Here is a 60,948-nt window from a genome sequence, read left to right as displayed (position 1 = left end):
CACAATTAACCCAATTGATTTTGCAAGCTCACCAACTAAAATCTAACAAATCCAATTCCAGATTTAGACAGACTTAATCTCTAAGTTTTTTTCCTTCAAAGAAACTTGTAAAGAAAATAAAATACAAAATATAATGTTTAGCATAGAAAATAAAAATAAAAAATATAAACTTATTTTGGCACTAAGAAGAAGCTGATGATTCACTCTTTTAAAGCTCGATTTCTTCTTTAATTAATGCTTGAGAGGATGTAGATGATGTTGGAGAAGATCACTATTTAAAAGCTTCCAAATCTGTGCACTTAATTCTTCTTTTTTTTTTCAAGGATATTCAATGAACCTCATCCTATTTGATGATTTTTCACTCTTAAATCCACTTGGTTTTCTTTCTAATTGATTCTCCAGCTCTTAATATGCTAAGAGTTGCTGGAAAATGAATTTTGGCCGTTAGGAAGCTTGGGCCAGCCATTGGAGCCAAAAACTAATCATTGAAAATGTTACGCCTCCGATCTGAGATCATGAGCCGAAGGTTATGGCAATCACCGGATACTTATGAAAAATTTTCTCCACAAATATGCAAGATATTTCAAAAATGATATCAATACATCACAGCAAAAATCATAATAAATTTAGTCCAAAATCAACTCACATTAATTACATCTCAAATAAAAATCTTATAAAAACATCATGATAAATCTATATTGTTGATTCTCGCTTCTAGCTCACTCTCAAAATAATACCCATGCCTATAATTAAGAAACTAAATTTAAAAAATGAAAAGAGAGGTAAGGAGCTAGACAGTCCAATAAATAATGAATATCTCAACTAAACATTCCAAATATTATCATATGATATAATGTTCAAAAATAATGCCATAAATAACACAAAGACATATTTCATGCTTACTTAAATAAAATAAATATTTTTAAATATTCAAAAATATATATATATATATATATATATATATCATAAATTCGAATCGAGTCAAAACACACATAGTTCAACAGTCTTGACTATAGCCAATGTTTACCCTCATTGGCGGGGTTAAAAATCAATGCACCATCTCCGTTGGCAGGGCCAAAAATCAATGCACAACCTCTATTGGCAGGGTCGAAAACCAACGTATAATCCTCATTGATAGGATCGAAAGCTAATGTATAATCTTCATTAGTGGGGCCCATCGAAACATAGACTGAGAGCACAAATTCGATTCATATCAAAATATTTTTGTAATATAATATATAGACATCATACTTTCCACTGAACATATGCATAAACATATTATTTTAGAAATTACTTTTCATTCAAAACACAGTTTCATAAATAATGCACAATTCAAAGACTAATATTTGCTTTCAAATTAACTATGAAATATCTCGAGAAGACAGTTCATTACTTACCTTCGCAAAATACTGAACGGATAGATTCAATCAATCTTGAAAGCATCCTTCAGAACCTATCATCTAAATATATTGTTTTCTATCAATCTTAAACCATAACCAATAAAAATTAAAGTCCTAACACTCTCACAAGGCTCGTAAAAGTAATAGTGCTCAACATCCCAATCGGTCGAATCAAAGATAATTTTATCTGATCATGATTAGAATAGAAAACAGATAGTCCAACTGAGATCAAAGATGATCAAATCTATAAGTATCTGGATTTGATCAAGGTGGGTGCTGGCATGCTACCTAGCGACCACGGATCAGGACTTTCTTTATTAGGATCGGATTAGAATCATAAAAAACATCTTTTACTAGATCAATCATGGAGAGAGAATTGCAGAAAGAGGAAACGATCTAGGAAAAAAATTTTAGAGAGAGAAAGTAGGGAGAGAAAGTAGGGATTCAACTTAGAATAGGAAGAGAGAGATGAGGAAAAAATTCTCTCTCTTTTCTTTTTTTTCCTTTTTTTTTCTTTTTCTTTTTTTTTCCCACGGGAGCAGAGGACCCGTGCTTCCTCTTCCCCTTCTTCCTCACTGGAACAGGGGAGGTCATCCTCCCCCTTATTCTCGAAGCCAAGGTGACTTCCTTCCCATCGGCAAGGCTCGCATCTGGAGGAGCAGGGCATGGCAGTGACCGGCAGCCTAGGTCCGATGATCGGTGATGGCAACCAGCGACAAAACCCAAAAACAAATAAGGGAAAATAGGGAACTCAAAAAACAAAATTTTCTATGGATTTTTGATAGAAAAATTTTGGCAAAACTCATGCTTAAGACTTACAAAAGATTAAGAAGGAGATATAGAGGAGATTTACCTAGTTTTTGATTGGTTTTGATCAAATTTTCAATGACTACAGCATGGTAAACCACCGACAATCGAGAAGAAAGGAAGGGAAACAAAAACAGCAAATCTTGGTGATTTTTGATGAGGAAAATCAGAGGGATTAGGGCCTTTAAATAAGTTTCAATGGGAAGGATTTTGAGTTTAATTCTTTCTCAATTTCTTAGGATTTTAGGATTCCTTTTCTGAAAAAAACTCCATCGGGAGTTCACGCACACAATCCTCTTTCCATGCTAATTTCCAGCACGTGCATTGCACGTGTTAGCCCAAATTTTATTTTTTTTCTATATTTTGAGATTTTTGCTGTGGGACTGGATATTACAGAAATAGTGTAGAAAACTAGCCGTTAGTGTAGTCCCATACTTAGGTTCGACTCCAATTTCTCAAGGATTGACTCTATCTATCCTAGAATCGACTCCAGCTTTTCAACGATCGATCCAAGTTGCATCCTGAAAATACAGTCTTTTATCTTCTCTTAGAGAATCGGCTTGTCTTATTTATGAGTCGACTCGAGCCTGTGTCATTTTCTTCTAACGTGTCAGAGTCGACTCCTCTTCTCCTGGGTCAACTCCTCTGAGCTAGATTTGTGAAATTTCATTCTTTGAAGTGCTTTGGCTTGGCATCTTTAAGAAGATTTTTTTCATGGATGGATTCTTCAATTTAAGTATCTAAAAACTCCTATATTCATCTTTGAAACACATGATTAGTATAAATTATACTCAAAATTTTAGAATCATCAAAATCAATCATAGGGTCAATAATCTTCCTCTTTTTGATGATGACAAAATTTTGAGTATATATGCAATAAAAATATAACATGTTTCAATTGATTTACAAATATAATCATGAAGTTAAATAACTAAGTACTTGTAAGTATATTCTTCATGAATATTTCAATTTATCTTTAATTTATCTTAAATTCAAATTTAAGCATGTGATAAATTTAAGCTCAATTTAGGCATATACTCAATATAACTCTTTCTCTTTTTAACAGCATCAAAAAGCACAAGGAAATGATTTAAAATGAATCATCAAAATCAAGTTAAATTTTTAAATTTGATTTTCAGAAGGTTCTCCCCTTTTTAAGTTTTCTGTACACTTTAAGCTTTAAAGCAAGTAAAAGATATGTTGTGATAGAGTTTTTCAATACTAAAGATTTTGAGTGTCAAAACTGTGCATAAGATATGTTAACTTTTTCAAAAGATATCTCTTTCTTTTCTTTAAGAGATATCAATCATTAAGTTCAAAAAAAAGTATGATGATTTTTTTTTTGAACTTGTCTCAAATAATATCATATCATAAATATATCAATGCAAAATATATTTGAAACTAAATATTCATTTCTTGTACCAAAGATGAAGCAATAAAGTGGAAGACAAAATTTAAAAGAATATCATCAAAATCAATTGAAATTATATTCAAATTTTACAACTTCTCCTCCTCTTTAAATTTGATTTGGATCCAACTTTCAAATTCATATTTCATATTTTCTCCCCCTTTGAAAAGTATGCAGCAAATTCAGATGGAATTTTGGAACAATGTCAATTTAAAAACACATCTCTCCCCTTTTCAAATGACAAAGATAGAGCTTTGCAAGGATTAAAGATATGCTGAGTTTTTCAAAGTTCATTCTTTTTTTTCCTCGAAAAGCATCAATCACTTAAGTTCTGAAAAGATATCAATTTTTATGGTTTATCTCAAATGATATTATATCAAGAATGTATCAGAGTAAAATATGGTATCAAAATGAAATAAATTTGAGATAAAATATTCTTTTCTTTTGCCAAGATATAGAACAAGAAAGTACAAGGCAATTGTTGGTTGTCTGATACCAATTATGAAAATAATTATTTTATACCAATTTTTTGAAAACTAAATCAAATAATTTTGCTTGAAAGTTTTCTTGATACCTATTGAACCAAATCATGATTTTCTTGAAAATTTTATACCACTTGAAGATCAAAGAAAATCAATTTTCAAATTCATTCATTAAAAATGATCGATCTAAACAAAATATGGAAATATAATGCAAATTCAGCTTGATACCAATTATAAAAAGCATTTTTCAAGTTCATTTTTCAAAAATCATCAATTGATGCAAAATATTTTTCAAATACCAATTAATTATTAAAGAGAATGATGATATAATCAAAACATATCAAGTACAATCAAATGAATAAAACCACATGAATGCTCAAATAAATCGATAAGATTAGCAAAGTGCAATTATTTATCAATGATCTCTTTTTTAAGATTAATAATGATTTCTCTTATTGTGTCCAGAAATTATTTCTCTTTTTAATTTTTGATTTCTCCCCTATTTTTAATGGTAAATCTCAAAATATTTAATTTTCTTAATTCTCTTCTTTTTTCTTTCAAAGAATGTATATTCATTTAATTTAAAGCAAGCATTGCAAGAACACATTTTTCTCCCCCTTAGTGTTATAAACTACACACATTTTCAATCAAACACATAAATATAGAGATCAAACAAGTAACATCAAACTTATCGAATTTTCATAAAAAATTATATTTCTTTGATTTTCAAAATATGATTATAAAGATGGAAAATGTCAGTACATGCAAAATATATGCAATCTCTTTCTATCAAAAGGTGGACTACTAGGGATACTATAGCTCTAAGAAATAAATTCTAGCATCCTAAGAGAGTAGGTCAGGATAATCCTAGGATGAAGGTTCAGACTGGCTAGATAAAGAGGGTGATCTAATATCTCCAAATGACTGACACCGAATATCAACCCTCGCTACAGTGATAGCCTGAATCATCCTCGCAGTCTCCTCTCTAATCAAAAATAATGTCTTCATCAGATCTGCTGTGCCTTTGAAGTGTACCTCTAAAACTCTGCACAAACTGAAGTGACGATCCTGATGAAAACTCTCTCAACAAATGCATCCTCATTCAGACTATCAGACAGTCACGAGCTACTCTTTGGATGGTAGGTCTGAGAAGGTGAAGCTATCTTTATCTATTTATACTATTCTACTAGCTCCTTAGTCCTGATATCACTGCAATGGGCTCCACTATGGGAGTCTTATTGTCATTATCTGTTGTAGCATGAGTACTGGTACTGATATCTTCGATACCCTCGATATCATCTCAATCCAAAATAAATCTCAAATATGTTGTTACTTGAGATGATCCGAGTTGCTCCCATTAGTCTGATGTGTAGCATGCATCCAATGCTATCGATATCCATCTCAATATACACGTCCTTTACTTTGAAATCTAGACTTCCAATTATTTTGATGCTTGATCTTTTCTTATATGGGAGAACTACTTGGAGAAACTCTAAATTCTTGAATTTCAGCATGGGACTTCCTCTTCCTTTATATGAATTGCTTTCGGGGTACCATTGAAGAATAAAGACCACAAGAATAGGATGAAAATAAAGAGGGGAGGCTGAATTTGGTTAGATAGGGGTTTGAAAGGAATTACGATTCAAAAAAATTGAGAAAGTAATGATAGAGTCTTGGGATATTTTGATTAAAAATCCATCCTAGACATAAGGGTCGACTCCTGCTAAATCAAGAGTAAGCACTGAAGGGGGGTTAACTCTAATAAAACTAGGAATTGGCTCCTCACAAAACTATTTTTCTCTTGAAAATTATGAGTCGATTCTCTAGAACCAAGAGTCGACTCCTCAAAGCAGAATAGTTCAGGGAGTTTTGATCCAAAGAAAAATTTGCTCAAATTTGAATAGGGATCAATGGTGATCAAATTAATGATCAAGACAGATATTAAATCAATTTGGGGGATCAAGGATTAATCAATTGGGGTTTTATGATTAATCAAATCAAATCAAGGGTAAGCTGTGAGGAAACTAGATAAAGGCTCTAAAAGTTAGGTTCTATTAAGAATTTTTTTTAATCCTTAAAAATCAACCGAAAATGCAATGCAACTCAAAAGCATCAAGCATATGATTTTTTTTTTAATGATTATGTGGACTTATCTTGGAAGTTCTTAGATCATACAATTTTCGATAAATTTTAATAATTAGATATCTTATAAGAATGTCAAAATTATTTTGTAAGCTTTTCACTTAAATAATTTCTTATACAATCAAGCCTATTTTTAATTGTAAATTTCTTAAATAATCAAAATAATATGATATGTGGAGTTATGAGAGCATGTTGAATTTGAAAATGAAGATTTATACTTATAATATTCAAGATGATACTTAGAGTTAAGAGAACATATTTGTTGGTGCACTAAATCAGTCCCAAGATACATAGCATCGTCATATAAGATCAAAAAGATATCAATCTCAAAGCACCAAGTTACAACAGATCAACTTATCAATAAGCAGATTCAGATCGGTATTTTATCGACTTGAATAAGAGACATCTTGGTATTCTATATCCGGGATGACAAGTCGCAGCTGATAAAAGAATATTCAGATCAGATATTTACCAATCTAAATCATGGTGCCTCTTATATCCGGGATGATTATTATGACTAGTCTCTATTTCATCTCGATCATCTATCAAAGTGAACTATTATATTGATGGACTTAATTGTTTCATGAACGCTCACAATGGTTTCTACAATCAAGCCACAGCTATCTACGATCTCATATATGATGACAGATACAGCCAGATATGATCTCATGTCCAGCTCATATGTACAGCTATATATTAGCTCATTTACAGATGGCTCTCTAACCATCTAACAAACTCTTCTAATGACTAACAAACTCTGAAACGGCCTCCTCAATCCCTCTATAAATAGAAGGTCAGGGATCCTCCATCGATAAATTTTGCTCTCTAAAATTAGGGGAGATGCTGCTGGTAGAAAACTCGATCAAAATCCTAGTTCCTACCCAGTCCTCCTTCGGTTCCACTCGATCTCTCTTGCTCTCCCATTCTTTTCGACCTTTATTCTCAAAATTCGAATTGACTTAAGCATCGGAGGATCAAAAATGAACTGCAGGATCTCCATCCAATTTTTTGACTGATTTTGCAGATTGAACTCCCATCGGATCGCAACGATCGCTCCAGTCCTGCCTCATTCGATTCGATCTGTCCTATTCTAGATTTCGAGTCTTATAGCTAGAGCTGTCAAGACGGACCGACCCACCCTGACCCACCTCTAAATGGGGTGGGGCGGGCTGACCCGTTTAACTGACGGGTTGAAAAAACTCCAACCCGACCCAACCATCATGGGCTGCGGGTTAAATGGGCCATCCCGCCAAAATCCCCCTCCCAAAAAAAAACTGTTAACCCTCCATCTTCTCTTCGCATCCTCTCCATGATCTCTAGGGGGTTGGTAATTTTTTTATTAAACAAAATAGGCAGATAATTGGACAAGGATCAAGGCCTCAAGGAGATTTGGTAATATTTTTTTTTACTAAACAAAATAGGGGGCCCAGCCCGCCCCAACCCGCCAACCCAAATAGGGTGGGTTATTTGATTCGCTTTTAAATGGATTGCTAAAATGTAAACCCAACTCACCCCATTTACATAGCGGGGCAAGCCAACCCGACGAGCCCAACCTAAATTAATAGCTCTACTTGCAGCAACAATATTTATCAATATATTCAAGCAAGCATCGAAATATCATCACAATATCATGCATGCATATGAAGTATCAAAATCAGTCATTTAAATAAAATAATATCAGAAATCAATGATGGTATGATATGAGAAAAGTTTAGCTTTTATCAAATATCATCATCCATCCATCTTAAGTCCTAAACATCCATCTTCAAGAATTCACTTTGTTCATACGATTGGATGCTTGGCACATATGTAAAATTATTTTTTGAATTTTGGTGTCTAAGCTTTCTTAGGTCCATTGGAGTTAGTGTACATGATTTCTTTAAGAACTCAAATTTATTTAATCAAAGTATGATCATTTTTTTTAATATTACATTCTGAATTTTTATGGTCTAATTTGTTGCATTTAAACATGTGATAGAATGATTTTCATAATAAGCTCTTGAAAACATATTCTTAATAAATTTTTATTTTCTCAATTGATTGAAATCTATTCTAATTTTATTGAAAACAATTTTTTGATTGTTCAAAATCATTTGAAGCTTTTGAGAACTTAATATAAATTTATATAATAAAACTTCAATCTCTCAATTTCTTTCTTTTATTCACCATTTTCAATAATATTTTTTTTTATATTTATTTTTTGTAAATAATTTTTTTTATCAAAAATAAATTTAAAAGAGTTTTAATATTTATCTTATCATTTTGAGCCATGAGGCAAAGATTTACAGTACCTTCTTCCTCTTTTTTATTTTTTTTCTCACCTTACTCCCTCTTAATTGATGCTTTTTTTTTCTTTTGTTTCTTCTTCTTTTTCTTCTTGTCATCCTTATGGGCCATGGGACATAGTTGGGAGACCCTCCTTATCTTTTGAGAGCTTGATTTTTTTTTTTTTTTAATTTGCTCCCTTATAAGTAGCTTTAATTTGTCTCATACTTATTTACCTTAAATACATAAAATTTTTTTATTAAATTTATTCATATCCAATGAACAATAAAGCATATTCATAGTCTTAGCATTTAATAGGGTCATTTTTTTATTATACTCAATTAATGTATTAGCTATATGTGGGCCATGACTATAATTTTTTATAAATTATAATCATTTGCTTATATAAAATTTTCATCTTAATTTTTCAATATATATAATTTGATCCATTTAATAATGAGGGACGATCTATAGAATAGCCTTTATTAACAATGAATTCCGTTTGAGTTACCAAGATCTTTGGCTTTAGACCACTAGGTCAATAATAAATAACAGAGTACTTGCTCTGATACCAATTGTTGTCCAAAAAGATAGCAACTCAAGAGAAGGTGAATTGGATTCTTTAAAAATTTTAACTAAATCTGTAATCTAAATAATGATGTGCTTCAATTTAAGCTATCTTAGTGATTGTGGGATATATGCAATTATGTTGCAGCAGAATAATAAAAGTAAGTAAGAATGTAAAGCAAGAATTAAAAGCAAGTACACAAAGTATAATATAAAGATAATAATTTTATAGTGGTTCGGTATAACCCTGTACTTACATCCGCTCTCAGTTGATTTTCGAAAATTACCAACTACAATCTATATACCGATTATTTTTTGGACTCATAATCACTCCAATTGATTTTTCGGGCTCACCAACTAAATCATACACTGATTATTTTTCGGACTTACAATCAATCCAGTTGATTTTGCAAGTTCACCAACCAAAACCTAACAAGTCCAATTTCAGACTTGGATGGGTCTAATCCTCAAGTTTTTTTTTTAAAAAAAAATTGTAAAGAAAATAAAATATAAGATATAATTTTCAGTATAGAAAATAAAAATAAAAAATATAAACTCATTTGGGCGCTAAGAAGAAGCTGATGATTCACTCTTTTAAGCTTGACTTCTTCAATTGATATTTGAGAGGATATAGATGATGTTGGAGAAGATCATTTTTTGAAAGCTCTCAAATCTGTGCACTTAATTCCTCTCCTTTTTTTTTCAAGAATATTCAATGAACCTCATCCTATTTGATGGTTTTCTCTTTTCAATCTACTTAGTTTCCTTTTCAATTGATTCTCCAGCTCTTAATAGGCTTAGGAGTTGTTAGAAAATGAGTTTTGACCGTTAGAAAGTTTGGATTAGCTGTTGGAGCCAAAAACTAATCATTAGAAAAGTACAAAAAATTAATATTATATGACTTCCTTATGCCTTATATGACTTTCTATTGGTTATAATAATCAACAGGATATCATATAAAGATACAGAAAGTCATATATATTTTCAAGATATCATATATATTTATAGAAAGTTATATATATTATTCATGATGTTATATATATTGACAAGAGGTCATATAAAGTATAAGAAAGTCATATATAATGTTCAGAAAAATATATATATTCACAAGAAATCATATATATTGTTCAAGATATCATATATATTCATAAGAAGTCATATAAGATCCAGAAAGTTATAATATTATTCAGAATATCATATAAAGATACAAAATTTCATATATATTGTTCAGGATGTCATATATATTCATAGGAAGTTATACAAGGCATTAGAAAGTAATAATACTATTCTTTCTTTGTTCTATAGAGAGAAAAAGCATTTTCATTAGAAAAAAATTGAGAAATAAGCTATTGGCATTAAATGGCTATACCACTATTAATTGCACTACGTGATCCAATATGATTGGGGGATATGCTCCGTATCAATTTTGTTGCACCGCATACAGTGCGCAAAGAATTTTTCTTGTATAAATATAACCTACCTAATCTGATTTGGATGGTAGTATTGGCCAGTCAACAAGCTTATCAGATTTTGGGTCCAATCATGCAAATAGCCCTTAAGTTGTGCTGCTTACGTAATTTGAGAATGGGGAAATATTTTGGGCATTTTTCACAAGTTGATATTACATTGATAGGGGTCTTTTTTTTGTGATTTATGCAATTATATTATTTAATAAGACTGAGAATATAACTGAATGGATCATATAAGTAGTCTAGCAGAAGCATAAATGCCGATCAATTTATTTATCGCAATCAAGTTTAAGTTGAGTCAGGGTTAGGTCCGGTTTGGATTTTTCAAACTAATCCCAATGCACATTGATAATGCCCGCAGGGTTAAGTATCTATTTTCTCAAAGAAACATGTTAATATTTTCTATCCTAGTTGTCTTCACGGGCTGCCATCATTCTGGGCATTCTATATTCCAGTGCTCCTCATGAACAATAAATAATAATTAGCTTCCAAACACTTCTTTAACAGGATAAAACTTTTATGATCGGACTGATTATAGAAAGAATTATGGTTGGACCATCATCGCCTACCACATGCCGTGCATATTTACGCACACACGTTAAAATATTAAAAAAATAAAAATAGATAAATCCTAAGGATATTTGAATAGTTTTGATAAACATCTCATAACCTCCTAGGATTTATCCATTCTTATTTTCTTAGTATTACATGCGCGCGTGTGCTTCAGAGGTGTGATAGGCGATGACAATCCAACATTAATTCCTTTCGTGATCGATCCGGTCATAAAAGTTTTATCCCTTTTAACATGGGTGAAACCTCTTTCTTTATCCTAATGGCTTCAGCAGGCTGCTCATTGGCTGTAGCTGCTCTAAAAGGACCTCAAGACCAAAAACCTGCCCTTCGTTGCTTATTTACAAGAGCTTCATAAGCATCAAGTACTGCATTGGAATCCCATGCATCCACCATCTCATCCCTTTTTCCTACCCATGCTCTCTCTCTCTCTTTCTCCACCCCTATTTTTCTATGTATAAAACCTTTGAAAGAGAGGACCAGATAAGCTACAAACTGCCTTGCATCCTAGAGACTTTGCTAAAAAGGCTCCCAAGGGTCCTTAGGAAGGGATGAAAAGTAAGGCTATATGATGGATGAGAGGACATATACAAGGTGGCGGCTTCCATGGTTCCACCATATGCTGCACTGGCACTGGATCAATGTGATGCAATCAAGCAACTTTTGTTCTCCATCAGCCTCCCTTCCTATGCCTTCCAGCTTGCCATGCATGCTAATCCCTTCTCCACGACCACCGCCTCGTAGCAGCGGATATCATTTGCAAGCTCACTGCTGTAATCCTCGTCATGCAAATTTCGGTGATTGATGCAAGTCGTTTTCTTTCGATCGAGTCACCCATGAAGAAAGGGAGCAGTGCCCTTCTACTTGGTGTTTGATGAGAATGGTGTGGCTCAAGCTTGCAATCAATAGAACTCGCCGCAAGCAACGATCTTAGGCGTCACCATGGACTTTTATTGCTACCGGGTCCCAAAGAACACACCTGGCACAATTGTTTAATTGTATCTCTTTCTTAAAAACATCTCTGAGATTGTTTGCAGCATCACTTTTATTTGGAGCTTCGGCGGATGGTGATTTGAAATGCTTATGGAAGGCTCAGCATATCTGAATTTTTTCTACATTTTTGCAGTATTGCTGCAGTCATTTAAGAGGAGGTTTGGTTCGCAATCGAAATAAGAATGAAAATTAGAATCGAAATAGTTTGAAATTGGAATCAACAAACCTTTCAAAATATTTGGTTTGTGATCGGAATCGGAATCAAAATGAAAAATTGAATCTATAGAGGAGAGTAAAGATTGAGTTTTATATAGATTGAGCCATTCCTATTCCATCCTGAAATCAGATCAGAATAGAACTCCTTCCAACCAAACGATTAAAATAAAAGTCATCCATTTCGACTCCGATTCCAAACTCCCCCTCCCTCCAACCAAACACACCCCGAGTTAATTAAGTTATATGGTCAAAGTGCTACCCACAATATCCAATTTGGTCAGTGGCCACCCAGGTTCAAACTCTCTCTCTCTCTCTCTCTCTCTCCGCCCCTAAAAAAATCAGTTATCAGATCATATTGTTCCTCTGAAATATACCCGAAATATACCCTCAACCTTTCCAAATATTGAAACGAATGCGATTGGCAGTTGTTGTTTTACAACTTGTAAAGCCACAAATAAGGACTAACGAATAAATCTTTTTCTTTTAACTTTTGTCTTGAGACTTTATAAGTTTGAAAATATTGCTATAACCTTTCTGTTGATTTAGATTTTGAAGCCTTCAATTTGGACTTTGGGAATTCTTTGGTCGTAACTTGCTAAAGAAAAAGTTCAAAGATAGAAAATATAATTCCATAACTTCATGGATTTCATGTGCATAATCGAGAATTCAATAAAATAGATGCTTTTACAATAGATGCATATACATCTTTTGTAAAAAGAAACAAGATCGATACGGTTAGCAATTAATCAGTTAATCAGAAAAAATTTGAGATGAATTCTAATTGAAGAAGGGATCAAGGTATTGAAAATAGACCATAAATAAGAAGAATTTCGGGCATACACAGTAATAAATAGAGAGCTATTCTTAAGAAGGATATTGTTCATCAGATGACTAATCATTCTATGATATCTATGCATCATTTGATCACAATGTTTCTAGTATTGTATCTGCTATACAAACAAAATTTCTTTCAATTCAACCGTATGGTAATTTCTTGATGAGCTTCTCGCATAATTAAAGATTTTAGGAAATCTGTTCTATTGGCTCTTTTAGTACTAAACAAAGGAAGCAATACATAGTGTCCAGATAGAATATAACAACAGAAGCTTCCATGATCATTATATAGTATATAAAGTTGCAATAGAGAACAAAATGCCGAAGCCGCTGTTTAGATTTATCTGACTTGTACATAAGATTTTGTGGCAACCTTATATCTTTAGATATATTGAGAAAGTATAAGAAGGAAGAAAAGAAAACTACCAGATCAACTGTAGATTTGCATTCTCTTTCATAATTTTTTTCAAAATGAATTGATGAGGGTGCATCTCCTTTATTCAGAAATGTTCCTGTCAAGCAGATTACAAGAAAAAAAAATGTGATGACATCAAAAATAAATAAATAAAATGTGCATTATAATATAGCTATTTTTTTACTTGTTTTTATAGATTTGTTCAGGGTAGAACTTTGAGAATGTAATGTCACAGCAGAAAATATCATAGATTTGCTAATTTTTTTTAATAGTTAGCAATAAAATTCACCTTGTTGTACAAGGCTTAGCAAGAGATTGAGTCTCATAAGTCCAATCTTTAACGTCATTGAAACCATTAATAAATAAACAAAGCATAGTCTTAATTGAATAGAGCAGTCTAGAAGCCTATGATCATTGGAATAGGGGACCAAAAAGAAGGTTCATAAACAAAATTTCCAGATTCTAGTTCATGTTCATGAAATATAAGCATGCATTTAATTTTGAAAGCAATATGGCATAATCAAACCCCTAGTCATCAGAAACTTTGGGCAGACAGATGTAAAAGCTTCATCGAACAAGGTTCTTTGCACTAATAGATTCCTCTCTTTCTAGAGCTCTTCTTAGCATCTAAGTACCTGGCTGATGAAGCTTAATGATACAATATAGCTTTATTTATTTATGCCCTCTATTAATAAATGAACTATTACAAGAGCTAGAAACTTGATAGAAAACACAATTGCTAAAAACTTTAATAGAAATTTATCAAGGCATTCAAAGAAAGCAATTTCATTTTTTCAAATGCATTCTTATATTTACTTGCATTTTGTTGTTTAGACTTTCTTTTAGACTGATTGGCAAGGAGTTGCAATTTGGAATTACCATGACAGCAGCAAGGCCTACTTCTAATAAAGTGCATTACGGGATGACGTTTAGATGGTGGAGAGGCTCCAAATGCCCTAAGCTACGTAGGCTGCAAAATATCAGCTACATGACAATATATTGTATCCAATCTCTCGTCATGTACTTCAAAAATGTTACAGCTATCATATATAACAAATCACAATGATTAATTGTTTCTAGCCATGGACGGTGGGTCTTTAATATTAATAAAAGACTATATTCAGAACTACAACCTGCAACCAACATAAACATATGTAACCTTTTCTGTGAAGAAACCTGAAGCATGTTCAAAATTAATCCTATTGGAGAGCCTGAATGAGGACAGTCTTTGCCTTTTTTCTTTATCCCTTTGAAGTAAGAAGCTCTCATGCTTGAGCAGCTTATAGCAATCAAGAAAACAATATGCATTGCAATATTCAATAAACTTATAGTTTATCAGTATTCAATGAACAACACCATTGGAATGAGTGGATTCAATAGGAATGAATAGGATCAAAGGTTATAGAAACACTAGTGGATGTAAGCAGCAGCACATGTTCTAGATGGTTTGGTACCTTGCTGGTTTACAACAGCTTGAGGATTCCAGCACCCTAGTGGGTGCATGCATATGGCATGGAGTGGATTAAATAGGACTGTGTGTTGATGATGCAGGAGGCATTGTTGCCCAACATGACAATATGTGCACCCCATGTAGCCTGTTTCTAAAAGTGAGCTACCTCAATTAAGTGAGCCACATGAGCCTATTGGCTGACCTACATACACCAGGATGTTTTGGTTGGGAGAGATCCCACTTTGGTCTTTGTAGAATTTCTTATAATGATGATGATGATTAGAGAAGCTATAAGGTTCTTATAATGAATGTCATTGTGCAAGCTTGATGAGATTATTTCAAGAATATGCACTTCAAAGGCAATGAGGTCATCATACAAAGGAAACATCAACCATGAAATTACCAAAAAAATCAATGAAAACAACTGCTCATCTACAGTGTTCTACCAAGTTCAGGATGACAAATCCCAGCCTGATAATAAATGGTAATAATATCCATGAAGCTTAAATACATGTCTAAAAAAGTTCTTGATAACACAAAACTATAAGGATTTTGTATATACAAGGCAAAATAGAAAGGTACAAAATGTTGTACCGAGAAAGAATATATGATACAATTATATTTGTTAATTTTAAAACATCCCTGTTAACTGTTAACTATGGACTTACAAGTATCAACTTGACTGAAAACTTTTTGGCTTACACCAGTACTTGCATCCTATGCTGTCTCTCATACTTCACTGTACACTTCTGCAGATGTTCCATGTTTGCATCAACTAGTCTGGTGTATGGTCTGAGCGAACTTTCGGAGCCCAAGGCAAGCCGGTAAGACAAAGCCATACTATCTGTTCAATACTTCAATTTCTTTCCTGCTTCAGGATATGGATCATTCCAGCACTGATCCTCTGCCACTGCATTTTTCCATCTTGTTAGGAAAATCCTAAGTTCAACATAAGACCGGCGCCTTACCTGCATATAAGAACCTATCAAACTAATAATCCTAAGATAATAGTCACAGGTTTTGGATTCAGCAATATAGAGTATGAAATTAATGGGAAATGCAGAAAGCTAATGAAATGTTCATGAAGCATATGAAAAGTCAGACAAAGAATATAAATCTAGAATTAATTGATCAGATAACGAGCATGAGTTTTGGCAGATGCCTTTGGTTGATAAGGACTTCGACAATTTTGAGGTCAAGGTTCTGACTTCAGATAACCCTAGGATCACAACAATAGAAGAATTTCTCGATGATTTGAAGAACAAAGCAACCATTCAGAGAAAATGTAAGAATGTAAAAGTAATTCTGGATGAACCGTTGTTCATGCTGCCACAAATTAAAATTTTATGAGTTCTTTAGGAAGGGCCAATTACAGGAATATCAGTTGAAGGAAGAAACGAATAGTTTAGCCCTGAGCTGAAAGGAAATTGATCTCTCAACCAACTCAGTTTCTCGACTTGAATTTGGATGATTCCTACAGAAGAGAGGGCAATAATTGGGTACATGAAGCAATCGGAGATCCTTCAGCCAAGGTCATCACAGCAGTCTTTAAAGCAGTAAATAATGCTTGAGTGCAAAATGATCGCTGCAGAGGAAGTAACTCATAAAAAAGAGATCGGTAGTATGGAATACATTGGCTACAATTGACTTCAAGATAGTAAACCAACTCCTTTATGGTCACAAAGCATGGCTCGAACACTTTAGGCATTGAATGGCATACAATAGGCCATTGGGGTGGTTGAAAGAGGTACAGGCTTATATATAAATTTTGCAATGGCAACAGCTTATCACAGATTGGCTGGCATGATATGCTTGCACGGTATGTTGTTTGGTCACCAAAGCAGATTACCAAGAAAAAAAGAAAAGTTGTATGCAACAGTAACTATAGATACGTCCGCATTTCACATTTTATGGCTCTTGTTGACTAACAACAAGAACCATGTATGTTATGCTTAACAACCCTCCATCTCCCCCCTCCCCACACCCCCCCCCCAACAAAAGAAAAAAAGAAAACACCCAACCCCACAAAAACACACACCCCCCCCTTCCCCAGTCCTGGACCATGCATGTGGAGGGATCAATGTTGACTACCTAAATCAATTTGGCAAACTACACAAAAAGCACACAAATGTGGGTTGTTGAATGAATCATTCCCAAACAATCAAGGATAGAAACCTTTGTACTTACTGCATATCTATCCTTAACACCAGATGATCCATGAGGGACCTGCAGGATCAGATAACAGCAATTAGTTTGGCTGAAAGATCGAATTTGTGGACTGAGGAATGAAAACCCCCTACCACTGTTCCCAAGTAAGATGACTCAGATACAGGAGCATGACCACGTTGTTCTGCATTTGACTGCATAATAGACCATAATGCCAGTCAGACAACCAGAAATGTGGAACCAAATCAATTCACGCAGGATTCAAGACCAGCTGGTTGAAAAATGAATAGTTAAGACAAAAGGAACAAGACCACCAATGATCAAGCACCCATGAAAAACTCAACATATTCAAAGTAAATTAGTATGAGATTATGATGCAGGTTGTAATTGGGGATTCATCAACATTCCACAAGATCAGGAAAAGATTTGATATCTTACCTTGTTCTCATCAAAACCACCAAGTGTAGGTGTACCCATATGAACTATATATTCACTGTCCACCACTCCAACATTTTTCGTTCGATCACCCTATTAAAGAACATTAGACATTTATTTATAACAGTATAAATACACATCTTTGAACGAATCAATACCTGACAACAGTAACCAAGCTTCATGTCTAGGCCCCATGCATGAATCAAATCATTCTGCAAAAAGGATCAGGAAGAAGAAAAATCTTGAGACTTGATTTTATTTGTTGCAGTCTCAAGGTAAAAAGATGGCAGTATGAAATGAAAATGAGAAACACAATAATATACAGCAATCCACCTGGATCATATACCACACACAACGCCATGCAGCTCTTGAGAACACGGGAGCCATCATCTCTACCCACCTGCAAAATTGTTCCCACTAGTCAAAGACTCACAGTAACTACTTCATTGCTTTAGGTGCAGAGAAGGGTCTAACTAAATTTAAGAAAACATGGAGATAGCGATTTATGCAATAAGAATGAGTAACATGGGCAAATACCTGCTATTTCACCAAGCAATGCTAACATGAGCAATTCATAGCTGCATGCTACTAACATGATAAAAAAAGGAGAGGCATGAAACACAAAAAAAATCCATACCCTGTGCACGGAGGTGCAGTACTGTTCTCATAACACCTCCCACCACCTCTCGACTTGTAAATTCTTCTGTTAATACAAAACACTAATTTCTTACATTTTTTTTTTGTAAAATGACTAAAGATAGGCATTAGTAACATAAGAGTGATTTATTGAAAACACAAGTATAAGCCAACAGTGAAAATGAACAGCTCCTAATAATTACTAAGACCGGACCTGTGCACATCTCCTTGCCTCCCACGTGCAGTGATTTGATGATGCACCTCTGATTTAGCAACGTCCAATGCAGGTTGTGATATCTCTAACCCTTCCCTCTCAATGATTGATATATAACTGTAAAAGTCAAATATGCTTCTTTAACAGGTGAAATTCAAGTACAAAACTTGAAAAGAAATTGACATATACTCGGCTTGATATTATGGTTTCACACCCAATAAAAGGATCAAACAAGGAAGAAAACTTTTATTCTGTATTTACATAAATTACAAAAAAGGGAAAACACATGAATATGAAGAATTCAAACAAAAGGAATGCTAAACCAGAAATGGTCAAAAACTAGCATTGTAGGCAGGATGAAGAAATGATATACAGGTTCTCCAATTGGAGATTTTGATTTATCACAACCAACTGCCTAAAATGCAAAAAAGCAATTTCTCAGAATTGAAAGCAAAACCAACAGAAAGTAGTTGTCAGAAATAGAATAAACAATGTTTCATTAAAGTAAGTGCAGAAAAAGAGGAAGGATGACAAGAAACATAAATTAAAGGAAAAGATCATGCCTAAAAGATGTTAAGAACTCTGAGAAGTCTCATATACTACTTGATTGAGATCCAAAATAAATTGACAGTCGTGAATCAAGGCATACTTCCTATACACTTATTACATGAGAGCTCATACCGTCCAGGATGAAAGTGCTCTACTCCAAGATCTTCATCCCAAAGGAATATATAATTGTACTCAGCAACTATATCTGGATGTAAAAAACGCTTCGCAAACCACCTTCCACGTAATATGATATTAAACATGGTTTAGATACCTGAATAGCAAAAGCTCAATTAAGACTTGCAAGTAACTGAGTGAAGTAGACATACCATTTTGTTTGATTGATTGCAGAGACATGTAAGGCACTATCACTCCATTGTAAGTCTCTCCACTCATCCACCACACCATCATAATGGAAAAGCATTATAGTGAAATTGCTGGAGAAAAACTGAAACATAACAGACCAAACAATCATCCATAAATGGACTATTGACATGCTGAGAAGAAGACAAAAGGCATTCAAAGGGATTATACCTTCTCAACAATTTGATCCACAACTGTTTTTTGCTTTATTCCAACTGCCATGGCCAACAAGCTCTGAGACGCCTTTGCTACGTGCTGGTTTAAACATTTTAATGAGAGCATTTATGAAAAAAAATAGATACAATTAACCACAATCTGATATTACACCCATTATAAGGCCATCGATATTAAAAAAAAAAAAATCATGTTATGGCAATAGCAAGGGCTGAAACTCCCTTTATCAACCTAGTTTTATTACTGACAATCAGATATAAATGTATAAGAGTTTTACCCTTTTTATAAAAAAAATATGATATTAAAGAAAAATGTTATGAAAAGCACTACAGTAATAGTGATTTATACCATCAAGTCTCCTCATGGTTAAAGATTGTGGAGAAGGCCAATCGGAGAAGTTATAGAAAGAAATATTTTTTTGGTCTGCAGGGCTGTTCCAGATGTTCTTCAGTTTTACATGCTTTCTCTCAAAAGTGATGGTTTTGATTCTAAGCAGATATCAACAATGCAAAATCGCAAATTTCCTCTGACATATCCCATTGACTTATTTCAATTGGTATATCAGCTTCAGCTGTTAACATGTGTTCTGAAGGGTGTCCTTTCAATAACTAGTTAATTTTTGCACCACACATCATGCTTCCACATCACTATCAATCTCTCAGAAAACTATAAGGCAAACATTATATGAAAATATGGCCATCAAGTTGCAAAGTCCTGCCATATTTCTAGGACAAACATTTAGGTTTAAAGTAGTAAAATTTGGACAATGGTCTTGTTTTCTTTCGCATATATAAGCATATCCACGAGAAGAGTATAAAATCAAAACAAGCATCATTTTATCAGTATCAATGGAACTGTGTCCTAGTGCTCATGAACCATGCATATGATTTTTTAGTTGTGTTTCATTTTTAATTTACTTATCCATCATACAATGATTACACAAGTATCTAGGCGGTGATAATTTCAGCCACCCATCATTTCATAACTATTAGGGCATGTATAGAAACAGAACAAACCAAAGATGGAGTCACAATTCAGTCACCTGTTCATTCATAAATAATCTGGGACAAACCATACATAGACCAGTTAAGTCTATATTTTAACACCATAGGAGAACCACATTCTATCACTTCGATGCTTGAGGGTAAGTAATGAAAATCATTTTAGCTAATCTAACGATATACGTATCCCATTCATGCAAGCACACTCCATAGTCCATATAATGTGGTATAAAGTATATACAATGACATGCAACATTTGAAATGCAATCCATGAATAAAAACTATAGGTTGATTTCTCGCACCTTTTCCTTTTGAGTGTGTAGAGATCCCCACATTGGTTGCATTTCTAAGTTTGATGTCCTGCTAACAATGCCATTAGGCAATGGCTCACTCCCTGAAGGTTTGCATTGAGTCTGAAAACCAGCAGAAGAATGAGCAATATAATCTAGCTCTCATTATAAAAAGAGCAAACTCCCAGGATTAAGATGATAAGATAGATTTCTAAATCAAGCTGTATAATATGGCAAACCTTGCATGAAGTGGACGATTTATTCTGAGTTGGCTCCATTGCTCCCCATCCTAACATTATTCCCTGAATAGTGGAGCTTAATATTAATTCCTTAAAAACTAAATTGTACTTTATGACATATTAATCTAATACATGAATACATGATGTACTTATAATTACTGGTGATGGATATCTGCATTCAGAACAGTAAAGAGTCGAGAAACTTCCAGCAAGGAGGAAAATTTTTCCAAGAAATTTCCTTTTTGTTTTTTCTTTAGGGTAATCACTATCAGAAGTAGGCAAGCCACCCAAAAATAAGAGAGAGAAAGAAAAAGATAGCAAAAAAAAAACTCAGAAAATGAAGCAGCACCTCCTAGCTCCATTGCAGTCAGGACTAAAAGCATACTATATAGCAGAATGCGATCACGCAGTCATCAAGAGCAAATAGAACCAAATATGCAAACCAAGAGAGTAGCAAAAGATGATACATTGATGAAATCATTTCTTTGAATGAGTTATACATGGATGGTATGTAAAAGTTCTGTTGTATACATGAAACCTCTAGTGATGTATCATGCCCACAACATGCGAGATGGGTAGGTGTGCATTGGTTTCACAGGCTAGTGAGAAGTGCACTCAATCTGATGCTTGCTCCAGTCTCTAAATTTCAGAAAAATTTTAGCTTGCACAAATACCAAATATTAGGCACTTGGAAGGCTACCAATAGTAGAGCACCATAAAACTGGTTTTGATTCCTAAAGCACTGACCATTATCAGGCTTTCTAGTTGCTATCTTAATAGCTCAAACCTAGAACTAGGAAATTCATATACTAAACAAGAGACACAGTAAAGCAGAAGTTATAACATAATTTACTTTAAAAGAACCTCTGCATAACCAAAATGTAGAACACACAGTATGCAGCAAGTTATGTGGGACATATACTGAAAAGTCAGAAGCAAGCAAATCATCAAAATACGGCTTTATTAAGCGGGGGACAATAGATCCTTCAAGATTTTGCCCGGTTAACTGGTTGCAGCATGCTGTATAGTACATCTAGAAGGCACACTATGTCTCAATATCTTTAAGAAATTTCCTTTCATTATCAACATCAAAATTATGCCACATAAGATATCACTATCACCAGCTATTTACTTGACAATACGATGAAAAGTCAGAAATGCACCTCGTTTGTGCCGTGTCTAATAATTGAATGGTTATATTTGTAGGTAGAGAAATGTTTCAAGAACCCATCTATGAAACACTGATTTCTGCACCCTGTTACCAACAAATTAACTCCATTGTTTTTACATCATTGTCCATTTCTTTGGGGCCTACATGCCTGTTTGAGTGTAGTAATCAGTGTTTCAGAATTTAGCTTTGCACTGTGCAGGCATCACCTTCATGCAATACAAACTTAGGCTGTTACAGAATTTCCATATGTTGATGTAGGCGTTGCCTTGGTGCACAAATAAAGGTGATGGATATATGACTCAAGTATTCTGAGACACAAAATATCATTCACCAAAAAATAGTTTGAAGTAGTAAGATTATGACTTTTGAGAATCAAAGTTAAGTATACATGGTAAATTGACATCATAATCTCGCAAACATTTCGAGTCAGATAATGAAGTGATCAACCATGTTTTCCTTTCAGAAGCAAATTGTTAACAGAAATTCATGATAGAAGACCATTTCATTTAAGAATGGAAATGTCATGCAGAATACAACATAAAAATATATGAGCAATCAAAACACTTTTCTATGCAGAGATGATATAAAACTATTGGGTTCCCAAAAAGTGACAATATAGATAATCCACAAAAGTGCGAAACTGATCCATACTTTGTTACTAACAAAAGAGGGAGTCCCAACAAGGCAGGCTAAACCAAGGACAGCACCCAGAAGGAGAAAGCTGCAAAAATATGCTCTCTTGTCTCCAGTATCTGTGAGCATAGAACCCTGCCAGGAAAATAAGACAGAGAAAGACATCTCAGCCTCAAATGGAAAGAGAATGAGCACACACACAAAATGTGTAATCACAAACTAGAGATTCTTGCAGGATGATTTCTCAACTGTAAGTTCGCAGTCAAACAAAAACAATATTTTCATATATCAAACAGTTAGATAGGATGGTATAAGAAATAAATCGAACACTAATAATTCACACCAGAAAACGATTTGCTCAATTATTTTGTGGTCAGTACTAAACAAAAAAAGAATATTAGCTTACTAATCACTGGGGTTTCCAACAATGCTATTATGCAACATGCCCAAAATCCAATATTGTCGCTACAGATGCATAACGTAAAGTGATAATTTCGCTGCTGCTCATCAATTAACAACTAATATGTATAGTTTTGACGCAGAATCTCTCGGAACTACTGAACTTAGATCCACTTACCTATCTAGAAAGAATCCAAAACCAATTTTTTGCAGGAAAGGAAACCATTGACATCAAAAAATGAATATTTATACATCACAATAGAGACCACCGAACATTAAACAAATGAATTGAAGAATAATTTAGAACACTGGAAACCAGAAACGAACATACGGATGGAGATGAGTTAGAACCACTTACAAGATTAGGCAGCCTCATCTTTCCTTGGAAAATCTCCCCAACTACATGCAAAACAAACAAAACCCACAAGGAAAAAACAAACCTTCTGAAAAAGAGCTCCACGAAGCTAGTAGCTCAACCGAGAAATCTAATCAATACCAAAATAAACCAGATAACAAATGAAAAAAGAAAAGAAAGGAAGCTCTCACCAGAAGCAAACCTAACTCCAAAAAGGAGAGGACGAATTTCTAGATGGGTTACAGGTTCCAAAGGGATTAGTTTCGACTGGGGGTTTTGGGGGTTTGAAGAGAGGAAGAAGGGTACCGAAAACAAAGAGGGAACAACCCGGCGGCGGAGGAGGAGAGGAGGTGGTGGCGGGGTGGCGGGTTTTAGGTCTCCGGCGACTGCTAATGGTAACTCCACCGAGGGAGGAAGAGTGAACTGGAAGACTCGGTCGACCACAGTTCTTTCTTTCTTTCGCTTTCCCAGCCGTCACGCTCTGTTTTTAAAGGAGGGTCAGGGTGGTGGAACGTGGTTGTATCCCTCACACGAACAAAAGATACAGCTTCCTTCGCGACTTGAGACCGTTGGATCGACAGTTGCTCAGCTCTCAAAGCATTTCAAATTAGTCAGTCGGACACATGTACAGATCGTCAATCGGACACTGGATGATCCAACGGTTAGGATTCTCGAAGGATGGCTAATCCTTCTTCCGTGAGAAGGATACAACCCCGATCCGAAGGTGGTGGGTGAATGGTGAGAATTCGTGGGACCCGGCAAATGTGGGCCCACTAAGCGTGTGGTTTCGTAATGCGCCGCATGAGTGTGGGTGGGGGAGCTGGTGACCGGTCAGCGCGCTTCAATAATGTAAGTTTTATAAATTGACACTAATTAGAGCTTTAAAGCTTCTATGATAAAAATAAGTATAGTGAATTATTAAAATTAGTAGAAAAGGACTATACTTAGTATCATTTACAATAAATATGTCTCTTTTTGGGAAAAAAAATTGATGATGTTAAAATTAGTATTGAATTTTTACCCAATAAGGATAATTTTGAATGGGCATTGACTTGTATTATATTTCCATTCACAGTCAGAAATTATCAACTAAAATAATATGTGTATTTATGTAAAAAAAGAAATTACTAATTCACTAAGTCCTAAAATGGATAATTTTATATAAAAGTTCACAATGGTAGTACTATATAATAGGTGATTTTTAAGAAGTCTACGTGCTTTTTTCTGCCCAAAAAATAAAAAGTTCATACTTTCCTTTTTTTTTGAAATATTAAAAAAAAAATTTCATGCAAAACACCATAAAGGACCTTGATGGACATTTTGGATGGTGGATAATCAAAAACCTTTTTAATTCCTTATTTCAATTAGATATCCCAAGAAAAAATTTTGGTAGAAACAATTACTTAAAAACTTGGGCTTGCGCTAATAAGTCCATGCATGTATGTCATCATGAATAAAGTATAAATTTTTTATATAGATCTTCTGAACAGATAAAAAAAATCTTGAAGATTATTTACCATAGTTTAAAGATTCCATAACTTTTAAACTGAAATCTTACAAATTTTACAGATAAAATAATATTTCTAGCCCTTGACTAAAATTTAATAATTCATCCTGGACCATGTTCCATTTACATTTTAGTGCCTTGAATGTTATATAACCATACAAACTTATGCTTTATTCTATGCAAACTTATGCCTATTAACATATAATTATGTTGTTTTACAAGCAACAAGAGTAAAACATTGTTTCATATGGAGGGTTAAAAGAGAAACGAACATTAAAACAATAGAAATACAACATAGTTGGTAATAATTTTTTGGTTAACAAGCTCTGATCATTAATATTAGTAAACCTGACCTAAAAGCATTTTTTTTAGAAAAGGATGCCAATGTGTTGATCTCATGACATATTAGTGTTTTTTATTTAGTATGTTAGGAAATGGTTGCTGATATTTATCGACAATGCGTCGTAGAGCAGTCTTGCTTCAAAAAATTATTTAGAAAGTATTGCAATTTCTTATCATTTTTTTATTTTTTTATTTTATTTTAAAAATTATATTTATCCAAATTTAAATTAAAATTAGAGAGATCTATAACAAAATTTCTTAACTTTTTGCTATTCATACTTATATCCCCAAACTTCTAACATTTTCAAATAGACCCCAAAATTTAAGATTTGATTGTAAGTGATGGAACTATTCATTTCTATTCGGATCCATGAATACATCATTGTCGCGTAAGATAGGTTCAAACATAAGATTCCACTAAAACCATTTTTGTCTAGGTTAGAAGAGGGGTTATATTTTTGTGGGAACAGAATCCCAAATTTGGTTTCATTCTATAGGCAAGCTTTGAGGGTAGATTAGTTATTTTACTTATATTGTTAAGGCTGTTGAAGCTCTTAGAGCTCGGGTAGATAGTTGGGACACATTACAATCAAATTTTAGATTTTCAAAATGTAATTGAAAAAAAATAAAAAGTTTGGGATATTGATGTAAATCATAAAAAAGTTTTATTTCAAAATTATGTATCATCCATCTGTTCCCAAATGATTGGTTCGCTTTGTTATCTAAAAAGTAACAAAGATTGACTTTAAGAAACCACACCTGGTGCTTTAAATATTCCAACGTCGGACAGCGTTAAAGCTTCAGATGAAACACAGGCTTAGAACGCACGCAACCTTTTTTTTTTTTTTTTTTGGGAGAGCATGGGTCCATTGGAAACATTTTTTTAAAAAAAGTTTAATTTACATATATATATATATATATATATATATATATATATATATATATATATATATATATATATATAACTAAGCTGGAGGCATCCGAGGCTTGACAAGCTCTGGAGACAGGACTACAAGAGCACAAACAGCTGTTCAAAATAAATTTTTCATCACCTTTCCTAATTCTTATTCTTGTATTCCACTATTCTATATATCTTTCAAATTTCCATGCAAAAGATAGAATTATTCCACATAAAAATAAATATTAATTCTTCAGAAAACTGCTCACCCATTGATCAAACACTGGGACTCTAACTAGCTGCGGTCTCGCTGGTTTGGTTTTTCTATCATTGTGAAAGAACTGCACATAATTTTATATATATATATTATACATATTGTATTATATTTTATTATATTGTACTACATAATATCAAAATGATATATATAATTATAAATATAATTATATATATATATGAATCATCACCAATATTGGAGCAAGTGGTCCTTTGAGAGGCTGCCACGATGTGGTCGCACCTATACCCGTGATTGGAGGGCCAGAGGGTGCAGCATGAGTGGTGTGGACCACGTTGGACCCTTGGCAGCTCGGTGTACAACCCACAGTATCATTTGAGCGGGGTCCATATTATTAAAAATATGAAAAGAAAGTAAAATAAAAATGGTGCACGTGGCTAATTCTGGGCTCGCTGGCTTGCTTGCGAGAGCAGCAACGCAACTTTAGACGTCGGAAAGTGAGGAAAGAATACGGGAGTCGTTTGGTTCACGGGGAGTGGAGAGAGAAGGATAATTCTTGAAAAATAAAGGGAGAATTTCTTATTTGATTAAAATTTAAAAAAAAAAGATGGAAAAAATCTTCTCTTATAAGAAGATATTTTTTATATTTCATAAAAAATAAAAATTTATAGAAAATATAGATTTTTAAATTTCTCATAGAATAAAAATTGATAATAAATTTTTTTCTAAAAATATTTTTTTAAGATCTACAGCTAAGATTTTATAAAATATTAATGATCATGATGAAATATTGAATATTATATAATATAATTTTATTATATTTTAATATTATTTTGATATTTATATTAATATAATTTTTTATTAATATTATTTTAGTATTTATATTAATATATTTATGTTTATATTAGGAACAGAATTAGATAAGGTCGATCGGATTTATGCTTAGATCCGATCAGATTAGTACTAGATAATGAGGATCCTATATCGATAATCCAAACTGTTAGATATGATTTACTACCTCAAAACTACTTGTACACTAAAAATCGTATGATTTGAAAATCCCTAACTAATGCACCAAATAATCAAAAAATATATCTAATTTAATTTTAATTAGATTGTCTAATTTTTGACTATTTGATACATAGGCTAGAGGTCTCCAAATCATATAATTTTTTATGTGCAAGCAGTTTTGCGGTAAGAGATCACATTCAATAGTTTGGATCATTGATATAGGACCCATATTATAGAATTTTGATCTGACCAAATCTGAATCCAAATTCAGTCAACCTGATTCTTGTCTAGCTCTTTATATTAATATAATATTATATCTATATCTATATTAATAAATTTATTATATTAAAATATTAATATTATATTAATATTATATTAGTATATATTAGTATTATGTTAATACCATAATTTATTATGATCTAATATTATACTATAATATATTAATATCATATTAATATTAATATCAATATAATATTATTATTATATAAAGTTTAGGAGTAAAAAGATATGGACTTGCATCTATTAAGGATATAATAGGTATTTTATACAGTTTTTTCAAAAAAAAGATACTCAACCAAATATAAATCACTCTATAATAAATAATTACCTGCCCATATTAAACCAAACGTACCAAAATCTTTCAGAAAATAATTTATGGGAAGAAAAATTCTTTCCACGAACCAACTGAGTCTATTAAGAATATTATGAAAGCTATCTCGAAGATAAATATTATTCTTCATAATATTTAGATTACCTCTAGACTTTTTTTTTTCCCTTGCACATTAAAAGATTTTTTGCGTTGAAATTGTGTATCTTGTTTGTAAATTGTGGAGTTATCGTTGCTTGATGAATTACAGTGATATTTCATAATGTGATCCAATTACCATGTTGATTGAGAGAAGGCTGCATGATGGTGGCAACTGAAGGATCCAAACTTTCCATCAGTTTGTACTTCCTAGGATACGACAATAATTCAGGATGACCAAGGTGGCAAGATTTTTTCCTGAGAAGAAAAAGTTAGAAAAATGCTGGAGCAGATTGGAAAGCATCACGGATGAGACTAAAATTGGACCAAAAATTTAAGTAGAGCATAATCATATTACAGATCATAATCAAGATTTGCTGCGATCTTGTTAGCACTCTTTGCATTTATAATTGTTCCATCAACCATGCTAAGTAAAAGTTTTGTAGGATAAAATCTGAAATCCAGGCCGTCAAATCTAAGTTTCCTACCATTTGGGAGAAGTATTTTGCGTTCCAGAGGTCAAGTTGGAGGAAGCTTGCTTATGATTTTTGTTCAAACCTTTTGGATTAATTACAATAATTTATGGTTCGACCTTGATCAACTAGATAAGATCATGGTCCAAAAAAACAACAACAATGGAACCATATTAGATTATGATAGACTGATTTTGGTGAAATAGGTCTCATGGTGGAAATCACGTTCAACCAACATTCCAACAACCATGTAGATTAAGGAGCACAGCTACCAAAAGTATACAACCTTATAGTTATAGGCTTGTGGATCACCTGGGTCGCTGTGTATTGTGGTTTATACTGACTTGGATCGGGATTAGCTTATTGCATTCTCCCTACTTTCTTCTCGTATCATGGGGTGAAAGAAATTCTTGGGTAGAACTAACCATCTCCAAATACTACTGTGACTTTTTCTTTATTGGCTTTGTCTACAGTGTTTATGGTAAACTAAGTCTATCCAAAAACTTCTCTATCAGATTTCATTTGCAATTGCATGTAATCTTTTGTATAACAGGAAAAATTTGGATGCGCTCAGGCTCTTTTTTGGGAAGAAGAGATTGAGCATAATTTTTCTTCCATGGAAGGCCTTTTTAACAGTTTTACACCTAATTGTAAACAAACTAACTTATGTTAAGCACACTGGTTAAATATGTTCATTTGTTGATTACTATTACGACTCTGCATATATGGCTTATGGATGGCTACTCAAAGTTTGGTTTAGTCTGTAACTAGCAATACTTGATATTATTTCTTTAATGATCGAAGGCTTCTACACTATTGATGGGAAATGTTGGATGCATCATTTAAAATTTATCATTTATTTAACTATGTACAACCATTTTTTTAACTATGTACAGTCTAAAGTTATGATAAAATAATAGCAGAAGTAAATCTCTCTTTTAAATATAAACTAGCAAAAAAAATCATGCTAAGCAACAGGATCCCGATTAAGACTCCGATTGAGACTCCACAACAGAAAAAAAAAAAAGGAAATACCCAACACAAAACCCCAGCCATTGTCTAAGCTTCTCTTTCGGCTACTCCAAGCCTCCCATCCGATTGGGACTCCTGAGGATGGGAAAATAGAAAAAAAAATGAAGAAAACATAGGAAAGATCAACAAATATGAAGAAAATATGAAAAAATTAAAAGACAAGACCTTCTTCCGCATAGATAGATTGATTTTTTTCCTTTTCTTTTTCTTTTTGTCTTTTCATTTCTTTTTCTTTTTGGAGATATATGGAAAGAAAAATACTTGAGGGAGATCAAAAGGGAAGGCCGCATCGACGACGGCGGACCGTGTCGATGATAGTGGGGAGTAAGACGACGGTGGAGACCGACGGAAGTTGGCGGTGAGGAGAGTAAGGAGGAGATCGGTGCCTTTTTTTTTAGAGATCTATAGAAAGGAAAGCACCTAAGAGAGATTGGAGAGGAAGGCCGATGTCGGTGACAATGGAGAGAAAGGTGATGGTGGAGACCGGCAAAGGAAGGAGATCTGTATCTTTTTTTCAGATATCTGTGGGAAGAAAAAAATCTGAGGGAGATTGGAGCAGGAAACCCGACACCGGTGATGATGGGAGGAAGACGACGGTAAAGATCAATAGGAGGTGGCAATGAGGAGAGTAGGGAGAAGGTGAACATCGACGAGGGATCAGGAATATTTGAGATAGCTCAAAGAAAAAAATGAAAATACCATTGGAAAAAAAATAACCATATGGGGAGTTTAGAGCTCGACACGTAGCACGTTGGGGAGCTCTGAACTCCCTTTTCATGTATTGTATAGATTCCATCTCTTAAATACTTCAAGGTTGGCCTTTCACAAGAGCATATTGAGAAAATCTGAATAGCCCATTTCTTAAAGGCGGCAGTGGGTCCGAATAGATTGATCTGACTTAGGTTGATGTAGGTTTGGGTCAAAAAATCTCTGAGTTAGGTTGACATAGGTTTGGGTCAAAAAAATTGTTAACCTATATCTATTTATTTATAAAGGGTTGGTTTGGGATTAATCCTTTTCGAACCTAGATTAAAAATGGCCAATCCATCCTCATTTATTCCAAAATGGTTCATGTGGGTATGTGGGTACAGGGGTACAACTTAAGTAGGATTGGCAATGGAAGCATGTTCTGGTTAGCAAAGCTCACAACCCATACCCACTCATTGATAGAAATGGTTGGTTTTGGGTTGACCAATTTCTAGCTAGCCTGAATTAAAAAATGGCTAACCTAAACTAATTTATTTTGGTTGGGTTCATGCAAATTGGTTGCTCCTAGTCAGGTTTCAATAACCTATTTCTTAGCTAGGTTTGGCAAAGTTAAGTTATACAAATTCAATAATTAATCTCATGAAGTTTAATAAGAGATAAAGGTACTATTTGATGAGAAATAGAGATAACCTTAGATAAGGCGACAAATCCATGATCATAAGATTTTATCACTTTATAAATATAACATTATCTCTTTTTCTTACATAAAAATTCTCATGAGAGTCCATCCCATTTGATGGATGCACTATAAAGAAGTGGAAGATCGTGCTAAGGGAATGTAGTCATGCATTAGAACATGATATCGGATGATAGTTTGCCTTGGTTAGACCTGATGCTCGTCGTGCATCGCTCAAAAGCTGACTTACTCATCTTGGTGCCTACTGAGCTAAGATACTAGATTGAGATTTTTGATGGATATTATGCACCGAGTGGTTACCAAATCTAGTCTATATTTTAAATATGCTCCAGATCTAATGGATGACAACTCACCTCTATCAGATAAGACAGAAGTAGTCTGACTCTCTCAACCACTCCTACTCTTTTTTCAAAGATGGCCAACTGTCCCACCTATAAATAGAGGTGTCAATGGGTGAGTTGGATAAGGTAAAATGAAGCGCTGGTTAGGTCGGGTATACCAGCTTCCCTTAGATCGGAACGGATCAGGTTGGGTCGCATTGGGTATCTTCCCTCGGATTGGGTTAGATCGGGTCGGGCTGGGCTGGGCTTATATTTATTGAGTTGAAAAGAATGATCTTTCTATTAAATAAAAAAAATTATGCATTTATTCTAATTATTTCACAAACAGTATCATGTCTTTGACTATCTATAATTATTACAGATATAAAAAAAATTAGAAGAGAAGTTCAAATTGACATTATAAAAAACATTGTATAATTGTTTGGTATTATGCACATTGTTATATATAAGAAATCAAGAAACTATGTTAAAAAAGCATAATTATTTTGTAAAGAAGTAATGCTTAAGTTATTCCAAAATGAAAATATAGCACAAATCTGAGAACAACAGCTTATGGAATAGATAGATATTAATGAAATGCATGCACAAGTTAAACTGCATAAGCAGCATATTTTCAGTAATCAAAATCATATAAGCAGCACATGAATTAATAGTCATTAATTAAGTACTCACATGTGCTCATCATGTTGCTCTAGATCATGTAGCAGGTTTTTAATTGGAACTATGAAGAGAAGTATACCTCCTTTCCTTTTTTCAATATGGAAAGTAAATAGATATATCTGTTTCCAAGGAGATAATATTGAACTTGGGATCAAAAATGTATGCCATAGACAACACAGTAGAGACCACGAAGAGTGAAAGCAGTGTAGCTCTTATACTATCCTACTGTAGTCTTGCTGAAATAAAAAGATATAATAGTTCTCATCTAACATCCAAAAAGTACTAAAACAAACATCTAGCATTGAACAATTAAAAAAGAGTTTTGAAATGGAAATTGAATTTAAAGTAGTTTTTATTTTTTAGCATTTTCCTCACACGGACCATAATTAATCCAATTTTAAATAAGAAATGTCATCTGAAACACCTATCCTATACCACGTAGCGAATTCAAATTGAAATCCTAATATCCTACAAATCTTCTAATAAAAGGCTTAGATATTAAGTTAAGAATTAGTTGGATACTCAACTAAGCAGGACAAATACCTTCGAGCAATCTCCTGATAGGTGCTAGTAACTATAAAATCTGCATTGTTCATGGCAATCAGATCAGCAGTGAACTAACACAAGTGGGAGCAAAATAAAACCAAGATGTCTCAGATAGTTATTGGTGTTAAACAAACATCAACAACTTTAAACCATACTTTCCAATCTACAAAATACAGCAGAATAATTAGCTAATAATATGATTTAGGGAGAAATAAAAGATAAATACTGTGTTACCATAAATAATAAAACTTATAAGTTGACTTAAAAAAGGAAGGTACCCAAATAAAACTATCTACTTACTTAAAAAATTTATAAATTTTTGTTTAATACATTAAACTAAGACACAAAAATATGAACATAATTGAAGTAATTAAACAACAAAAATCATGCTAAATGTTAACCATCTTACCTCAAAGCAAGAAGCTTGTATTTCGAAGTCATTGAAAAAGCTAACAACTAAATCCTGAATTAATGGATGGAAAAACAAATCACAAAAGGGATGTCATTGACACTTATGTACAATGTTAATCTACATAATATATAGAATATGATAAAAAAGAAGAAGAATATAATGTCTAAACATCAGAACACTACAATGAACCATTTCACTTAAAGGCAAGTCTCACAATAAGACATCAAAAATACATAATAGGAACAATAATAGAAACAAAACAATAAATATATTATTTTCTAGAAAGTCATCTCCCCTTTACGATAAGAAAACAATCAACTAAAAAGAGAACAACTAAGTACTTATGCTAAACTTTCTCCATTTCATCAATCTTTTTCATGGTCCATCACCAAACTTTCTTCTTCATTATCATCATAATCATCAAGGATTATCTGAATTGTATTGCCTTGCGATGGTACAGATAAACCTAAAAAAATATGAAAAAAAAAATAAATTTCATAATTCAATAATGTATAGAGTACAGCATACAACCTAATGAATGAAAAAGATATTTTATTTACTTTAAGTTCAGTCCATAACCAATTTTGAGCACATATTAATACCTCCAATATTTTGGAATGAAGTGTACTATAGTGTGGGTTCAACAATCTATCACTTATGCTAAAAGCCAACTCTGAAGCAACTATTGATACAAGAATGGCTACAATATTCCTAGCAATCAACCGCAAAGTAGGATATTTGAGTCTTTAATTTTTCCACCATGGTAAAATATCAAAATTCATAGTTCTTAGAAGCACACCATCTTTAATGTAGTGATCCAACTCTACTACTTTCACGTACTCAACCTTATTCTCACTACTAAGAAAGTTAGTTTTTATTAATAGAGTAGCCTCTATCATAGCAAATAAAGTACCAGAAGAACAAGCATCAAGAGCCATTCTATTATCCTCATTAAGTAACTCATAGCAAATATTCTTAATCCTTGCAATTTCATCAAAAGCTTTATCCCCACAGATTTAGGTGAACATCTACTCCAACAATTTCATTTTGAATCTTAGATCTAAAATAGCTACTACTCTAATAACACTATGAATTACCACTACAAGAAAAAGATTTTTTGTGACGGTATTTTACCATCACAAATAATCATTTACCGTCGCAAAAGAGTATTTGCAACTGTCTTGCGACGGTATTTTAATCATCGTCGTTTTGGCCGTAGTAAACAATCCGCGATGGAGGAATGCCACTGCAAAAAATTTTTACGATAATTTTTTACAACGATAATTGCTTGCATCACAAAAGGGCATCTATGAGATGTATTTGTGATATTTATTTACGACGAAGGATACTATCGCAAATAAAAGATTTTTTGTGACGATATTTTACCATCACAAATAATCATTTACCATCGCAAAAGAGTATTTGCAACAGTCTTGCGACGGTATTTTAATCATCGTCGTTTTGGCCGTAGTAAACAATCCGCGATGGAGGAATGTCACTGCAAAAAATTTTTGCGATAATTTTTTACAACGATAATTGCTTGCATCGCAAAAGGGCATCTATAAGATGTATTTGTGACATTTATTTGCGACGAAGGATACTATCGCAAATAACTTTTTCCTACAGTATTTTGCTGTCGTAAATAAGTACTTTATTTTTACGACAACCATAGCCGTTACAAATAGTGGTAGTAATTTTTTTTTTATTACAGCACTCCACCATCACAAATAGTGATAGCAAAAAAATCTTATTTTTTTTCTTACAGCACTTTGCCATTGCAAATAGTAGTAGCAAAAAAATTTTTTTCTTTATAGCACTTTACCATCACAAATAGTGGTAGTAAAATTTTTTTTATTATTTTTAATAAATCATTTACAATGGCAAATATCATCACAAATAATATAAATTATATTTTTATTAACTATATTTATTTTTTTATTTTTTATATAATTATGCCTGTGAACTTGTAACCATTATTGATACACCTGCTATCAATTAGAGAGAAAATAAAGCATAATACTCAAATATTGAAAATAAATCCATTCAACTAAAAGTAACTTGAAATGCATTGTCCAATATTAAAAATCTATCCAAATTTTATTTAAACATAACATAAGTATTCAAGTACATGTCCATTATCGAAAATACAATAAAAAATAAAATAGAACATAAAATTTGCTTGCTTCATCTTCATGAAATTGTACCTAAACCTGAAAATAAATAAAAAATATATTAGTTTAATAAATTATTATAAAAAATATAAAATGAGGTCACTAACAAAAATAAATTTCATAGGACAAAGTCTACAATGAAACCTTTTTGTATCATTAGAAAACGGAATGCCTCTGATTTCACTATGGAGAACAAGTTTGTAAGGGACAACCAGCCTGATGGCTGGTCTAGGTACCAAACACTAGAAGGTAGAAATAAAAGCATATTTCATACGAGCTTTTTTAATTTCTCTGATTTATAAATTTTTTTGATAGCATAATAAATAAATAAATAAATAAATAAATAAAACTAGATTCAACTTTTTGAACCATTTAGATGAGAGATTGATTTAAATACTGTTAGAACAAGGATAAATGTGATTTTATTTTGTATAAATCTAAATGCAATGCACCTTAAGCAATTGATATGCCCCCCACCATAATCTGGACCCATCCCTATCAGCCAAAATATAGAACGCAATTACAGACACAGAGACAAACAAGAGCAATGATTCGCATGATTTCCTATAGCAGACAACCACCATCCTATAAATGCAAGCTATTGAACAAATACTTGTCAATCAATGGCATGATCTTGAGATTTCTGACCTTAAGTCAACTGGAGGAAGCTATGTACATCACTATCATAGCTTTGCCAGATTAATATTTTAGAGTTCTTAAAAATGGAGAAGATCAAAGTCCAAAGAAAAAGATTTGGAGAATATGCAAATAATTAGCAAATTTCTTAATTTGAACATTGATGAACATGTGCACTGAAAAACCAAACCAGCCAATGGCATGTCATATTAAGAAGAGCCACCTAATCATGATATTTCAACAAGTATAGACAAAGGATCAGTGGTATGTGGGAAGATTGGAGTCTACTCAAAATCTTTTTTAAAGCTGTATTGGTCCATTGATGAGTGTGCATCCACCTCAACAAAATCTTCAAGCATGGTCCAAAGGAACTCTTGATCATGGAAACCAACAAGAAAGATTTGATACTGCCTATGTTTTCTTTAGAAGGACACTTGGACAAGTTTTTTGAAATATTTTTTGCCATTTTGCTCCTTGTAAAATATTTAACGACAAAACTATTAAAAATGATAGTTTGAAAAAAAACTTGGACAACAAGAATATCATCACAAACCTCATCAGGCATCTGGGTTAATCTCTCATTTTCTGATGCATGTGTTTGGTGAGCACTAGATGCATCTGAATCTATATATTATAAAAAGTTGAAAGATGTAAAATTAATTATAAATAACAATCAATTAATATACAATATAAATCTAACTAAATAAATAAATCATACCTGCCCACTACTGGATGGCACCGAACGAGGAGTACCTGCTGGGCTGTGCGCAAAACATCCACTTGCTATCTGAGCACGCATCTGATGGAGCTGCGCCTCCAAGCAGAAAAGTTTATCATCAAACTCAATTCGAAGCTCATCCCAAATCCTCCTAATGGTCTCCTCTGATAGTGCCTGAAAAGATTACTCATGCAAATGTCATTTTATCATGCTCGAACTCCAAATACGCATCCATCCATGTTCATCTTCTCCCATCACCTCTACAAAGATATGATCTTTTAGTTCTGATGTGCGCTCGTCTTCAGGTACCTCTTCAAGTCATCGTTTCATCTCCTCCTATAATAAAAAATTATAATATTGATATTAATATGTAAAATATATTATATATAAAGAGAATTTTAATTATGCACTTATAATACGTTCTTGTGCATCCGCATCAATGACATCCTATTTTGAAGTATGTATTCTAATAAACATGCTTAGTCAATTTGTTTCTAATCTCTCTGCTTCTATCTATTAACATAAATAATCCAGACATATATAAGAATTTACACTAGAGTTATATTTAATATAAATTTATAATATTTTAAATATATATTTACTCTAATAATAGAAAATAAAATTCTCCCTATCTTATACAAGCCTCCCAACATCTTCCTGTTATTTTTTTTTCATGCACACTGTACCTACAAAAGTTATTAATATAATTAAAAATATAATATATTTTCATTATATGAAAAGAAACTAATCACAAAAGAATAAGTATCTGGACATCTTCTTATTCCCAATAATGAACAAGTACCTCCCACTGATCAGCTTTCATACGCAGAGGAGGTCTAAAGATAAGATTTTCTTCCCTCTGGTGCTTATCATAGTAATGATGCTTGATATAAAATTTTTAATTTCTCCACATCTCACCAACCGACCTTAAGTAGTTTTCACTATATTCACTAGGGGCATCTGTGTTATCCTATAAAATTAAAATTTAACAAAGTTAGTAATCATATAAAATGTAAGAATATAAAAGATAAGAGTTATTTCATATACAAATTTCTTCTTATATTTAACAATAAATATTTAATATAATTTTTTTGAATGCTACTACATTAAAAACATAACCATTGAAAAAATTATGCTACTACATTAAAAATATGGGCAACCAGTAATTTGAAATTCTTCTGATTTTGCACCTCTTTCCAAATATAATCTAGAATTAAATACATAATTATAAAATAAAACTTATAAATATATTTTTTCCGCACCTCTTTCCGAATATGATTTAGAATATTCTGGGATATTTCTATCAAGATGCATATGTCAATGGGACATATGTCCTATTTTTCGCTACTACTCCTAATTGACTCTTGAACTTACTTGCATTGGACCCACAAGGTTGCATATAAGCATTAAATACCAAAGAAAACTTCTGACCCATGCCCCAAAACTCAATACCGTGAGCCGTGCCTTGACCTCTTCGTCTAGAAAGTTGACTCACTCGAATAACCTAATTAGTATCTAAATACAATAATAAGATAAGATAGTACAAGATTTTAACTTTATATAAGTAGAATAAGTGATTTTACCTACAACATCTGATGACTATGGCTGAGATAATGTGGTCTCTGATCGCTGTCTATCTGACTGAGTATTATGTGCTAAAAGTGATTATTGCTGTGACTCATCATGACTGGACTAAGATGATGAATAAGCTATAATCTATCCAACATGGATACACCACGTGTCCTCTTTGGAGCCATCCTATATGTAAAACATAAAAAGTAAGCATTATCTTCATCTTAACTAACAAATGAACAATATTAACTAACAAAAAGTAAATATAAAAAGTAAACATAAAAAGTAAATATAAAAAGCAGACATAAAAGTATAAAGAGGATATAGAATTTAACTAACAAATGAACAATAATAACTTACATGCAAATTTTTATAATTAACAATGGTCATTCATTTTCATCCATCTCAATATCATCATCGAGGGATCTCATATCATCTACATGTTCCATCTACACCTTCCCTCACTCAATGAACATCATCATCATGAGTATATATTGTCTCATCTAAATATTGCTCGTTAAAAGTCTCTGCTTGAGGTATTGATTTTACATTATCTGAACCATCCTTTGAGTACATGTCAAACAAATCTCTAACTGTCATCTTGAGAACAACACTCCATCCTAATTCTATAGGATCTGAAATATAGTATACTTATTCTGCTTGACTTGCTAGAATGAATGGTTCTTTGAAACATCATTGTCATTATATAAAAGATGACTAAAATAGACAAGTGTCATCTTAAACTCATCTATCTTCTTTCCCTTGATATCATCAATCCAATCACACTTGAATAGTACAAATTGTATATCATTGGTATATCGAATCTTGATAATATCTGTCAATTTTTGTAATACATTATATCTCCAACACTTGTATGTGCCTTGACAACAATATCATGGCTTTGAGTGGTTCTCTTGTTATCCTTATCAAGTTTGCAAATTCAGAAGTCATTGATGATATATCCACCATAACGTCGTACAAATTGATCTGGATCTCTAGCAAAATGCTGAATTTCATCTGAGTACTGAATTTTAGATATTCTTACTTATATTCATTTTAATACATGAACTTTCAAATTATATAAAAATTAAATGATAAATAAAAATTTTGAATTTGAGTTGTTAGAAAAAATTAAATATGATTACTTACATACTCCCTCAACCATGTGTGAAAAGTTGATACATGGACCTTTTCAATTTGATCATCTGATGAACGAGGTATTTATCTTCTTAAATACTCAATGTGCTTTCTATAAATATTATAAACAATACCTTTAATAAGTATAAATTTGTTAGTATATCTTACAAGTTGATTATGAAACTTACATTCGAATGGGAGTTATGGCATCAACATTTTGCAGCACATAACAATGAGCTTGCTCCCATGTGACTTCATCAATATATATTTTATCTTTCTTTCTAATGAGGCAATCCAAATTATTTCCACTATCATTACTCAAAATTGATCGATTTGATCTAGTTTCAACATTCTGTAAATATCTTGAATAAAAATTTATATACTCTTCCATCAGATTTCCTTTGGCAATTAAGCCTTTCAGATGAGCTCGATTACGCACATAAAGTTCGAGCATAAGTAGATACCTATATAGATACAAATTAGATAAAATTTATATAACAATAAATTAAAATCGAAAGAGTATAATATATGTTATTTTATACAAATAATATTATCTTTCAATAGGATATATCCACTTAAATTGCACTGTTCCAGCAATGAGTGCCTCTTCTACTAAATGTATAGGTAAATACTCTATTATATCAAAAAATGAAGGTGGAAAGATCTTTTCAAGATAACAAAGTGTTAAAGCAATATGACTTTGAATACACTCTAGGTCAGCCACCTTGTTCACCTTTGAGCATAATTATCTAAAAAAATTTGTTAACTCAATCAATGCCTCCACCACATCTTTAGATAATGCTTTGTGTACAGCTACAGAAAGTAACCGTTACATCAAAATATGATTGTCATGATTTTTTAATCTCCAAATACTATGCTCCTTTAAATATACGCAGTGACTGATATTAGATACATAACTATCAGAGACTCTGACATTTTTTAGTACTTTTTGAAAGATATCTTTGTCATCTTTGGATATTGTAAAATAACCTGGAGGCAAATAAGCCTTATCGGACACTCATTGTTATGGATGTAATGCTTTCCTTATACCCATTTCTTGCATATCATATCGAGAATTTAAATTATCCTTAAATTTTTTTGTAATCTCCAATATTATCCAAAGTACATTATCACATACATTCTTCTTAATGTGCATGATATCAAGATTATGCCGAATCAAATTATGCTCTCAATATGGTAAATCAAAAAATATACTCCTCTTTTTCCATCTAGACTTTTTTTTCACCTGAAGTATCTTTTTGATTTTCTTCAATTTTTCTCTTTACAAGATCTTTCTTTTTATATTCTGTGAGCACTCCATTCAATTGATTTAGTATATTAGAAGCTGATAATTTAACAGGCCTCCTTCTGTATTCTCCTTGACCATTAAAAGATATTCTATCTCTTCAAAATCTGTGGGTATTCGGTAAGAACGATCGATGCCCTCTATAACAAAATTTTCTATCATGTGATAACCATGTTGATTCTATTTGATTGTAACAAGAAGGACATGCAAGTTTTCCTTTTGTACTCAATCAAGACAAGTTTGCATATGCAGAAAAATTATTGATTGTCCAAAATAATATAGGATGAAGTTGAAACATCCTCTTTTTTTATGCATCATACGTAAGTACCCTTTTTTTTCATAATTCATTTAGTTTCTCAATCAACGATTGTAGATAAACATCAATCTTATTGTCCAATCCTTTTAGCCCTTCAATAAGCATAGAAAGAATAAAAAAAAAGTTGTTTCGTAAACATCCACAGTGGTAAATTATATGGCATCAGAACAACTGGCCAAGTGCTATGAGCTATAGATATTGATCTAAATGGATTAAACCCATCAGCTGCTAAATCAAGTCTAATATTTCAACAATCTACAATGAAGGATGGATTCTATTCATCAAAAATTCTCCAGACAATTGAGTCTGTAGGGTGTCTTTGAACACCATCTTTTGTTCATTCCTCCTCATGCTATCTCATTAACTCTACAATTTTTGATGACATAAAGAATTTCTATAACCTCAGCTTCAATGAAAAGTACCATACTTATTTTGTAGCAATCCGACTATTTTTAGTAGTATCATCATTTGAATCTTCTGTAAATTACTTGTATCTAGAACTCTGACATATTTGACATTTATTATGTCCTTCATCTTTGCCTTTAAACAACATGCAATTATTGGAACATGCATCCCATATCTCATAAGTAAAACTTAAATCCATGATGATTTTGTTTGCTTGATAATATGAATTTGACAAGCGTACCCCTTTTGAAAATGCATCATTTAACAATCCTAGTAATAATGTAAATGACTTATCTATTCATCTACTTAGCACTTTCAAATACAATAATCGAATAATAAATAACAGTGATGTGAATTTCGTACAATTTGTATAAAGTGAACGTTCTGCATCTTCAAAAAATCTAAAAAAAATCTTTTATTTCTTGATTAGATCCCTCATGATCCTCATTCTCCATTAAATGATCAAATTCTATATTATCATCTGATATTAAGATTCTAGTTGCCTCTTGTATTATTCCAACCATATCATCTTCTGTATCAAAAAAAATTCTACTTCTACAATCTTGGTTAGACCTAGTAGAATAGTACGTCTCTCCATGATAAGTCCAAATCTTATATGTCGTTAAAAAAACTTTTGATAAAATATGTTGTTTCACCATATGCCGATCTTCAAAAAAATAATTTTTACACTTCTTACATGGATAATAAATCTTTGCATCATCTGCCTGATTAGCATATGCAAAGTCCAAAAATTTATTGACTTCCTTAATGTATATAGGTAAAGCTCTTTCTCACAAATCAATCTGACTTTTATCCATAACTACTATCCACTAATACTATTATCGTTATATATTTTTTGAAAACTATATACAATAATTTTTTTATAAATATCAAAAAAAATAAAATTTATAAATAAATAAAATTTATGAGGATAAATATCGAAAACGATACAAACTTTCTAGTAATGTGAAGATGGTCTCCTAAAACAAAAGAACAGTAAAACACTAAGTAAACCTTAAGCAGAAAATTTCAACTCATAACAATTTCAAGAATTTACCTATCGATCAAAAATTACATAGAATTAAATAAAATGACTTCTCTTTTCATACTATATTGATTCAGCTACTACTTACTGAGAGATTTCTAAACCTGAACCTTATTGAAAAATAAAATATCTACAAATGAAACAAGTTACAGTAAGTAACAGATGATTGAAACATAAGTAAATCAGGGGCCAATATTGAAACATGGGAAGCTTAATACGAACCTTGGAGAATGGAAACAAAAAAAAATTGCTATTCAAAACACATAAAGGTGATAGTTGCACAATTGCATGTATGGGTGTACTTTTATTTATAGCATAACATGAACTGCAGCTATGGTGTATACTTGTATTCAAGAACAAGTTCCACATACCTTTTCAGATTTTTTTTTTCTAGTGCAACACTTTTATATATGTTATGTAGAGTGAGAGATGGAATGCATTAATTAGGAGGAATGCTACTGCCATGCTATGCAGGCACATTGTGCAAATAGCAGCAATCTGTAAACAGTTGAGTATTTTTGTTCATAAAAAGCTTTATCTTTAGGTGTACTAATAGTTGAGTACTAATAGCAATCTGTAAATAGTTGAGTATTTCTGCGATGCTATACGCCACCATTTGGAACTTAAGGCTTCATCTTTAGGTGTACTAATAGCATGATTTATCCTTTCATAGCTTTCCATTACAAAGCTCCAATTTCATAAGATTGTATATCTTGAAGTCAGAAATTTAGGCAACATATAGGATAGTATGGATTATATTCTGTTTTCAAGTTTTATACTTATTCTGAAATAGAATAGACACTAAGAGGTTGAGGCAGCCCCATAATAATCTATTTAGAAAAAAATAATAAATACAAAGAGAACCTTAAAGAATAGTTAACCAAGTGAATCATTAAATCAAATAAAATGCAGCAGTCAATGGGTCTATCTCTATCAACTAGCCAACAAGATGCTAAATCATAAATCAGTCTCATTCTCAATATTAAATATGATAAACTGACAAGGAGAGTGTCGATCTTTTAAAACATGGAGACTAGTAAAATTGAACTACATAATTGCTTCAAAATCTTGATCAGCAGGCTATGGAAAATCAAATCTCATGAAAGTAGGATAGCTCAACCTGCAAATTAACCATATTTCACAACAATCACCTAAACTATCAATGGCATATCAACATGCACATAGAAACAATAGTTTCATCCCCTAAAGGGTATCAAAAGCATGTGCACATGTTGTAAATGCAACATATCATTCAAAATTCTGTTAAATTTATAGAAGATAATAGTTCCTCCAAACCAAGATGCTGTAAAAGATAAAATTCCCCAACCCTAACATGATTGCCCCAGACGAACCTAATCTAATTCCCTAAATCTCCTCTTCTCCATGACTATCTAATTGGATCTTTCAAAAGATATCACCGCATACGAGGAAATGAAGAGAGAGATTGAGAAGAAGAAGAAATGAAGAGAGAGATCAAGAAGAAGAGAGAGGGATCGTACCTGATCGTAGGAAGGCAACGATAGAAGAGTCCGATGGATTTGGAGGGAGAGATCCTCACTTTCTGATTTTTTTACATCGAAAAGGAGAGGCCAAACTGCCACCGGGCCACCGCTAGGGGTGGAGGGGGGGTGAGGGTGGGGGGCACTAAGGAGGAAGCTTAGACGTCGCCTGGGGTTTTAGAGTGGAGGAGATCGGGGGGGGAGGCACACCGCTGGGGTTTTAGAGTGGAGGAGATTGGGAGGGCACATCGGCTGAGGTTTTAGAGTGGAGGAGATCGGGGGGGGCACTCCAACTGGGGTTTTAGATTGGAGGAGATCGGAGGAGGGGGGACATGCTAAGGAGGAAGCTTAGGCGCCAACTGAGATTTTGGAGCAGAGGAGATCGAAGAGGCAGTTTAGTAACTAAATTTTTTTACCATGATAAAATACCATCATAAAAATATATATATATATAAACATATCACCTACGATGCTTAACCATCATAAAAATCCTAGATTATTTACCACGATCCCTTGCTGTCGTAAAAACTCTATTTTTTACTATAAGATTTGATTGCCATTGCAAATAGCAATTAAAATTGACATCTTATTCATGAAGGTGGCTTGACATCGCAAATAATCTTTTTGTGATGGTAAATCAACCATCGTAAATAGTTTCGTCGCAAAAATTTTTTTTCTTGTAGTGTACATTCCAATAACTATTAAATTATCTTACATACTTGATGTCATGTTTCTAATCATCTCATTTAGAGACTTAAGCCATCTAGATAATACTATTTTTACCTCACATATCTTTGTAAAATAAGTATTAACTGTAAGATAAGTACTCTCAAAAAATATCTTGATTATATTATAAAATAATTTTAATTTCTCACAAATCTCTTTGGCTACCTCCCACTCTTCTTGACTTGGTATGCAAGTATAAGATGAATTATATTGTTTCAAGTGAAAAAATACATCTTTATATAATAATGCAGTAGAAAGGATCAAATATGTAGAGTTTCATCAAGTTTTGCAATCAAGAATCAACTCTTTGCTATATAAAATATACAGTTGTCTTATTGTTTCTTCAAATTTCTATCTTCTTTTGTAGATCCAGTCCAAAACATTGCATTATCACATATCTTTTCAATACATTCTTCAATAATTTCAAATCATCTTGAACAATCAAATTTAAAATATATGTGGCATAATGCATATGCATAAGTAAACCACGTAATATAAGTAAACTACTTTAAATTTTTTTCAAGAGAATTCTGATCATGGTATCATTGGTACTATAATTATCAATAGTCAAAGTAGACAACTTTCTATCAATATTTTATTCTAACAAGCAATCAAAAAGAACATTGAAAAGAACTTCTTTTGTATGTAGGGAAAGAATATAGATAAACCTATAAGAAAAAATAAAATAAAATATAAATATGCAGCTTAAATGAAATTACATATATATAAATGCAAATTGTATTTTGAAAGGAGAATAAACTTTAAAATTTGATTTTGTAATATCTAAGAATCATCAATGAAGTGTGTCGTGACAACCATAAAATCTCTCTTTCTGTTGTTTGAAGTCCACATATCAATTGTGATGGCAATCCTACTTTGAATCTTCTCCATTGATGCTAATATCTTTGACTTCTCATAATCATAAATTTAAAAAATATTTCTCTTGATTGTATTTTCAGAAATCATTTTAAATAATGGTTGAAGAGAATATGAATATCTGCTAAACCTAATATAGTCAACTACACTAAGCAAAAACTCATGCAAGATGATCATGTTTGAAAGCTCCTTTCTAGTTGCATCTTGGTCAAATTGATAACTACTCAAGTCCTGTTTACCATCTATCTTATTTTGCTTATTTATCAAAAATTTTTGTCTCATATCTTTAATATTCTGATATTTTAGCCCTGAACTTCTTTTTAAGTATTCACACAAATAAGATGTTTCACGTTTGCTCCCTCCTAAAAGATATTTTTTATAATGATTGCATTGTGCTTTGTCTTTTCTATCAATTTTTATCTTCTTAAAATGATTTCACACATCAGATGTCAACTTTCTTTTTCCATTTTCATCAATATCAATAATATCACAAATAGATTCATTACTAGTCGGTGTAGAACTACTATTTACTGGTAATATTGATATCGAAGTCATTTTTCTTGTAGATTGGTTATGCTCAAGTGGTGATGGAAGGGAGTAATTTTTATCTTGTGATGATATTTTGGATCTAAAAAATACCAAAAAAATATAAATAAAAATTTTATATTATCATAAAAATTGTACATCAAGCAAACCAAACTAATAAATAAAAAAATTTATATTGGCATGATCACTAACTCATACAAAATTGATAGAAGGATTAATTAAGATGACTAAAGAGTAAATAAATAAATATATAAAATAAGTAAATGAGACTAATGGACTATTCTTAATCACTATTCTTATTGTAAGTAATAAGGTTGATTTTATATTCTAAAATATTTCATCAAATAAAGATATATAGACTATCATTATAATCTGAAATTAGATTAAACAAAATTTTCTAACTGAATAGATAATAAAATTTAAAAAAAAACTTCTAATAGCTAATTTTTAGAAGGAATTCATTATGGAATTTTGTCAAACAACTTGTTCATGTGCACAAAACTATAGTTGTGGTGATATAAGAGAGTGGAACATGATCTAGTCTTGCATGATGAAGGGATATAGATTACTCTGATTATTATAAAGATTGAGAGGTCTTAAAGCAGTTAACTGGTACGTGAATCTTTTGGCCAAAATATAATGCTCGTACAATTTCAATGTAGATTGCTCATTTGATTTACAGCTTCTAAAATACAACAATCATATCATTATATTTTAAAAAATATACCAATAAGAAATTGATAAATCTAATTATATAATTTTTTATCAAAAATCTAATAACAATACCACCATCAAGATTCAGATTCTTTATTTTTTTAACCCTCAAGTAAAAAAAAAATATCAGTCTACTTATCAAAAAAAAGAGAGAAGGATGTCGATCCGCTAAGCTCACACTAGCATGAAAGGCCAACAAAGGCTAAGAAAATATAGACCCTACCATAACCTTCACCCTAACCCTAGAAAATGTAAACTCTAACCTTAGATTGAGGAAGGAAGAATCATCAGGATGAGAAGTGATTGGCATCAGACGGATGGGAGTGTGGCCCAAGGAGAGATGGTTAGATGGAGGAGCAGAAGTTTGCACAAAAAGGGATAGACTAGTATAACATCAGATGGAAGTATGGCATCAATCGAAGCGATGATCCTCATTCCTCAAGCATTGCCACATCAGATGGATGGGAGAAGAGGAGAAATGGAGAGAAAGAGAGAAGAAGAGGCATGGAGGTGGTTGGATGGGTTGGGATCCTTGGGGAAGAAATGATCGAAAATGAAAAGTGGCCTATAGGGGTTAGGAGGCATGGGCTTAAGTCTTTTATATTATTGGATTGGATTCAGAATGGGGCACACTATTATCCACACCTAATCCGAATCTGTTTCAAATTTTTTTTCCTAAAATCTATACTCATCCCATATTTTAATTGGGTCAGATAAAATCTATCCTATTTGAGTCGGATCTCTAGTGGGTCAGAAAAAATTACCATCCTACCTATAAATAGGGAGACATAAAGGACTCTCAGGTTTGCACCCATGCTCCATTCTCTCCCTCGTTTCTATTATTTTTTGATAACTGACTTGAGCATCAAAGGATCTTCCTCAAAAATAACTCTAGCAAGGGACTTGATTTGCAAGTTCACTTACATATGATCTAATGTCAACACCCAACTACTTCAGATCTGCCTACTCCAATGCTAGATTAGTTGGCAATAGCAATAGATTAGTGTTAAAATGAGGGCCCTTGGCTCAATGTTGGAAGGAAGCATAGATCTACAATTCTGAGATTTCAAAGAGTGGGGTCAAGTGCCTCATGTTGCTCTAATGAGATGGCATTTTGACTAGCCGATCGAGGTGTAAACCTAGCCAGCCAAGGTACTACCTCAGGATGGGGTATCATCTCACCAGCTTGAGATTCTGCCTCCACCCCCTTAGTACACTCCGAGGGTGGCCCCCGAATAATTCAACATGCTCATTCTACAAGTACAGATCTTGACTATAGCTATCTAGATAATCTAACAAGTAAACGTGACCCCATAGCCAGTTCCTTAATAAGCACCTCTGTAACAATAATTTTAGCTACTCTCCCACAATCTGGATCGAGTACAATAAAGTCAGCATAGCTGACCAAAGAGTTTGGAATGTAGCCATCGAAGATGTTTCTTGACTCCCCAATCAAAAAGGAATCCAACTTGGGACGATCCTTGCCTCAGCATTCAAAGCACTACACTGCTTGGGATGCCGATATAGATCGGAGGCTCCAAAAAATGTATCGACAAATCGAGGTGTTACTTGTTCAGGCCTCAGTACAAGATGGGAAGGTCAACTTTAACACCAACCCACCTTTCAGCAAAAGGATCACGAACGAGCCAATTCTGAGCCATTTCAAAATGCCAAAATTGGAGGCATATGACTGGATGACCGACCCAGTGGACCACTTTGAAAGTTTTAAGATCTTATTACTCTTGCATGGGGCTGCTGATGGGATTCTCTGTCAAAACTTTTCTTCCATCTTGTAGAAAGCAGCTCAATATTGGTATTCAAGCCTCCAATTGAGCTCAATCCATTCTTTTGAATAGCTCAATCGATCATTCATGGCCCACTTTATCAGTAGTCGAAGGCAATACTATGGATCTGACTCTTTGGTGAATATCAAACAAAGAGAAGGAGCATCCCTTAGGGATTATATGAGCTATTTCAATATAGCTACACTTGAGGAGCATGACCTCAATCAATCATTGCCATGTCAGTCCAAAAGGACGGACTTCTGAAGTGTTAGTTTGTCTTCTCTCTTAAAAAGAGGTATTCGAAGGATTTTGCCAAGATATTAGCTTAGAGAAAAAGGTAAGCCAATGCCAAGAAAGCTATGAAGCTGCCAAAGGCTTCCTAGAGAGGAAAGCTAAAGAAAAGAGAAAGGAAAGCAAGGAAAAGAAGATAGGCTAAGACATGATGACTGATGTGGAAGGAGCTCGTGACATCCTGAACTCCTCCCCAAACTCATTGATCAAGGACCCCACCTCAGGGTTGGTGGTTGCACCTCTACCAAGGAGGTTTGCAACTTATTCTCCCTTGAATGCCCCAAGGGCACAAATCTTGATTGAGATCAAGGACATGAGCAGCTATCAAGGTCAAGAAGGATGTGAGCTTTACTGACCCAATATGATCTAAAGAAATACTGTCCATTCCATCGCGATTATGAGAATGACATCGAGCAATGCATCCAATTTAGAGACAAAATTGAGAAACTTATTTGGTGAGGATGGCTTAACAAATACTTCAGAGATTGATGGGAATAAGATGAGACCTGACTTAAGCCATCTTAGCTTAAAAGAAATCCAAACAATGGACCAGCTACTGGGGTCATCAACACCATAACCGAAGGGCAATTCAGTGGCCGAGCCGAGGCTCATGAATAAGGGAGTGAAGCATCATCGATCAAGAAAAAAAAAACTGAAGATATTATCATCTTCTTCGAAAACGATGCTCAGGTAATTCAGTCCCTACATAATGATGTGGTTATTGTAACTTTAAACATAGCTAATTACAATGTACACCATATCTTGATTGATAATGAAAGCTCTATAGATATATTATTCTATGATGCTTTTTTCAGGATAGGTCTTACCTCAGATTGGCTAAGAAAGCATGACTCCCCACTCATCAGATTCTCAAGGGATGCAGTCCTTGTCTAGGGGGTCATTACACTAGTGGTTACAACTGGCCAACCTCCTCGATAGTCAGAAGTGCAGTTTGATTTTCTGATTGAAAGGGCCCCCTTGGCATACATTGCCACCCTTAGCTGATCCGATCTAAATGCACTCCAAGCTATTATTTTAACCTACACTCTTTGGTAAGATTTTTGATGAAGTAAAGGATCGAAGAAATCCGAGGAGATCAAGCGCTCGTGTGACAATACTACATGATCATTCTTCGAAAGGCCAAATTATCCTAAGCACTGTCCATTGAAGGATTGGACACCCAAGATGAGTTGAACGAGCAACATGGTGAACCATCCAAGGTCTTTATCTCAATACTGCTTGAAGAAGGAAACACTGACAAAATGGCCCAGATTGGCTCATAGCTGAATGAGGTAACTAAATGTCAACTTATTTCTTTAATGTAGAAGAATGTAGATATCTTTGTGTGGTCTTCCTCGGATACGCTTGGTATTGACCCCGAAGTTATGGTATATGGACTAAACATTGATCCCAAAAATTGGCTAGTCAAGCAGAAGAACAAGAGCTTCTCCCCATAGCACCAAAGAGCAATCACCAACAAGGTTGATAAGCTCATTAAGGGAGGGTTCATTAGGAAGGTTGTTTATCCAAAATGGCTAGCAAATGTGGTCTTTATTAAGAATGCGAATGGAAAGTACCGACTTTGCATCAATTTCACCGACCTCAACAAAGTATGCTCAAAGAGTAGCTACCCATTATCTCGGATCAATCAACTGAAGGATGCTACATTGGGCCATGATCTCTTCATCTCTATGGACACCTTCTTACAATTAGATCTGGATGGCATCTGAGGATGAGGAGAAAACTACTTTTACCACTAACCGAGATCTTTTCTATTACAAGGTTATGCCATTTGGCTTAAAGAATGCAAAGATGATCTACTAAAAGTTGGTCAACTAGATCTTTAATGATCAAATTGGAAGGAACATGGAAGTCTACGTGGACTATATGGTCGTGAAAAATCAAAGTACAAGCTGCCATATTGATGATCTTGGGAAAGCTTTTGCCATCCTCTGCAAATACCAAATGAAGTTGAATATGAACAAATGTACCTATAAAGTCACATCTGAGAAGTTTCTTGACTTCATGGTCTCACAGCGAGGAATCGACATGAACTCTGAGAAGATCTAGATTGTGCAGGAGATGAGCTCGATAAAATTAATAAAGAAAGTTCAACGCCTTATAGGGAAGGTAGTAGCTCTAAATCGGTTTGTTTTCATATTGGTGGAACAGTGTCTCCCCTTCTTCGAGACTCTGAACCAAGTAAAAAATTTTTAGTGGACCAATGAATGCCAAGCGATATTCAACAGGCTGAAGAGTTATCACAGCTCACCACCACTCCTCAACAAACCTGAGTCGAATGAAGAGTACCACTCCTGATGGTTCCCCCACCATGTTCAGCTCGATCTTAGTATGGGAAGAAGGAAAGTTCTAGAAATCTATCTACTACATCAACAAAATCCTTCACGATGCCATGACAAGATATTCAAGGCTTGAAAAGGTGATCTATGCCCTCATTATCTCAACGAGAAGGCTACATCCATACTTCCAAGCTCACATCATGATACCTTTAACAGACCAACCGTGAAGACAATACCAACCAGATACATCGAGTTAGATTGTGAAGTGGGCCATAGAACTCTCAAAATTTAATATTAAATATCAACTCCAGTCATTCATTAAGGCAAAAGTACTCATCGATTTTATTTATAAATGCACCATCCTCGAGGAAGATCATATTGAGCCCGAGCCGAGGAAGGAGGGAACTATAGAGCCATGGGTGCTTCATATGGATGGATCATCAAACTTGACAAGATCAGGAGCCAGACTAGTCCTTACCAGCCTAGAAAGGATAGTCATCGAATACATCCTGTGGTTCGAATTCCAAACCTCGAATAATAAGATTGAGTATGAAGCTCTCACGACCAACCTTAAGATTGCCAAAGAGTTGGATGTGCAGCAATTGAAGGTCTATAGTGATTTGTAGCATGTCATCAGATAAGTACGAGAAGAATATCAAGCCTAGGAGCCCAATATGATGAAGTACTTGCAAAAGGTCAGAGCTATCGCTTCTGCTTTTGCCAATTTTAATATTTAGCAAGTCTCCAGATCAAAAAATATCAGAGCGGACTTGTTGTCGAAGCTTGCAATCTTAGATTGATCGAGCTTCAGAAGAGCTCCTTCTTCGAGGTCTTGGAAAAGCCCAGTATCGAGGAGTTGACACCGATAATGTAGGGCTAAAGTAGAGACGAGCTAGATGGATCCAATGATCCAACATCTCTGAGATAGGATATTCCCAACTGACCTTACAGAAGTTCGAAATTAAGCTGAGGCACTGGCACCTCATTACATCCTCTTTGGAGATAAGCTATATAAAAGATCTTTTTCTTTACCTCTTCTTAAATGCCTACGTCTGACTGAGGAAATTATACCCTTCAAAAAGTATATAAGGGAATATACGGGAACATAAGATACTTCTACAGGATCACTACTGGCCAACATTATAATAAGATGCAGCCGAGCTTGTGCATAATTGTGACCAATGCCAGTGGAATGCCTACATTAAATGCCAACTTACAACTCTCCTAACATCCATTGGTGCACCTTGGCCCTTTGCATAATGGGGAATAGATATTCTCGAACCATTCTTCCAAACGTCGGATTAGTGTAAGTTTATACTCATCGCTATTGACTATTTTACCAAGTGGATCAAGACAGAATCATTAGCTTGCATCATGAAAGCTAGAGTACAAGACTATGAAATTATCATTTGTCAGTTCAATTTGCCTTAGATCATCATCACAGACAATGGTGGACAATTCAATAATGCTTGGTTTGGCAACTTCTATTGAGAGTTTGGCATCATGGATTGCCTACGTTCGGTTGGCCATGCTCAAACAAATCATGAGGCCAAGGTGATTGACCAAACCCTCTAATAGGGCTTGAAAGCTATTGGGAAATGTGTCCCAAAAAGCCAATCGTCAAGCTGTTGACGGTTGAGCAACCAAGTATTGTAATTGATTTATTAATAAATAAAATATATTTGGCATCTTCATCATAAGCTTTCATCTTCTAATGAACTCCGTTATTATGATGAAGTCCTTAGGACTATTTAAGTTCGATAAAGAGAGGATTTATTGATTAGTCCTTAAAACTATTCACGACCAAATGATAGGCTGTTAATAAGGATGACAGCTTCTATCGAGCATAGGTCGCTGTAGGCCATATGGGTTGGTTGTCCTCTTAACCAAAGAGTGTGGAGATACTGGTATGGCATACAGGTGAGATGTAAGGGTACATCATCATTGAACGTGACCAACTCCAGAGCATTCTGCTGTCGAGAATGTCTCTGATGGGATATAGGTATAAGTGTCCCTTAGACTTGAGATCGCCTCAGTGACTGCAAGCAACTCACTGTGCTTTGGTACTGGACTAACTGAATTTCTAATTCAGAGACGGAAGGCTTCTGGGCACAGTCAAGTACTTGCGAAGTCAGAGTGTGATCGAGATGGGATTGACCACTCCAAGAGTTGAAGAAGAATGAGTCGCTGTATTTCAATTTAGCAAAACCTTGGCCAGGATAATCCATCAGATGGATTTGATATTTTGAAATACAATGTGGACAACCTGATCAGAGTTGACAGTTAAACTCTGGGGTGTCCTATGATCATTTTAGTCAAGGAGATGAATTATATGAAAACTATATCCGCATGGGTTCTAAGGATGTTGTTCTACACATTCGACCTATCCGGTCATCGGGTACCATTGCTAGATGGTCACTTCGATTGGTATAGAAATTTGTTTCTATGCTACCGGTTTAGGTTCAGACCTATGAGGTCACACACATTAGAGTTCATGATCCGATCGGATGGTTGATCAACGATTGAGAATCGTTCTAGGGTTAAATGATCAATACGATTGACATTTAACCCAGTGCAAGTGTTGCAGGAGGATCTATTAGCAATTCAATTGCTGATTGGCTTAATTTGATTAAGCCAATGGGCTGAAATTAAGTTTAATTAAATATGATTTAATTAGATTTAGTTTGAGCTTGATTGGATCAAGTCCAATTGGTTTATTGGATAAGCCAAGTGCAAGGAAAAACTAGTCCTAGTTCAACTAGGACTTGGGTCAATCTAATTTCTAATTTGATTAGAAAATTAAATCAGATTTAAATCTAATTTAATCTGATTAAATTAAGTTATTAATTGGGTTAAGACCTATTTTAATTAGGTTGATCTAATTTTGATTTGATTTGGTTTGAGAAACCAAATTAAAATAAGTCATAAGACAGAATCCTAGTAAGACTAGGATTCCACCTTGCGCCACATAATCCTTCTCCACGCCCTCTCTCTTATTCAACACCAATCTCCACTTATTTTGTGCGACAAAAGCCCTCTCCCAGATCTCTCCCATGTTCACAAAAGGTTTTCTCTCTTCTTTCTTACATGGAAGATGGTTTGGATCAAATCTAAAAGGAATAAGTTTGGATTTCGAATTCTATGAGATAGAGTTTTAGAAATCCAAAACTCTTTCAATTTTGCATCGAATTTATCCAAATTTTTTTTTGAAATTTTTATGGATTTTAGGATATACATTGTACACCCTTTTCTGGTGATCCATGTATGAAAATATGAAGGAGGTGCTCAAGAGTTGGGCGTCCCTTAACTTGCCATGTTTGGATAAGCCTTGACTAGGTGTTTGACCTAGACAAAGACTCTATCATATCTCTCTATATAAGATGAGTTTCTTCATGAAATTTTAGGAGAAGACAGAGATTTGAGAGACCTTTGTGCCATCCAAAAATCAGAGAGAAACACTTTTGGGTCGTGGAGATATAAAAGATGCAAGTTAGGATGTCTAGAGAGAAAAATGTGAAGAAGAAGAGGGTCTTCTTCTAGGGTTTTTATTTTCATATCATTCCTCCCTCCATCTTGAGTTTCCTGAGAGCATCTCAGATCTAAAACTCCTCCTTCTATTTTTCATCTTTGGAAGAGTCCAAATCAAGAAGAAGGAGGCACCTGATCAACCATCAAAGAAGGATCAGCGCAGTACTAGCATACTGTGCTGATTTCCTGAAGCAGAACTTCTGATCGAGATTCGTGGGCTCGTGTGGATGACTCCTAGAGGCGGATGCATGTGCGGCTTGCAACATCATCCTCAAGCCCAGATCAACAAGGTTAGAACGTCTAACTTGCAAGGTAATAGATCTGATCTATTATTTAATACATACATTAGATGTAGTATAGAAACATGTTGATATGATCAACATGTAGTTCATGCTATATTTATATATTTTAATTTTTGATTTTATGCTATGTAATAATCATGTAATAGGATCTTAGATCTAAGAATTTTTTAATTTTAAAAAATAAATTTTGATTTATTTTAGTCTTCCACTGTATGATCTTGAAAAAGTTTCAAGATCTAACCCTGAAACCCTAGATCTGGTTCCTACAAAAGCATGGTTAGATCGAGCTAAGGGATAGTGGGTAAACGAACTCTATAATATGCTATCAGCATACTGAACCATCCAATAGATTTCTACAAGAGAGATATCCTTCAATCTTGCCTTCAGGACTGAAGTCATTATCCTGCTTAGATCGGCATGCCATCATCTCGGGTAAAAAAATTTTGACGAGCAAAGCAACTTAGCGCACGTCCGGACGAATTTATATATGCTCGAAGAAGCTAGGGAGCAAGCTCGGATCCAAATGGTAGCATACTAGCATAAAATGGCCAAGTATTATAACTATCAAATCAAAGGCAAGGTGTTTCGAGATGGTGATCTAGTTCTGTGAAGGGCTGAAGTATCCCGACCAAGCGAGCAAGAAAAGTTGACCCCAAAATGGGAAGGGCCATATCAAATCGAGGAGGTTGTTCACCCTAGGACCTACTAACTAAAGTCCTTAGATGGGAGCCTCTTACCTCGAAAATGAAATTCAAAAAACTTACGAATATATTACCAATAATGTAAAAATCTTCTCCTATAATTCACTAGATATTAAAAAGTATTTTATTGCATTCAAGTCTCGTAGGTCAAAGATTGCATAGGAATCCATATTTTGGATGGACGAGTTCAAGACCTTGATCGACCGAAAAGTGAGAGGTAATCCTATAAGAGAACCCTCAAAAGTATAGCTTCTTGTGCCAAAATGAGCAAGCTCAAGACCTTAGCCAATCAAGAAGCGAGGAGCAAAATGAGAGAATCTCCTCATACCAAAACAAGCCAACCTTAAGATCTCTACCGATCAAGAAGCGAGAGGTAACCCCATCAGAGGATCCTTTGAAGTACAAGTCCTTGTACCTAAATGAACCGAGTTCAAAATCTCAGCCGATTAAGAAGCGAGGAGTAATCTTGTAAGAGGATCCATAGAAGCATAGTTCCTCATGCCAAAATGAGTCGAACTCAAAATTTTGACTGGCCGATAAACTAGGGATAACCCTACAAGAGGATCCTCAGAAGTATGACTCCTCAGCCAAAATAAGCCGGCTTAAAATCTTGGCTGACCAAGAGGCAAGAAGTAACCTCATAATAAGATCCTTAAAAGTGGAGCTCCTCGTATTAAAACAATTTGAGCTCAAAACTTTGGCTAACTAAGAAGCAAGGAGTAACCCCATAAGAAGACCCTCGGAAGTGGAGCTCCTTGTGCTAAAATAATTCATTGAAGTTTGGATTAGTGAAAAAAATGTCTGTCAAATAGAAAACCATGGTCAAAATCTTCATGGTATGATAGATATCACCCAAGCATCAGGAGTGACCAAGGAACACCAAAACATGAAAAGCTAAGGTTAAAAACTTTGTGAAACTAAATCTTGATAGGTTAGTTCGGTATCCATTTATGAGGTTGAGCAAACCAACTACCAAGATAGTTCAGTCCCACGTGCAAGATTGGCCAAACCAACTACAAGATCAATTCGATGTCCATTGGAAGGATGGATAACCTAATAACTAGTTTATTTCAGTATTTTGTTAAAAGGCCAACTGAGCCAACCCTAAATATGGTTCAACATTCATTCACTCAAAAAAGAAGAAGAAGAATAAAAGAGAGGAAGTTTGGCACCAGAAGTTTCAAAAAGAATGATACTTGTTTCATTAAAACTTCAAATATATATGTGAAAGGTCCGTCAAGCCGACTACAAAATTAGTTCGACAAAACCAAACTATGATTATAAAATCAAGAAAGGAAAGAAAAAGCTTAAGTCTAAACTTTGACTGGAGGGCTAGGTCTTCTAGCTTGATCTGTAGCTTCTTTGGTGGTGGTGGCCTTCGGCTCGATAATCCCAAAAATTATATACTCTTTAGGTGTCGGGTTTGAGAGCGGACTAAGGGGGCTGTCATTGGCCAAGAAGAAAAAGTTGAGGCCAAGATAATACTCTATGACCTCAGGCTAGCACTCCTAGAGTCTGAGCATGTAGGACTCCACAGCGAACTCGATCTTTTCATTGGCGAGCTCCTCCAAAGTCCGATAGTCCTCCACCACCTTCCAAGCCAGCTCGATCCCCTCAGCCTCAATCTTTGCCCTTGCCTTGGTCTCCCAGTTTTCTCTTTGATTGCGGCCAACTTATTATCAAGGAGTTTATAATATCTTGGTCCAAATAGGTCTGAATTTGAACTGGATCTGGTCCAATTGATCGGCCCAATCACTAGAAAAATAGGCTAAATAGGCCGCATGACTTTTAAAGCATGGAAAAAAAAGGATGATGGAGAAGAAGAATCCTAATAGGAGCCTTCTTTATCCGATTTCATCAAAGAGAATCCAATTTTAAGAGAGATTCAGCCTCCTCTTCGCTCTATTTTATAAACTTTGACCTTCTCCCTCCTGTCCTAGTCCAAGCTCGTGAGAGATCGTCAGCGATTTTTTTCTCCTCCTCTTCTTCTTTCCAAAAGCTCTTCACTATGCCCATCAGATTGTAGCCTAAATACCATCGAAAAAGAGGTAAAGATCTTTCATTCCTTTAGTTAATCCTCCTCCCCATCCTCTTTAGCCAATGGAGATTAGATTCCGACCAAAAAAACACTAGATTTATTTGAGAAAAAGGGTGCTCTATTCTCCTATTTTTCTTTGATGTCTTCTGAGTTTCCTTTTCTTTTCTCTAGCCATCTTTGTTGACGACCATTTGTTTCAGAACCCTCATGCTATCGTGGCCCTAGCTACTCTGGGCCATGATGACCACCGACCATGGAGGGCTCCTTCATTATGGGAAAGAAAGAGAAAGGGTAGTCCCCTGTCCCTTCAAGAAGAAAAAAAGAAGAAAGAAAAAAAAGAAAAGAAATCAAGGAGAGAGTTATCTTTCTCTTTCTTCTCTTCACTTGCTTTTCTTAGTTTCTCTCTCCATAATTTTCTCTCTATAAAATTATTCTCTCTTTTTTCTGTCTCTAATTTTTTCTCTATAAGATTGATCTAGTAAATGATTTTCTTTTAATGATTTTGATCAGACTCTAGTGAAAAGAATTTTGACCTATGATCATTGGACAACGTACCAACACCGATCCTAGCCATACAAAATATTATTAGATTTGATCTCTTATATTTTTTATTAAATTATCTATATACTAGTTCAATCATGATTTAATGAAACATCTTGATTAGACCAATCAGGATGTCGGTTAGTATCGCCTAGTCAATTTTATTCCATCCTCTTAGTTTCTTTCTTTTTTTCTATCATTTTCTCCCTACTTGATCTATGAACCTAATGGAGGGTTTTGAGTCATGTTGCTTTAAATCTGAGTTGATTTGATAAATAGACTTCGAGCCATCTATATCTTAAGCTGATCTTAATCAGATAAAGTTAGATGATCGGACTAATCTGGATCGTTGGATGCGACTATCCATCCATCTTATTTTTCTTAATTATTCATATCTTTTTTAATTATTAGACTCAATTTTGTATAGAGTTATAGTTGTTTTGACAAGAAGATATCCAGCAATGAGATATTACAATATGATATATTAACTGAAGGTTATGAAAAAAAAATTATGAAATTTGTTGAATTTATTAGAATATGTATGAGGTAAGTAATGCATCAATTTTTCTAGATTTATCAATAGATTATATAGTATTTATGTTATTAAATTTTGAATCATATTATTTATGATTTATAATTATGAAACATAATATTTATTTGTTGAATCTATTATAAAATATCATTTGATGCATGACCAAAGATATTTATTATATTATAGATTATGATTGATTGATTTTGATTTCAGATGATTTTATGTATCGTTCAGTTAAAATATGAAATTGATTTTATAGAAAAAGAGTTTTAATTTGAGATAGATTTTGATTCATAATTTGTGTATCGAATTTTTACCAGTGGAGGCTATATGCTGGCATATCGATATCTAACTAATGAGGATTGTATGTTGAAATATCGATATGCTATTAGTGGATTTGTGTACTGATATATCGATATCCTACTAATAGAGATTGTATGCTAATATATTGACATTCTACTAATGGAGATTGTGTACTGCTACATTGATATGCTGCTAGTGGGGATTATGTGCTGGTATATTGATACTCTACCAGTGGAAGATTATGCATTGGTATATTGATATTCTACCAGTGGATGATTATGTATTGGTATATCAACATCCTACTAATGAGAGTTATGCGCTAGTATATCAAAATCCTACCGATGGAGGTTATACATTGGTATATCAATACCTTACTAGTAGAGGTTATATGTTGATACTCGGACTATTCTGAGATCATTCTGATCTAGCCACATGGTATAAATGTAGCTATAATTCATGGTTATTGAGGTGGACCAGATATTTTGAAAGAAATTAATTTATGAATAAAAATAATTTTTGAAAAGATTGGATTTGCATGCATCTTATTTTGATAGTGTTGTATATTTTGAATTAGATTTTAAATTAATATGCTCTACATATTTATTTTTAATGTATTATTATTACTTGATTTATTTAGCTAAAATATTCAATACTTACTAGACTGTCAAGCTTATTATTGTATATCTTACTATTTTTACAGATATTGAAAATTAAGACACATAAGAATATATCCAGAAAAGTGATTAGAAATAGAACTTCAATATCTTCATTTAGATTTAAAATTCTTAGTGAAGTTTGATATAAGATCATTTAAATATTATTGAATTTTATGAGAAACTAAAATTTAGATTTTAGTTATTTAAATATGAATTTATTAATTAAATTTATTTTACTATTTACTTTATAATATCATAAAGAGATGTCTTACATACTTCTGAAGAGAGTTCTCCATGAGTATGCAGTGGTTGTTGTAACCTCTGACTTACGATCTCAGATTGGAGGCGTGATAAAATTGAGATTTGTTTAAATTTTTTGGATCAATTATAATATCTTATGTTTGAACTGAACCAACTAGATAAGATCATGATTTAGATATGTAGTAGATATTGACTATGGATTGTTCCATCAATCCCCCAAAAAAGCAACAATAATTGAATTGTGTTTGATTGTGATAGACTAGTTTTGCTAAACCAATATTTCAACAAGCACGTAAATTAAAGAGCACAACTACCAAAGGCCTACAACTTTATAGTTGTAGATTTGTGGAACACCTGAGTTACTATTTATTATGATTTATATCGACTTGAATCCAGATTAGCTAATTGCATACTCCTTACTTTCTTCTCCTATCTTAAGGTGGGAGAAATTCTTAGGTAGATCCAACAATCTCAAAATACTACCGTGATATTTTTTGATTGATTTTGTCTATAGCATTTGTGATAAATTAAGTTTATCCGAGAATTCTTTATAGGGTGGCATTACAATTGCATGTAAATTTTTGTATAACAAAAAAATCTAGATGCGCTCAAGCTCTCTATAGAGAAAAAGGGATTAGACATAATTTTTCTTCTATAGATGAATTTGTTTTCAAATTTATCGATAGAAGGCCCTTTTAGGAGTTTTATACCTGATTGGAAATGAACTAACTTATGTCATGCATGTTGATTAAATGAATTCATTTGTTGATTGCTATTAAAAGGTTGCATATTAATATAGCT

At 33.6% G+C, this 60,948-nt stretch overlaps 1 protein-coding gene across 4 annotated transcripts; it reads right to left on the bottom strand.

Annotated features, from left to right (window-relative positions):
- Positions 1-13,340: 13,340 nt before the first annotated feature.
- LOC105051150 (uncharacterized) lies at positions 13,341-24,101 on the bottom strand. Of its 4 annotated transcripts, XR_833160.3 has the most exons (17): positions 23,832-24,101; positions 23,644-23,684; positions 22,905-23,021; positions 21,083-21,145; positions 20,856-20,966; positions 19,550-19,633; positions 19,345-19,463; positions 19,151-19,252; positions 18,470-18,586; positions 18,257-18,322; positions 17,953-18,019; positions 17,778-17,831; positions 17,623-17,712; positions 17,319-17,378; positions 17,206-17,244; positions 15,687-15,986; positions 13,341-13,665 (listed from the first exon to the last, which is right to left on the bottom strand). XR_833160.3 is itself a non-coding variant. In XM_010931459.3 (16 exons), the coding sequence occupies exons 2-16, from the start codon at positions 23,659-23,661 to the stop codon at positions 15,867-15,869; spliced, it is 1,227 nt and encodes a 408-aa protein (XP_010929761.1). In that variant the 5' UTR covers positions 23,662-23,684; positions 23,832-24,101; the 3' UTR covers positions 15,531-15,866. The 4 variants fall into 4 exon arrangements, 3 of the variants coding, with proteins under 3 accessions (XP_010929761.1, XP_010929762.1, XP_010929763.1); XM_010931459.3 differs by lacking the exon at positions 13,341-13,665 and having other exon boundaries at positions 15,531-15,986; XM_010931460.4 differs by lacking the exon at positions 13,341-13,665 and having other exon boundaries at positions 15,531-15,986; positions 17,322-17,378.
- Between the last annotated feature and the right edge of the window lie 36,847 nt (positions 24,102-60,948).

Source organism: Elaeis guineensis, chromosome 9 (genome assembly GCF_000442705.2).
Source record: "Elaeis guineensis isolate ETL-2024a chromosome 9, EG11, whole genome shotgun sequence".
NCBI classification, from domain to species: Eukaryota; Viridiplantae; Streptophyta; class Magnoliopsida; order Arecales; family Arecaceae; genus Elaeis; species Elaeis guineensis.
This window is presented reverse-complemented; position numbering and strand designations above follow the sequence as displayed.

Coding starts and splice junctions, on each gene's coding strand:
- LOC105051150 (XM_010931459.3), bottom strand. Junction 18,587..19,150: donor GAGCACTTTCATCCTGGACG/GTATGAGCTCTC, acceptor TGACTTTTACAG/TTATATATCAATCATTGAGA. Junction 18,323..18,469: donor AGGCAAGGAGATGTGCACAG/GTCCGGTCTTAG, acceptor TTGTATTAACAG/AAGAATTTACAAGTCGAGAG.